The sequence below is a fragment of the Thamnophis elegans genome, chromosome 7 (assembly GCF_009769535.1).
Source record: "Thamnophis elegans isolate rThaEle1 chromosome 7, rThaEle1.pri, whole genome shotgun sequence".
Classification (NCBI taxonomy): Eukaryota; Metazoa; Chordata; class Lepidosauria; order Squamata; family Colubridae; genus Thamnophis; species Thamnophis elegans.
In genome coordinates, this window is record NC_045547.1 from 12,005,104 (window position 1) to 12,077,192 (window position 72,089).

Here is a 72,089-nt window from a genome sequence, read left to right on the forward strand (position 1 = left end):
AATGATGTTTCTAATGCTTCTTCACAAAACAATGTCTACAAAGGAGCTGCGTGGATTTTAAATGGCCCTGTGTAATTTTGTTAATTGCAGAGAGATTGCTGGGAATAGAAAGGAAAAAGCTCCCCGAAGTGATAAGCTAACCATGTTAGGACACAAAAAACAACCTTCCACGTTTAATGATCAGGCAACCATTCTCAGTGACAAGCAGAATTTTTCTTTCTTTATTTGCTTAACACATGTGAGGAAAAATGCTTTAAAATCACAAATTTCATCAGTGGCTGCTTTCACATTCTCCACTGGGCTGACATCTGGTTAGTGTGCTCTGGATTTTGCATATTGTGGTTTAACAGAATAACAGAATTGGAAGGGACCTTGGAGGTCTTCTAATCCAACCCCATGCTCAGCCGTTTTCAGGCAAATGGTTACCCCAAACTCTTCTTTAAAACTTGCAGTGTTGGAGCACCCACAATTTCTAGAGGCAAGTGATTCCACTTATTAATTGTTCTAATGGTCAAGAAATTTCTCCTTAGTTCTAGATTGCTTCTAGATTGCTTAGTCTCCAGTCCCCTAATCATCTTTGTTGCTCTTCTCTGCACTCTTTCCAGAGTCTCAGCCTTTGTTTTTTACATTGTGATGATCAAAATTGGATGCTTGTTTATTCAACAAACCAGGATTAAGCAGCCCCATTGGATGTCTCTGAAAACTAGATTGTCATCTTTCTAGGTTGCTTTAAGTAGATAATATATATCAAAATGTCTGTCTGTCCATCCGTTCGTCCGTCCGTCCATCATCTATCTATCTATCTATCTATCTATCTATCTATCTATCTATCTATCTATCTATCTATCTATCTATTATCATCTCTGTCTCTTACTGTCTGTCCGTCCATCCATCCATCCATCCATCCATCCATCCATCCATCCATCCATCCATCTATCTATCTATCTATCTATCTATCTATCTATCTATCTATCTATCTATCTATTATCATCTCCGTCTGTCTTACTGTCCATCCATCCATCCATCCATCCATCCATCATCCATCCATCCATCTATCTAGTATCATCTCTGTCTGTCTTACTGTCCATCCATCCATCCATCCATCCATCCATCCATCCATCCATCCATCCATCCATCCATCCATCCATCTATCTATCTATCTATCTATCTATCTATCTATCTATCTATCTATCTATCTATCTATCTATCTATTATCATCTCTGTCTTGTCTTACTGTCCTTCCATCCATCCATCCATCCATCCATCCATCCATCTAGTATCATCTCTGTCTGTCTTACTGTCCATCCATCCATCCATCCATCCATCCATCTATCGATCTATCTATCTATCTCTCTATTATCATCTCTCTCTATCTTACTGTCCATCCATCCATCTATCCATCCATCCATCCATCCATCCATCCATCCATCCATCCAGTATCATCTCTGTCTGTCTTACTGTCCATCCATCCATCCATCCATCCATCCATCCATCCATCCATCCATCTATTGATCTATCTATCGATCTATCTATTATCATCTCTGTCTATCTTACTGTCCGTCCGTCCGTCCATCCATCCATCCATCCATCCATCCATCCATCCATCCAATCTCAGGAAAATATATATGGCTTATGTGAAGCGTCCCCACACAAGGCAGACATTTTCCTGAATTTTTTCTACCATTTTGAGATGTATGATCTCTATTTTTACCATCCGTGTTCCTAGAACTATAACCTGGCTACATTTGACCTATTTTAAAACCCTTTGATAGAAATTAATCCAAAACGAATGACTTTTTAAGAGTGAGATGGGCATGACTTAAATTTGACAAAACAAACGAACAAACAAATTATACGAGATCAAATTACATACCGCATTACTTTTGGGACCCTGCTCAGTTTAACAAGACTTCAGGGTGTTATATTTGCACAGCAGTTTCACTAACGTAGGTTAATGTGGAAGGCAGAAATACAGTAAAACCTGGATTTTATGTGTCTCTTCTATTTTATGTGTCCATTGTGTTGCGTTAAAATAGAATATCATTTAAGCCTGGATTTATGCAATCTAGGTAATGTTAACCCCAATTACCTCACAGTTATCTAATTTACATAAAATGTATGGCCATTGCCTGAATTGATTCAACGAACAATGGTCACTATTTAGCAAAGCAATCTGAATTCAGATTGTTCTCTCTTGCATCCCATGTCTGCTGAATGGGGGCCTGTAAAATTGAGGTTTTTCCTGTAGTTATTTACCAGCCAAAGTGTTTAGCAGTTCCATTAATCAGAATAGTCTGCTTCTTTCTATCCCTTATTTTCTTTTAAGAAATCTGAGTCAGCACTGCATTACACAAGTGTTGGAAGAAATATCCCTCTGGATCAGTTCCAAGTGGATAGACACTGGAGAAAGACACTGGAGACATGGAGGCTGATTGGAAAGATGGTTTAATGGTGAAGCAGAACCACCAAGCACATGTGATTCTGGGTAGCTGACCACATGGAGTGGAGAGTGAGGGTTATTTATACCTTCTCCTGGGCCTTGCCTTTGAGCTTCCTGTTCCTGTGGCAAGGGCCATGTATTCTATTGGATGTAGTCAGACTCCCATGGGCCGCATAGATACTCCTATTATAACCTGGAGGGTCATGTCTTAATCCCATCACCTTGGAACTGAAGGTCTTTTATTTTGTAGATGGTATGACCCAGTCCTTCACAATAGGCACCAAATATCTGCTGGGGTCAAGGAGCTAAGGTTCTGATCTGCTGCCTCTCTTAAGATTTCTATTTGTCTTTTAGGGGAAATATAATATTCTGCCTTTTTAATATTTCCTAAAATATTTCATCCTTCTAGGAAAGGGGTGGGTGCTAGCTTTCTACACAAGTAACACAAACTGGATAGATACTGTCATTTTTATTAAATATTGTAGCTTCTAACTCTCTTTTGGGATTTCAACTATTTTTTTCAACTCAGAAGTATTTATTTTCCTTGTAAACAATAAACTTTGCATTTGGGTGACTGGATGGAGTCATAAATAAAGAAATTTGGCAGGCTGTATTTGGAACCCTTTTAGCATCTACTTTAGCAACTCTACTGCAGAACAACAAAAAGGCAGCCCCAAATCATCCAGTTAATTGAACCATGGAAGAAGATAAAACATTAAACCTTAAAGGGACTACAAGCCAGAGCCAAAACTATGCTAGAAACACAGCACTGTGTGAAATGGCTTAAATCAGAAACTAGTTCCTAGCTAGTTTCTTCTCACTAGGCCAGGGGATGGCAACACTCAAAGAGCCACAGGGGTCCTAACCGGAACTCCCTGTTCGATTCTGGAGCTGACCGAAAGTCCGGTTTCCTGACCATAAAGTCTCCTCCTAGCACGGTGTCCTTTTTCTCTACCTGTCCTAACTGAAAGCCCTATCAATTGTGGAGCTGACTGGAAAACCCATCCCTTGCCATAGAGTCTCCTCCTGGCGGACTCTGCTTCCCCTCCCGCCTAACAGGAAACTCCTCTCAAAATTGTAGTGCCGACTGGTGACAGGGAGTCACAGCAGAGGGATGAAAGAGCCACATGCGGCTCCAGAGCCACAGGTTGCTGACATCTGTATTAGGCCATGGGAGAATGTATGAGAAGGCAGGGGATAAAGCTTCAGGGAGCAACAGGCCAATTTAATTCTGCATATTAGACACTCAATGTGAATACAGGTAGATCTCAACAGCAAAGAGAAACCTCAGCACTAGACCAGAAATATTAACTTTTCAGACTTATTTTCAGCTTCAAAAGGTAGCTTCCATATTAGCTGTTTCTTCCAATGAGGATATCCTTTTTTAATGAAAACCCAGACAAGATCACTAAAATTGTTTGGTCTTTTTTTTTAAAAAAAAAATCTAATTTGTGCTTAAATACAATTTCACCTGTTCCAAGTGAATGATCAAAAATGCTGCTGGTTCCTCCCCCACTTTGCTTCTGGCCCCAGAATTAGTTATTTCTGCTTGTCATTACTTCTTGTCAACTAATTAAAAGGCAGCTAATGACCAGAGAAAGTACCAGGAAATGGCTAATTAAAGAAAGCAAATGAGAATCTCAATTAAATATTTTAATCAAGGAGGGGGGGGGGTAGAGGATAATTCTTAATTACATGGTAGAAAGGCAGAAACAGAAAGACCACTTCTGAGTAAATGTACATTAACATCACTGAACTACTGAAGGGACTATATTCCATACCTTAAATTGTACTTCCATCTCGAAGTGGAGAAACAGAAATGGGAAAAAAAAATGGGATTAAGCAAGAATCACTCATGGATTAGCTATTTTTTTCCATCGCTAACACGGTAAATTAAAGTGAATGGCCAATTTTTTGCGTCAAAGGCTTTTTTTTTCTTGGCTAGTGAAGAAGAATATTAACTAATGTGTGTTCTTAAGTTATAGTAAGTAACTACATAAATTTTAAAATAATGCTACGGGTTTTCTTTTAAAAAAGAAACACAGATAGAATATCAAAATAAGGAAGGAAGCAGACTTTCAGTGAAGTATTGTAATCATCAAAGTTCCCATATCCTCTTTTCTGAGTTTGTTAAATGTTTCCCTTAGCGGTGAGAATTAGTAGTGATATTTAGCCGGTTCGGACCGGTTTGGGCAAACCCATAGTGGTGATGTGCGGGTGGGGTGGGAGTGCGCGGCAAACCAGTGGTAAACTTATGTGAAACCCACCTCTGGTGAGAATCAACAGTGTTTAGTTTGCTAATGGAAAGGACTAAAATTATATGGCAGACGGAGCCCAGGTCTAGTTTGATATAAACACAGGAACTAAAGCAGAAAGCTTGCATTCCAATACTAAAAATAAGTCTGACAACTCACAATAGGCGGAGCATATTTTCAAATATTCCAGCATGTAAATTGCTGAGTGGGAATTTAGGATTAAAAATGCTTTTTTCCCCGCAGGCCCTGATGCTGCTGCTCAGGGGCTCGAGGGGCTACGGGATTGCTACAAACTGGGGAAACATCCTGGGAACAAATCTCCAAGCTTAGATCATGAAAAGATCTGGGCCTGATCAGACGAAAAAAGTTGATCAAATCCTGTGGCCAAACTGAACGATTGTTCCTGCGAAGTATTTGTTCCCCTAAATAGAATGCCAGTAGATCCTTCCCATCATTTTCTTTTGGTGCACTCACTGGAGAAGAGCCTAATTCTGGGAAAGAGCCGAGGTAGCGCAGTGGTTAGAGTGCAGCACTGCAGGCTACTTCAGCTGACTGCAGTTCTGCAGTTCGGCTGTTCAAATCTCACAGGCTCCAGGTTGACTCAGCCTTCCATCCTTCCGAGGTGGGTAAAATGAGGAACTGGATTGTTGGGGGGAATTTGCTGACTCTGTAAACCGCTTAGAGAGGGCTGAAAGCCCTATGAAGCGGTATATAAGTCTAACTGCTGCTATTGCTAAAGCTGGAGGGCAAAAGAAGAAGGGGACGGCAGAGAATGAGGTGGCTGGATGGAGTCACCGAAGCAGTCGGCGTGAGCTTAAATGGACCCCAGAGGACAGGAAGGCCTGGAGGAACGTTGTCCATGGGGTCGCAATGGGTCGGACACGACTTCGCAACTAACAACAACAACAATCATTTTCTTCTGGTAATTGGGATTAAATAGTATGTGCCATGAACAGACAAGTTTTATTTGGTCAAGAAGCCGCTGACTTTTTCATCTCTTACTATGGAACAATCCAGGGGTGGGTTCCTGCCAGTTCTAACCTCTTCCATAGAAGAGGTTCCACAAATCTACAGTGCTGTTTAGAATCGGTTCCAGCTCCCTCCCCCCCCACCCATCCACACATCATCAAGATGAAGAATGAGAGGAGGAATTCTGGGAGTTGAAGTCCACAAGTCTTAAAGCTGTCAAGTTTGAACACCCCTGGGGTTTTTTTCCTAAAGGGTTAGGGGTGCAAGGGTCTTGTAACTTGACAGCTTTAAGACTTGCATGCTTCAAATGCCTGAGTTTCTGAGCCAACATTTTGGTTGCTAAGCAAGAGCATTGTTAAGTGGGTTTCACCACATTTAACAAGTTGGCCACACCCACCCAGTCACATGACTGCAAAGCCACTCCCACCCTGTCACATGACTGGCAAGCAACTCCCACCCAGTCACATGGCCGGCAAGCCACTCCCACATGACTTATGGCCATTTTTTACACGAGGCAGCCTCCTTGTGGTCATGAAATCAGTATTTGGATGCTGTGCAAGTGACTCGTATTTATGACGGTTGCGGGGTCCTGCGGGCGGGGGCATGAGATCCACTCTTGTGACTTTCTGTCAAGAAAAATCAAAGGGGAAGCCAGATTCACTCAACAACCACATGACTAACTTAACAACTGAAATGATTCGCTTAACGACTGCAGCAAGAAAGGTCATAAAATGGAGCAAAGCTCCCTTGATAAATGTTTCATTAGCAATAGAAATGTTGGGCTGAATTGTGGTTGTGAGTTAAGGACTACCTGTACAGAGAGGGCCCAAAAAACGTCAAGATGTCAATCAGGAGCAAACTCACTTAACAAAATCCTTACTTAACATCAGAAATTTTGGGCTCAATTAGATCTTTTTTTAATGCAATTACAACCAGAGAGATTTAGGCTGTAGAAAAAGTGGTACGTTGCTCCTGGATTGGGAGGATCCATTCACCTTACAAAATAATTATACTGTAATAGGAATGAAGTCCCAGGTAAGTCAGTGAACCATCTGTCTGACAACGTGGTTAGTTTCCTGCTAGGAATCTTGTTTAATGGCCGATTAGCAAACTTTTTTCCTTGCACAGCACACTTAACTTGGTTATTATTTTATCCCATTTTCTGAGTGGGGTGGGTGGGATTTTTAGTTTTTTGTTTTATTACCCCTGAACCTACCCAGCCCATCTAACAACCGTTAGCATTCATCAAGCCGGTCCCTGGTCGAAATCCAGAGTCCCTGGTCGAAATCCAGATGCAGCATCTTTTAATTGGATTGCTCAAACTTTTCCTGCGAGTCCAGCCACGGTGGGAAGATCCGAAAGTCGCGTCAGAGGCCCGCGTCCAAAAGAAACTTGGCAAACGACGAGGCAAGTGGGCTTCTTGATTCTCCCTCCTCTCACATCGTGGGATAAAAGGGGCGTCGGAAGCCACAAAACCCAGCCTCACAACGCGGAATCAGGAAGGGGGGGGGAGTGACCCGTTCAGACGACCATTCATTCCGACTTAATCGACGGGCTGGGAAAAGAAGAGGGCGGATCTTCGATCTCCGTTCAAACACACAGACAGACAGACAGACACACAAACACACACACACCGACGTCCGCAACCCGAGAGGTTATATAGCCGCGGGACGGTGCAGCGGGCAAGCCGAGTTGCTTCCCGGGCATCGCAGGGGAAGCAACGGACAACATTCCAGCGAGGGTCTCCGCTGCTGCAGCATCTCCACGTCCCGGGTCAGCCCGCCCGGCGAAGAAGTTGACTGACTTTTGGCTGAGTTGGGCGCTCGAAGTGGCGCCGGGGATGAATGGCGTGCGGGTAGCCATGCTGGGCAGCGAAGGGACGGGCAAATCCGGTAAGGCGCTAAGGCAGGTGGCTTCGGAGCGGCGCTTCTGGCGGGCAGGCGGGCGGGTTTGGTGGCTATGGAAAGGGGATCGTTACGCTCACACGTACACGCGCGATCACGGGAATCGCACCCTCTGTCTGAGTGAGCACCATAAGGAGCTGGTGAAAAATAACAGAATAACAGTTAGACGGGACCTTGGAGATCTTCTAGTCCAACCCCCTGCTCAGGCAGAAAACCCTGTCATTTCAGACTATTCCTAGGACGTTTTCAGAGTAATAGAATAACAGAATTAGAAGGGACCTTAGGGATCTTCTAGTCCAACCCCCTGCTCAGGCAGGAAACCCCATTTCAGACAAAAAAAATTGGTTGTCCAATCTCTTCTTAAAAACTTCCAGTGTTGGAGCATCAACAACTTCTGGTGGCTGGTCATTTCAGAGATTACCTGTTAAGAAATTTCTCCTCTGCTCTATGTTGCCTCTCCTTGATTAGCTTCCATCCATTGCTGCTTGTCCTGCCCTCAAGTGCTTTGGAGAATAGCTTGACTCCCTTCCTCTTTGAGGTAGTCCTTTGAGTTGAGCTTCTCTCAACTCTTGCAAAAATACGGATGACCACCAGATGGCGGAGGAAGACCCACACTGAATTTATCTGTTGGCTGTACCTGTAGCCCAGATAGAGTAGTCCTTATTCCTGACGCCTGCATGGAGACTTTTCTTAGCAAGCTTATTGATATTCTTTGCATGTCCTAATTTTGGGGAGGATTTCCTCACTTCCCAGGCCTATGGTTTCCTAGTGGTCCCTCATCCAAGTACTAACCTGCCGTGTGGAGCTCTCGTCTCACAACCAGGAGGTTGTGAGTTTGATCCTAGGTAGGGTCTCCTTCTTGGTCAGGGGAGCTGGACTAGATGACCTGCAAGGTCCCTTCCAAATCTGTTAACCAGTTCAGCATGTTTTTGGAGACCATCCAAATCAGCTGGATGTTGACCAACTCCAATGGCACCTGATGGTAACAAGCCATCCCAAATTTTACCAAATATATTTGCTATTACAGATGAATAGTAAATTGCAGCCAGTTGTGTGTCTGATATACTCTGAGATAGATAGATAGATGATAGATAGATAGATAGATAGATAGATAGATAGATAGATAGATGATAGATAGATAGATAGATAGATAGATAGATAGATAGATAGATAGATAGATAGATAGATAGATAGATAGATTAGATTCAATTGTGTCTGATTCTGCCAGAGACTGCCTGGGCAAATCCCTACAGATTTTTTGGCAAGGTTATTCAGAAGTGGTTTGCCATTGCCTCCTTCCTAGGGCTGAGAGAGAGTGACTGGCCCACGTCCTAGCTGGTTCCGTGCCCAAAGTGAAACTAGAACTCAGGTTTCCCCATCTCTAGCCTTAACCATTACACCAAACTGCCTCCCAGCTATTGGTTTACCTGTTGCAAATTCATTTTCCAGCCCTTGAAATACATTCAGCTGATGCAGCAAAAGTATTTTGATAATAGGTTCATACTATTCTTTTTTTTTTTAAAAAAATAACTTTTTGGAGTTGCAAATTGCAGCTTATTAATGTAGAATGGGATTCCACTTTTTATTTAAAAAAATCCTCCAACTTGAGATGCAATTCATGAAACCTCTAAGACATTGCCATAAAGAAGAGAGAGTCAAAGCACCTGAGGGTAGAACAAGAAGCAATGGGTGGAAACTAATCAGGGAGAGAAACTTAGAACTAAGGAGAAATTTCCTGACAGTTAGAACAATCAATCAGTGGAATAACTTGCCTCCAGAAGTGTAAATGCTCAACACTGGAAATCTTTAAGAAGTGATTGAACAATCATTTGTTTGAAGTGGTGTAGGGTTTCCTGCCTAAGCAAGGGGTTGGAGTAGAAGACCTCCAAGGTCCCTTCCAACTCTGTTCTTCTGAAAATGTTCTAGGAATCGAAAAAAGTGTTGACTTCCAACTCGCTCTGTTGCAGTAGAATAAAGCAAGTAACATCAAACCTCAACTTTTTATTTTTCCAAAACAATATAAACTAGCCATTTCTATGACAACAAATCAACAAATCTCTCTCCCCCTCACTTTTCTTTCCCCTTTTCCTCCTCCCTGCTTTCTCCTATTATTTGCTTTCATATTTTTGTATTTTATAGTTTATTCTATAATCTAATAAAATGGGGAAATGTTCTAGAAATAGTATCTTAGTAAGTATGGTTGTCAATATTTCTCCAGGGCTCCTCTCTTTTTCACAATTCTTTAGTATCTTATTTAGATACTAGTGTAAAGTTTAAGTAGAGATGATTGCATAAATGTCTACCTGCTTGACCTGTTTGTCCTTGAAGAGTTACAAGCTGTATCATCAATCTCTTTCCTCTTTTCCAACCTGCTAATCTATTGCATTCCAGTTTTTCTACTGTAGAGTAGTTTCCTGAACCTTAACGAGCAAATTATATTTTCCAGTCTATTATTCACTTGTATGACACAACAAAGTATATGATGATGTAATTATTGCAAGTGATAAAAATGTATTCAAATGATATACATTTGGATTTAACAGACAATTGGATTTAACAGACATTCCTTTCTCTGGAAAGTTAAAGTTTTATCGGAAAATAACTAAGTTGTATTACTCTTGGCATTTCCATTTTCCCAATCCATAATTCTACTAACCTAGTGAAAGAAGCAATGAAATTTAGTTTAGAACCAATGATTGAAATATCCATCAACAAATCTGGTGCAAAACTGCTTTTTACCATGGTAAGTGGAGGTTGAGAATATTTACTAAAGATCACATTGTAAGTTATAGTGAGAGAAAAGCTGTTAATGTCTCAATTTTGCATAATGCTAGACTGTGGTTTATATTTAGGTTATAATGCACAGAGCTATAGATTAGATTATGATGTGATAAATGAATGAGATTATTATGAGTTATTTGACAAAACGTGGTTAAAATTCAGGATCATTTTTAGGATTTAATTCTAAATTTAGAAGTCCTTTGGGCTTTCACAATCATGCTAAATACCAGAATGATGAGTTTTTGGTTTGGACTTAGCAAAATATATGAACAAGCCAATGTGCTTTGTGCAACATGGTTTAAGTCATAACCCATGTGCAGGGAACCTTGATGGTCTCTCTGATCATGGTTAGAATAAATGATGGCTTAGAGCAAAACATAAAACCTGCAACAGCCTTCCTTCTAATTTTAGGTTTTACTTCTAAGGTTCCAATTTTGGATGAAATGCAATTCTGCTCTAGTATAGCTTGTAATAAGCCCAAGGCATAACTTAAAGATACATGATGCAACAATCATATCTGAAATCTGATCCAGGTGAAAGATTGGGTAGGTGTTCTTGCATCCTGGAAGATAAGCAAGAGAGAGATAATCTCAAAAAAAACAGATGTTCAGCTGGGTATTACCCATAATGGAAAATATAATTCCCGATCGCTATCTTTTTCGGCTTTTCCAACCTTCTTTTCAGTTGTTTCTATGCAAAACTATGTTAACAATAGCCATCTTCACACAACCTGTTAGATCACACAGGCCATTTAATATGGCTGTGCAGATTCTTTTAAAAAATCCATATAATAGCAGTAGCACTTAGACATGTATCACTTCATAGTGCTTTACAGCCCTCTCTAAGTGGTTTGCAAAGTCAGCATATGAACTCTAACAATGTGAGTCCTCATTTTACTGACCTCTGAAAGATGGAAGGCTGGAGTGAAGCTTGATCTGGTCAGGATCGAACTCCTTGCAGTGGGCAGAGTTAGCCGACAATATTGCAATCTAACTATTGTGCCACCACGGCTATATAAACATAGGCACTATATAAATATAACCACTATAAGTGACTGTCCTATGGAGAATTGTGCTGTGTAAACATGGGAGTAATTGCCATCATCTGCTTGGGATTTGGTATGTCTTCGCCTTCTTTCCATTTGCCCTTCACAACAGGGGTTGAGGAACAGCATGCAATGGATAGTAGGAAAGACTGGCCTTCATAGTGTAGGTAGTCCTCAATTTACAACTCCAATTGGGGACCAGAATGTCTGTTGCTAAGCAATGTGGTTGTTAAATGAGTCGTAACCAATTTTGCAACCTTATCTGCCAGGGTTGTTAAGGAGACGACTGCAATTGTTAAAGGAATCTGTTGAGTTGGTTGTTAAGCAAATCTGGATTCCCCCATCGAGTGTGCTTGCTGAGCCACAATGGTGCAGTGGTTAGAGTGCAGTACTGCAGGCTATTTCTGCTGACTGCTGGCTGCCTGCAATTCGGCAGTTCAAATCTCACCAGGCTCAAGGTTGACTCAGCCTTCCATCTTTCCGAGGTGGATAAAACGAGGACCCAGATTGTTGGGGGCCATAGGCTGACTCTGTAAACCACTTAGAGAGGGCTGTAAAGCACTCTGAAGCGGTATATAAGTCTTAAGTGCTATTTTTATTTAGCCCCTGGAAAGATTTGAAATAGTAATCATGTGACCCTCAGGATGCTGCAGTCTTTGTAAATACATGCTAGTTGTCAAACACTTGCATTTTGATCATGTGGCTGCAGGGATGCTACAACAGTCATAAGTGCAAGGACCAGTGATAAGTCACTTTTTTTCAGAGCTGTTGTTACCTTTGAATAGTCATTAAATGAATGGTCATAAGTCAAGGACTAGTTGTTATATAGCTGAGGTGGTTCAGTAGGTCCTAATGTCAGCTCAGCAACAAAAGAGAAACTATCCCTTTTATGTTTTATTGGTATGCAATATTAAGGGCAACACAATGTATAGCTACAACAAATAGGTTACATCTCTGCAATCCAAGTGGTCTCATCAGTGTTTACTCAAACAAACTACATTACATAATTCATATGACATCTGGAAGAAACAACAACATGACCACTAGACTGGCAGGTTAAAAAAAAAGCTTTCTATATTTCTTTCCTGCCATCTAGCTGTAATACTGATATTTGCAGTGCAGAAGTATAGAAGACTTTTTCCTGGGTGATAGATAGATAGATAGATAGATAGATAGATGATAGATAGATAGATAGATAGATAGATAGATAGATAGATAGATAGATAGATAGATGATGGATGAATGGATGGATGGATGGATGGATGGATAGATAGATAGATATGATAGATAGATAGATAGATAGATAGATAGATAGATAGATAGATAGATAGATAGATAGATAGATAGATAGATAGATAGATAGATAGGCAGGCTGGTAGCAGGACCCAAAATCCAGGTTTCATTGTATATACCTAGGAGGAAAAAAGGCAGCAATCTGGAGATATTCTCTTTGGAAAATCATGCCTTCAAAATTAGAGATAGTGGATAGTTTGAATTGTTGCTTGGTTCCACACCCCCCCCCCCCCATCAGCATTTTTTCTGTGCCTCTTTGCTGCCATCTAGCGATTATACATTTGCCTGAAGTTGGGTAGGGTTTCCTGCCTGAGCAAGGGGTTGGACTAGAAGACCTCCAAGGTCCCTTCCAAACTCTGTTATTCTAACAAACCGTTGGATGCAATTCATGAAACCTCTAAGACATTGCCATAAAGAAGAAGTTTGAAGTTTGAAGTTTTATTTTATTTCTATGCCGCCCTATTCCCTATAGGGACTCAGGGCGGCGAACAACTCAAACGGGAAAGGGAACATACAAATACGAGACAGGCAATTAAAATAACCAACAACCACACCTGTCAAGAGGGGAAGGGAGCTCATCAACCCCAGGCCTGCCGACACAGCCAGGTTTTGACGGCTTTTCGGAAGGCCAGGAGAGAGGTGAGGGTCCGAATCTCTGCGGGGAGTTCGTTCCAAAGGGCCGGAGCTGCAAATTAGATGGAGTCAAAACACCTGAGGGGTAGGACAAGAAGCAATGGGTGGAAACTAATCAAGGAGAGCAACAACTTAGAACTAAGGAGAAATTTCCTGACAGAACAATTAATCAGTGGAACAACCTGCCCCCAGAAGTTTGAAACTTCCAATGCTCCAACACTGGAAGTTTTAAAGATGATGTTGGATAACCATTTGTCTGAAGTTGGATAGGGTTTCCCGCCTAAGCAAGGGCTTGGACTAGAAGACCTCCAAGGTCCCTTCCAACTCTGTTATTCTGTTATTCTGAAAGTGTTCTAGGGATAGAAAAAGCGTTGACTTCCAACTCGCTCTGTTGCAGTAGAATAAAGCAAATAACAGCTTTTTACTTTTCCAAAACAATATAAACTAGCCATTTCTATGACAACAAATCAACACATCTCTCTCCCCTCCTCACTTTTCTTTCCCCTTTTCCTCCTCCCCACTTTCTCCTATTATTTGCTTTCATATTTTTGTATTTTATATTCTATAATATAATAAAATGGGGAAATGTTCTAGGAATAGTATCTTAGTAAGTATGGTTGTCAACGTGTCTCCAGGGCTCCTCTCAATTCTTTAGTATCTTATTTAGATACTAGTGTAAAGTTTAAGTAGAGATGATTGCATAAATGGTTACCTGCTTGACCTGTTTGCGATTATACATATGATTGCAGTCCAGTTTGGGCAGCCCGAATATGCTTGAATAAATAAATTGTGGTAAAATAATAGCCAAGTACAGTGGGTGAAGCCAGACATTGCTCTTGTAGTGCTCCTGTTTAGAAAGTCTTCGGTGAAGTAGGAATGATCACATTCACATAAATACACCTTAACATTCGAGGCTCTGTTCATTTCTCCATCTCTGGCATCAAGAGTTGATTCCTGGTTTACATCTTGGGACCTAAATAAGCCTTTCATTGCACTGGCCAATTAAATTGGGAAACTAAAACAATATACTATTTTCAGAACAGAGGTAAAGTAAGAGTAGAAAGGACTGTGCATCTTGTCTGCTATATATAGGTTTGTAGCCTGACTCGTAATCCAATTATTAGCTGGTGTAGAAAGTTACCCCCACCCCCACCCCTCCTAGAAGAATGAACTATTTTAGGCAATTTTAAAAAGGCAGGATAAAATATTTTCCCTAAAAGAGCAATAAAAATCTTAAGGGAAACAGAAACTCAGAGCTTCAGCTCCCTGCCCCCAGCAGATATGTTGGTGCACATTAAGAGAAACTGGGCCAGTCTATCTACAAAACAATTAGACCTTCAGCTCCAGGGTGATGGGATTAAGACATGACCCCCTCAGGATATAATAGGATTGGCCCTTTATTCATCTAGCAGTAGGGCTCACTGCATTGCGAAATCACCTGGGGATATTACATCAGCCCAAGGTTCCACCAAACTTGATTCAGACAAACATGATTCCACATGGGAGTCTGCCTACAGCCAATAGAATACATGCTCTTGCCCCAGGAACAGGAAGCTCAAGTTTCCTCCCAATCAGCTGGGACTCGGGAGGCAGAGAAAAGATGGAGGCGGGGCCAGTCAGAGGTGGTATTTACCAGTTCTCTGAACCACTCAAAATTATCACTACTGGTTCTCCAGAATGGGTCAGAACCTGCTAAATAACACCGCTGCCCTCTACCCATCTAACATCAGGGCTCACTGCATTTCAAAATTTCCTAAGGACATTGCATCACCCAGCAAGGTTCAGCCAAACTTATCTCAGCTATGACTCCTGCATAGTCCCATGGGAATCTGAGAACCAATAGAATATATTTCTTGCACAGGAACAGGAGGCTCAAGTTCAAAGTCGAAGAGAGAGTATAAATGCCTCTCACTCTCCACTCCATGTGGTCAGCTGCCCAGGACCTCAAACCCATGTGATCATGTTCACCAATAAACCATCTTTCCAATCAGCCTCCATGTTTCCAGTGTCTTTCTCCCCACTTGGAACTGAACCAGATGGATATTTCTTCCAACACTGGGTACGCCTGAGAGAGAGAGAGAGAAAAGGCTAAAATCCAGAGAGATTTTCTTTAGAAAAAAGCAGCCCTCCCATGGCCCCTTTACTTTGTCTTTTCAGCTCTTACGGTGCGCTTTCTGACGAAGCGTTTCATTGGAGAATATGCCTCCGATTCTGGTAAGTTTCCACTCACTTTGAATCTTCCTTGCATTTTATTTACACTCACATGATCTAGATCTTACTGCTGGTAATGGAAGGGGTATGTGTGTATGTGTCATTTTAGAAATAGGGCACATAATAAATGTTGTGAGCTCTGTGATTTCAAGAAAAACACAAAGATATTATGTGACTTTTTGGGGGGCCTGAAGATTAACATTTATTTTTCAGATTGAGGCAGGGAATGGGTAGCAATAGATTGATTCATCATTGTTAAATTGCCTTGGGATGTATAAATGATGGTTGCCTTACCCAGTCTGTTTATTCCTCTTTTTTTCCCCCTCACAGAATGCATTTATACAAAACATTTGTATCTGGATGGAAAACAAATTAACTTGGAAATATATGATCCTTGTTCCCAAGTAAGTTGGAAAACTGGACAATGAACACACATAACAAACACTCCTTCCTCCTCCTATTTTTTTCTGCAAATGATGGGTTGGGTTGTGAAAAAGTAATTGGCCCAATGTCACTTAGCCGGCTTTTAGGTCTAAGGCAAGATTAGAACTCACAGTCTCATTGTGATTGGCTCAAAGTCATCCAGCCTGGTTTTCATGCCCTAAGGCGGGATTAGAACTCACTGTCTTCTGGTGATTGGCCCAAAGTTATCCAGTTGGCTTTCATGCCTAGGGAGGGACTAAAACTCACTGTCTCCTGCTGATTGGCCCAAGGTCTTCCAGTCGACTTTCGTGCCTAAAGCAGGACTGGAAATAGATAGCAGAAGGAATTCAATGCCACAGGTTGCTGAGAAGGGAGACATTTACCCAGTAACCTTAGATGATGATTAAAACAGAATTAAGCCTGTTCCCGAGACCAGCTGTGTTTCAAAGTGCCTTTAAGATCTTTTAGATTACTCATATGACAATATCTGGAATGAAGGTTTGATTTAGTAAAGCAGAGAATTCAACTAAATTGCATTTTTTTTAAAAACAGATACAGGTTGTGTAATTTGCTTCAGAAATAGAAGTTAGAAAGGAGGATATATAAAAAGAGTAAATGTTAATGTGGAGAGAATTTAAAGATGACGATGTTATGTATTGTTGTTATACTATTATATAGTTATATTATTAATACTATTGTGATGAATATAACAACAAATATGTGGATTATGACTGTACAAATAACTCTACCTAGATCACACACTGTTTGATGGAAATGGAAAGTAATATAAATTAAAGAAATAAAACATTTAAAAAAACAAAAAAAATACCCTTCTCATCTGGAAAAAAAATATATTCCGGCATAATTACAGCGGGAATTAATTTCATTCTGTCTATATAACCCAACCCTTTGAAATCCCAAAGTGTTGGATTAGGGACAGCTCAGGAGTGGGTTCCTACCGGTTCAGACCGGTTCTGCGGAACCAGTAGTGGTTTGCAGCCTGGGTCGCTGGAACCAGCAGCAACCGAGGCCTGCCATGCCACCGAACCATAGGTGCTGCCATCTTGTTTTTTGCTTCTGCACATGGACAGAACAATTTTTATTGCACTGCACATGCGCACGCTGTACGCCCACGAGCAAACTGGCAGTAGTGCCTGCTGCAACCTACCCCTGGGACAGTTCCTCCAGGAGAGAATCTATGTACGTGGTTCCTATGTGTTGATACCAAGATCAGTTGTGTTTCTATTAAGCTCAAGCAGGCTCTTCTCCAACCGAAAACACAGTATAAACTGCTTGCCTTTTTTTCCCTTCCAGCCTCGACCAGGGAAATTGTTACTTGCAGATGAACTCCAATGGGCAGATGGATTTGTCGTGGTCTATGACATCAGTGACAGAACTTCATTTATGTTTGCAAAAGCGTTGCTGTACAGGATCCGCGAGTGTCATGGAGGAGCTTGCAAAAGGCAAGTTTGCTAGCGACCGTGAGTAGGAAAGCTGAAAGCTTGGTGTGGCTCATAAGGTCGACTCGCAAAGCATCCCTGGCCTGCTTGCTTTCTTGCTAGGGAATTTTAACCTCAAGTATTTTGTGGAGAGGTAGACCTTCTCCCGCAACTGGAATGGTCATTGCGGAACTCGGTGTTTGTCTGCCTGTTCCTTATAGGTTTGTGCCGCTTTAGCTAGCACTTTTTTGACATTCTCCCAGGTTGCTTTCAGTGTTGATTCTAGGTCCAGTCGGTCAAGCTGACTGAGGAGGGGGGAATCCCTTGGATACTCAGGCATTGGGACGAAGTCCGTGCCACTCACCACCCTGTTTCCCTGAAAATAAGACCTCCCTGTATAATAAGCCCAATTGGGCTTTTGAGCACGTGTGCTAAAATAAGCCCTCCCTTGAAAATAAGCCCTCTCTGAAAATATTGCAACACAGCAGCAGCCATGAGGTGACCACGCTCGCCGCCTCCTGCACCTCAAAAATGATAAGTCCTCCCCAAAAATAAGGCAAAGTGCTTATTTTGGGGCTCAAAAGAAAATAAAATCCTGTCTTATTTTCAGGGAAACATGATACTTTGAATGGAGTTAGTTTTGTGCTACTGTGAACAGCATTATTATACACTACTTCAGTGAAAGGCAGAAGGTCTGCCCAATTGGACTGCTGATAGTTCATGTAGCACCTGAGGTACTGCTCTACCATAGCTTTCAGTCTCTCTTCCCCCTCATCGGTGCTTGGATGAAAGGCTAAGCTAAGGCACTGGGATGACCCAATGGATTGCAGGAATTCCCTCCAGAACTTAGCCATGAACTGGACCCCTCTGTCTGGGGTAATGCTTCATGGTACTCCATGCAGGCAGTAGATGTGCTTCAGAAACAGTTTGGCCAACTGGTGGGCTGAGGGTAGGCCACTTCAGGGTATGAAGTGCGCCTGCTTGGAAAATAAGTCTATTACAATCCAGATCACTGTGTTCCCCCCCACTTTTCGGCAACTCCACTATAAATAGCAATAGCAGTTAGACTTATATACCGCTTCATAGGGCTTTCAGCCCTCTCTAAGCGGTTTACAGAGTCAGCATATCACCCCCACAGTCTGGGTCCTCATTTCACCCACCTCGGAAGGATGGAAGGCTGAGTCAGCCTTGAGCCGGTGAGATTAGAACCGCTGAACTGCAGATAACAGTCAGCTGAAGTGGCCTGCAGTACTGCACCCTAACCACTGCGCCCCCTCGGCTCCTAAAATCCATTGCTATCTCCTCCCATGGCCTCATTGGCTCTCTTACCGGTTGCAACAGTCCGAGTGGAGATGGGGCTAGATTCAGACTTGGTCCCTTTAAGTCAGGCGTGGGGAACTACAGGCCTTTTATGACTTGTGGACTTCGACTCCCAGAATTCCTGAGCCACCATGGCCATGGTTTCCCACCCCCTGTAAGGAAGCCCCAATAAAAACTAGGAACAATGAATCCAGTTGTTTGCCGTGTGTCTACTTAGTTTGATTCAGTCGGGCCTCTTTTTACACACAGACCTTCCAAATAGAAATTCTACATAGTTTAAAAACCAGTTTATTAGGGTCAGCTTATCTACAGCACTAGATCAAGCCACCTTGGAGTAGGTTTTATTGAACTGTGTGACATTTACAACTGTCAGCCCACTGACATTCAATCTCCGCTTTTAATTGCGGTGTGGGAAAGAAATTGCTAGTGTGAAGGATGATCCCCATCCAATAAAAGCAACTCTCCGATGACTGGTTATTTTTCCACAACCTTTGTCTTCATATATGTGAATCTGTCACCATCAATAGTCCAACGTGAAAACTTTGCGGCTGTTCACCTTCCGGAGAAAATGGCCAGCGGTTGCTCACATTTCACTCTCCTCACTTTAAAAGCAAACAAAAACACCAGGGATCAATCAGGAGTCTAATAGAAACATTTAAGAATTTTGCCCAAACGGTTCCCCAAACATTTCTTTTGAAATCAAAACAATTCCATCTTTGCTGATTTTTAACCTAGGCACTGCACATTGAATATGATATAAATGGAAAACATTTTTTTGAAAAGAGAAGTGTATGAATTACCATATTTTTCGGAGTATAAGATGCACTTTTTTTCCTCAAAAAAGAGGCAGAAAATCTGGGTGCGTCTTATACACTGAATACAGCAGTTTTTGCCTCCCCAAACCCCGCCCTCTTCACCAAAATGGCCGTGCATAGCCTTATGGAGGCTTTCAGAGACCTTCTGGGGGCTGGGGAGGGCAGAAATGAGCAAACAATGGGTCGTTTGTTGCTCACTTTCGCCCCCCCCCCCAACTCCCAGGAGCACTCTACAAGCCTCCTAAAGGCTATCCATGCCCTTTTTTTTTGACAAAAATGGTCCTGTTTTTGCAAAAAATTGGGCTGTTTTTTGCTCAATTTTGCCCCTCCCCCCAATCTCCAGGAGCACTCTGCAAGCCTCCTAAAGGCTATACATGCTCTTTTTTAAAAAAAAAAAAAATGGGCCCGTTTTCACAAAAAAAACAGGCTGTTTTTGGAACGTTTGCAGAGTACAAAAACTTTAAAAAAAATTTGCCTCTTCAAAACCTTGGTGCGTCTTATACTCTGGTACGTCTTATACTCTGAAAAATACAGTACATAGATGAGCTCAATTGGGAATGTCTATCAGTATAAAAACACAGTTGTATGTCTCCCTTCTATCATTTAATGTTGTCATCTGGGAGGACCAAGGATTTACACCTTCTCTGTAGTGGTATCTGCCTTATGGAACAGCCTCCCTTTTGAGAGTTGGAAAGCTTCTACTCTATTTGCCACCTCTCTCTCTCCCTCTCCCCCCTCTCTCATCTCAATTGTCTGTCTATCATCTGTCTTTCTCTTTGTTTGTCTTTCCCTCTATCCATGTACCTACCTACCTACCTACCAGGGGTGGGTTTCTCGCCCCGTTCCAACCGGTTCGGTTGGAACGGGGCCGGCGGCGTCCTCGCGCACGCGTGTGGCACGCGCGTGCATGCACGTGGCGCATGCAAGCGTACTAGCGTCTGTGTGATGCTCCAGCTGCTCCTGGAGGATCGTGCAGGCGCTGTATGTGTCCTGCGCATGCGTGGAAGCGCAGAACTCGTCAAAACCGGGTAAAGAGCGCGCGCAGGTGGGCCCTTCGCCCGTTCCCGGAAGTTACTTACTTCCGGGTTCGCCGACCAACCGGTTCTCAGGGACCGCCGCGAACCGGTTGAAACCCACCCCTGCTACCCACCCACCCACCCACCCACCTTCCATCTCTCTCTCTTTCTCTCTGTCTCTATATCTATATAATGCCTTCGATTTTATGAGAATTGAATTTGTATCTTTTAATATATTTACTATTTTGATGCCCAAGATTGGATTGTACAGGTAGTACTCAGGATATGGCCTGGCTGTCATGGTTGTAAAACAGCATGGTTGTTAAACGAACCGGTGATTCACTATAGCTGCAATTGTGCTGAAAACTGAATGTAAATAACAGTTTTTGGCAAAATCACATGGTTAATGGAAACTACAAACAGCCATAAATATGGCCCAGTTATGGAGTGCCTGAAGTGCTGTCATGGTACCACAGGGATTATAGATAAAGATAGGGCCATTGAAACTTTGAACAGTCGCTAAGTGACTAGTTGTAAGTTGAGAACTACCTGTATAAGATGGTATTTTAATATAAACAATTTAACTACCGTATTTTTTGGAGTATAAGACACACCTTTTTCCCCTCAAAAAAGAGGCTGAAAATCTGGGTGCGTCTTATACACTGAATACAGCATTTTTTGCCTCTCGAAACCCTGCCCCCTTCACCAAAATGTCCGTGCAGAGCCTTTAGGAGGCTTTCAGAGAGCTCCTGGGAGCTGGGGAGGGCAGAAATGAGTGAAAAGTGGCCCATTTTTTGCTCATTTCCCTCCCCCAGCCCTCAGGAGTACTCTATAAGCCTCCTAAAGGCTATGCATGCCATTTTTTTTGACAAAAATGGGCCCATTTTCATGAAAAATGGACTTTTTTTTGCTCATTTTCGGGGGGGGAATCCCCTAGAAGTACTCTGCAACCTCCTAAAGGCCATTCATGCATTTTTTTGGGGGGAAAGGGGCCAATTTTCACAAAAAGAGGCTGTTTTTGGGAGGTTTGCAGAGTGCAAAAACTTTTTTAAAAAAATTGCCTCTTCAAAACCTTGGTGTGTCTTATACTCCAGTGAGTCTTATACTCAGGAAAAAATATATGGTAAATAAAAATGTATTCCCTCTTGTACAAGTTCCATAAGGAAGTGATCTAACGTTTTAAAAACACTTAACAGAAGTAAATGATCTAAGCAGAAGAAAGATCTTTGTTTATCACGTTTCTTTTTCTCAACTTGCTTTGTCCAGAACACCAGAGTGCACCGTGGTTTTGGTTGGGAACAAGCAAGATTTGTGCCACGTACGAGAAGTCACTTGGGATGAAGGACAGCATTTGGCCCTGGATTACAGATGCCAGTTTTGTGAACTATCCGCTGCAGAACAATGCCAAGAAGTAGGAACGATGTTCAGCCAAGCTTTGAAAAGCCTCATGGCTCATCCCAAGGGGAAGGAGAAGAGACGGCCCAGCGGCTCAAAATCCATGGCCAAACTGATCAATAACATGTTCGGAAAGAGGAGGAAGTCTGTCTAGTGAGAGGCCCACCAGAAACGGGCAGGGAGCCAAGACACTGTCTCTCACACATATATGCACACCAGTGGTGGGATTCAGCCAGTTCACACCTATCCGGGAGAACCGGTTCTTAACTTTCTAAGCAGTCCGGAGAACCGGTTGTTGGAAGAAATCTCATTTTGTTTCCCCCCCCCCCCCACACACATACACACTTTACAGAGCTAATCCTGTAAAGAAGGCAGGAAGGAAACATTCTGGTATTGTTTCTAGCCTAATCTTTATTACCCTGCTTACAGAAATTGCCTCTCGGGTTAACCCTTGTTACATTGTAACAGCTAAGGCGAAGCGCCCATCGACCTGAGTGACGTTGAGTCGGCCACGCCCACCCATTCACATGACCACTGATCCCCGCCTAGCTAGCTGGTCATCAAGGCAGAGAACCGGTTGTTAAATTATTTGAATCCCACCACTGATGCACACGCATGCACAAAGGATCTAGTTCACACGAAGATCTTAGCATGTCACCCAAGGAAGTCACGGAAATGATTGCCGTATTCCCACCCAGCATGGCAAAAATCATCACTTAAATCTAGCCCTTTGATAACTCTTCTGGGAATATAAGTTTTTTTTTTTTATAGCAGCAGATCAACCTTAGAACATACTAAAGTTCTGTATATGGTTATTAAGGAATGAACTGCAAGTTCATCGCTAATAATCTTAACTGAATCCAGGCAGGAAATATGAGTAAGGGCCAGGAGAACGATGTGGTATGGTGCCTTTATCGGTGTTCCCATGCTTAGCCATTTTTAAGACATATGGACTTCAACTCCCAGAATACCCCAATGCTGGCTGGGATATTCTGGGAATTGAAGTCCACATATCTTCAAAATGGCTAAGCGTGGGAAACATTGGTCTAAATCAATTATGGTGTTGATTTCAACAACAACAAAACTCTTTTGTTGATGTGAAAGAGAGGCTGTCCACAATTTACATTGGGAAAGGACTACCCAAGACATCACCAAGGTCTCTAACCAAGCAGGAGGGAAGGAAAATGTTGAACTATTAGCATCTTTTCCAGAAGTGACATTAAACTCATATCAATTTAAGCATGTGCTTTCCTGGCTACAGCTCCTTTCCTTAGCTTGGAACAAACTTAGGGAAAGATTAAAATCTGATTGAAGTCATCTCAGATCATTCCTTTTGCCAGCTTTTGTCTGCTATCAACCAGTGTTCCTTTCTAATATATTTTAGTGTCTTTTAAATTACTTAAGTGCAGAGTCAGGGGCTTCTTGCTAAGGCTGGCCTTTCATTAAATTGTTGTGGCCCGCCAGTGGCCAGTAGATTCAGACAGTGAGGAGGTTGGGGAGGGACATGGTCCAGTCCTGGAGTCTGGGGAAGGCTCTGATGAGGGCTCTGTGTTGGAGGCAGAGAGGGAGCCAGAGCTGTATGCCAGTTATCAGCTGTCTTCAGAGTCAGACATCAGTGAGGCAGACAAATAGCTGGAGCCTGTTCCCAGTGTCTGTATGCACAGAGTTACCAGATGAAGGGAACAGCTAAAGAACAGATTGACTTGGAAGTAAGGCCACAGGTGGATGGTGAATGGCACCTCCCAGAGGAAATAAAAGAGCGAAAGGGGAGTGGAGTTTGCAGGAAATGATTAATTTGCTAAATTGGTTCATGACTCTCCGACACTGATATCGGCCTGTCAGGTCTCCAAGCCAGATAAGTTCTGTGACTCGAAATCCTCCCTTGAAAGACTTTGACACCAAGAGCAGATCAGAGGGATATGCAGCTGCCACATGATTCAAGCTGCTCTGCCCACACCATCATTAGTTCATCCCTGCTCCATCTCTGTCACCGACAGAGAAGGTTGGGTCCTAACAGTACTGACCCAACTCTGTGCCTATTGGATAGACTCTTCACCTTGCTATCTATTCTCAGGGTGTATCACTCCCAAAGCCCCATCAGGGGTGGGCTTCAAAAATTTCAGCAACAGGTTCTCTGCCCGGTGCTGGGTGGGTGTGGCCATGCTGGGTGTGGCCTAGTCAGGCTCCTGCACTTGAGGGGGGGGGCGTTTTCACCTTCCCTAGGCTCCAGAGGCTTTTTCTTGAGCCTCTAGGAGGGCAAAAACTGCTTCCCTCAGGCTCCAGAGGCCCTCCAGAGCAGTGGTGGGTTCTTACTGATTCGGACGAACTGGTAGTAGCTTGGTGCCCTGGATCACTGGAACCAGCTGTGACCCAGGCATGCCATGCCCCCAAACCACTTCTCCCGGCGGCGCCACAGGCAGCACCATCTTGTTTTTTTAGTTGCACTGCGCATGCAAATGCAGTGCATATCAAGCATGCACGCACACAGTGTGCTCCTCAGCAAACCGGCAGTACTCTCTGCTAGAACCCAGCCCTGCCCCAGAGACCAGAAACAGGCTCATTTCCGGCTTTCCAGAACTTCCAGGGGCTCTTTTTTTCCCCTCCGCGTGCCTCCACACAGGCCTTGCACTTACCTCGCATCCAAAACAGGCCACGTGGAGACTCCTGGGAGGAGAGGCCAGGGTGGGCGGGGCCAGCCAGAGGTGGGATTTGGAGGTTCTCTGAACTGGCCATAATCTTAGCTACGGGTTCTCCCAAACCGTGGCGAACCTGTAGCAGCCCACCCTTGAGCACCACCCTTAGCATGCTACTGTTGCTATGGTCTTCTTCCAAGAGGTGAGAGAGATGAATTGGTCCAAAGTCATTCAAATGGCTTCCTGCCTCAGCAAATCTAAAACATACATTCCCTCAGATTCTAGTTTTGTAGCTTTAACCTCTACACCAGTGGTTCTCAACCTGTGGGTCGGGACCCCTTTGGGGGTCGAACGACCCTTTCACAGGGGTCACCTAAGACCATCGGAAAACACATATTTTCGATGGTCTTAGGAACCGAGACGCCAATATTATGGTTGGGGGTCACTACAACATGAGGAACTGTATTAAAGGATCACAGCATTGGAAAGGTTGAGAACCACTGACCTACACAAAACAGTTTCTCACTGCTTAAGAACATGCAATTGAAGCTGATAATTTTAGTGTCAGGCCTGGAAGCCATTTTGTTTTTTGCATTGGGCCTTCCGGCCTGCCACATTTAATGCTGAGGGAAATTGGGAGGGGAGATTATATGGAGTATGGGAGATATATAGTCAAAATAACATTCCTTTCTCAGAGAGTCAAGGACATCTTGCCCCTGCACCTGGGGGGGTATGACTAGGAGGCACTTCAAGCCTCTGAGTCTTTTGTTGGGGGTGTTACTTGGAACCGTAACATTCAGCTGGTGGGAGGGGATGTCTAGCCAAAGTTTTGAAGCAAACTTTATTTTAAAAAAATAATAAAACTAGCATAAAGGTATCCCGTCATCTCTTATTTCCAAAAGGAGTAAAGAAAATGTCTGCCTCCTGGCTTAAAGTTAACACCAGCCTCTTATTCTTGGAAGGAGTAAAATAAACTTTAGCCAAATGCCGGTCGCATCCAAAGGCAGTAATTTTCCTCTTTCTAAAAACAGAACACTTGACAAGCTGCTAACTATAACACACTTTTGGACAGACCCCCAGTCTTTTATCTTGTCCTTCTCAAAAAGAAAACGTTTTCATCAGCTGTTGATGGCGATTCACAGTTCACACATCATGCTGTTACGATTCCTTCCCTGCGTAAAACAGGAATATGCACTGGGAGCCATTCTATTCACTCAGCACTGAGACTCACATCTGCCATGTAAACAGAATAAAACTATTTCCTTATCATTTTAAAAAAATAATGTTTCATGTCTTTTAGAAGCCTGGATTTATTGATAGATGATGGTCCTTTGCACCAGCTGGGTAGCAGCTGTGATCTTTCCTGAGCTTGTCTCTTTGTGCAGAAGAATTTTGTAATTTGGTAATCGTTTGGTTTGACCTGGCTGTAACATAGACAATAATACAATGCAATGCAATGCAATGCAATGCAATGCAATGCAATGCAATGCAATGCAATACAATACAATACAATACAATACAATAATAATACAATACAATAATAATACAATACAATAATAATACAATACAATAATAATACAATACAATAATAATACAATACAATACAATAATACAATACAATACAATAGCAGAGTTGGAAGGGACCTTGGAGGTCTTCTAGTCTAAACTCCTGCCTAGGCAGGAAACCCTATACCATTTCAGACAAATGGCTATCAAACATCTTCTTAAAGACTTCCAGTGTTGGAGCATTCACAGCTTCTGGAGGCAAGCTGTTCCACTGATTAATTGTTCTAACTGTCAGGAAATTTCTCCTGAGTTCTAAGTTGCTTCTCTCCTTGATTAGTTTCCACCCATTGCTTCTTGTTCTATCCTCAAGTGCCTTGGAGAATAGCTTCCCTCCCTCTTCTTTGTGGCAACCCCTGAGATATTGGAAGACTGCTATCATGTCTCCCCTAGTCCTTCTTTTCATTAAACTAGACGTACCCAGTTCCTGCAACTGTTCTTCATATGTTTTAGTTTCAAGTCCCCTAAGAAGTCCATCCTTGGAAAATGTCTGCAACAGTGATGGCTAACTTTTTCTGGAGTGAGTGCCCAAAGTGCGTACGTGTGCAAATGCGTGTGCCTCTGTCTGAACCCCCAAAATGCAATGTATGTGTGGTCCCTGCACATGTGCCCCCACATGCGCCCCACCACTGCATGTGCATGCCCCCCACGTATGAGTGGCAGAGACCCAATGACCAGCCAGCCGGCAGGAGGTGTGCGCACATGTGTGGAGAAGCTGAACTAGGGTGACGGCTGGCGTGCCCACAGAGTGGGCACTGTGTGCCACCAGTGACACGCGTGCCATAGGTTCCCCAACACAGGTCTAGAAGTTGCAATTGGTATACAATGTGGCAGATCCACGGGTGCCCATAGAAAGGTGGTGGTGACCAGAATCCGCAAGTTGCTAACAATAGTGTTGTTGCTGAAGCTCTGGCAGTTTTGTATATGCATGCGACATTTCAAAATGTACAAAAAATGTACAAGCAGGAAGCCCTGTAACATTTCAGATGAATGGTTGTCCAACCAGACCACTGTCACTGTTCAGACGTATTAAAAACAACCCATGGCTCAGAGTACTGGAGGAGCCCAGTGTGAAAGTATACCCAGAGGTGTTCAGACCCCCCTCCTTACGGTGAGTCACGCTGACACAAGATTACTGCTAGACAATTTATTCACAGTAAAGTAACACACCGACAAGACTTTGGCAGCAACCCAGACTTCCACAGATAAGAAATACACACGAGAGCTTCTCCAGTTTTAGTATAATAGTTGTGTCCTGCAAATAGCCTCCTCCCAAATCTTTTCTTATATACTCTCTTGGGAGGAGCCTAATCACAACCACCTGGCCCCAATTATCTTCTGTATCTCCGTAGTTGCTGTTGGCGCTTATCTGCCCATCTTTGCCTGGTGTCTGAGACTAACTCCCTTTGCTCCACGCCACTGCTCCAGTGCCTGACGTCAGGGAAAAACTCCCTTTGGCTTTCACAGCTGCTCCATGCCTCAGGCGCCTCCTGGTGGCCAACCAGCCTCTCTGGTCCCTGCTCGGAGTCTGAACCCTGTCCAGGGTCCGCCACATCTTCCAGAGCCAACTCGTAGGGTCCCTCGCTATCGGAGTCTGTTTGCAGCTCCAACGGCTCCTGCTGGGCCACAACACTGAGGTATGTCAATGATGATGTTACCCAGTTGGGTGGTGAAACATCTGCAAGATGTTTGCTTTTTAATTGTTTTTATATTGAGTTTTAATCTTTGTAAGCCACCCAGAGTCACTGAGAGTCAGCTGGCCGGCCATATAAATTTTCCTAAACAAACAAACAAGAAGACATAGCAATAAACATCGAACTATCAACAGCCTTTCCCATTGCTGTTAAGACCAGAAGATATTCTGGGTTTTTTTGTGTGTTTTCTATGTAGTCAACAAAAATGAATTTTTAAGAAGGGAAGAAACAAAAGCAGAGTAGCTGCTTCCAATTTATATCAGCAAGAGGAGTGAGGTTATTTCTGCTTTTTTTAAATCGGCAGATGGCTATCCAGCTTGATGGTGGACACTTTATGCATAAGGTGAAGAACCAGAGGACATGACAGGTGCTGATTAGCTGCAAGGCAACAAGCAGGTGCACGCCAACTATTGACGCGCCCAGGGAAGTAGCCAAAAAGCATGGGTTATCAGATTATAACTTCATAATTTAACAAAGACCGTTCTAAAACTATCAGTGTAATCCAGTGGTGGGTTTCAAATTTTTTTAGAACCTCTTCTATAGGTGTGGCCTGCTTTGTGGGAGTGGCTTGCTGGCCATGTGACTGGGTGGGCGTGGCCAACTTGTAAAATGTGGTGAAACTCACTTAACAATGCTCTTGCTTAGCAACCAAAATGTTGGCTCAGAAACTCTGACATTTGAAGCACGCAAGTCTTAAAGCTGTCAAGTTACAAGACTCTTCCACCCCTAACCCTTTAGAAAAAAAACCCCAGGGGTGTTCAAACTTGACAGCTTTAAGACTTGTGGACTTCAACTCCCAGAATTCCTCCTCTCGCTCTTCATCTTGATGATGTGTGGACGGGCGGGGGGAGGGAGCTGGAACTGGATCTAAATGGCACTGTAGTTTTGTGAAACCTCTTCTATAGAAGAGGTTAGAACTGGCAGGAACTCACCCCTGGTGTAATCATCCCAAACCAACAAGCAAATAAATAAAAAGTTTTAGCGCTTTCCCCAGACATTCTCTTCCATCAGTACAGATATCTATTTTCCTGTCCTAGGAAGAGAATATCTGTAGCTCGCAGTTGAGTGCTGGAGTCCTTGATGCTCTTTCAGGCTGGTTGTTTGCATGCAGATGTTTTGTTATCTGACTAGATAACATTGAAGCACCACAATCTAAAAAAGATGTTGAAACTCTGGAAAGAGCGCAAAGAAGAGTGACAAAGGCAATTGATGGGCAAGGGGGCTAAAACATTAGGAAGAACGGTTGCAAGAATTGGGTTTGTCTATTCTAGTGAAAAGAAGGACTAGGGTTGACATGATAGCAGTGTTACAATATTTGAGAGGCTGCCCCAAAGAAGAGGAGGTCAAATTATTATCCAAAGCACCTGAAGACCGAACAAGAAACAATAGATGGAAACTAATCAATGAGAGAATTAATTTCCTGATAGAACAATCAATTAGTGGAACAGCTTGCCTCCAGAACTTATGGGTGCTCCAACACTGGAGACTTTTAAGAAGAGACTGGACAGTGATTCATAATGATATAGGTGTCCTTCTTGAGTGGAGTGTTGGACTAGAGGACCTCCAAGGTCTCTTCCAATTCTATTATTCTGCTAAGCAAATTCACTCTTGCCTCTACACTGGTCTAGTTCAGCGTTTGTCCATTTTAAGGCATGTGGACTTCGGCTCCCCAAATTTTCCAGCCACCAATAAAGTCCACACATCTTAAATCTGCAAAAGTTGAAGAAAAGCTGGTTTATAGCAATAGCACAAAGATTTATATACTGCTTCACAGTGCTTTACAGCCCTCTCTAAGTGAGCACATTGCCACCAACAATCTGAGTCTTCGTTTTATTGTCCCTTCGAAGAATGGAAGGCTGAGTCAACCTGAGACGGTGAGACTTGAACTGCCAAAATGCTATGAGGATTGAACTCCTGGCAGTTGGCAGAATTAGACTGCAATACTGCATTCTAACCTCTGTGCCACAAGGGCTCATCCTTTAGAATCAATGACCCTCAAGACAAATGGTTATCCAAGCTCCTCTTTAAAACTTCCAGTGTTGGAGCATTAACAGATTCTGGAGGCAAGTTGTTCCACTGAATAATTGTTCTAATTGTCAAGAAATTTCTTCTTAGTTCTAAGTTGCTTCTTTCTTTGATTAGTCTCCACCCATTGCTTCTTGTTCTACCCTTAGGTGCTTTGGATAATAGTTTGACTCCCTGTTCTTTGTGGCAAACCCTGAGATATCAGAAGACAGCTATGTCACCGTTAGTCCTTCTTTTCAGCAAACTAGACATACCCAATTCCTGCAACTGTTCTTTGCATGTTTTAGCCTCCGGTTACCTAATCATCTTTGTTGCTCTTCTCTGCGCTCTTTCTAGAGTCTCCACATCTTTTCTACATCGTGGTCACCAAAACTGGATGCAGCATTCCAAGTGTGGCCTTACCAAGGCATTGTAAAGTGGTATTAACACTTCATGTTAAGATAAAGATCACGTCAAGATAAAAGACTGCAAGGCAATAAGATATCAGTTCAAAAGCCCTCTCAAAGAGGTAATCTTTAAAGAACAGAAGGACAAAAAAAATTGCAAGAAAACAAAACCAAACTTGTCTCACCCATGAATTTTTAACTCTGACCAAAACCAAACTTGCAGAGGGAAATAGAAGCTGCTTCACACGATAGAAAGCATGTCAACAAACAATTTCCCTCTTCTTCCTGCTTCCATTTAATCCTGAAAATCCTTCCTCCTACCAGCGATTTCTAACCATCTTTTTTTGGGTGGGCTCCGAAGGCAGAAGCTTCTTCAGGATGAACATTGTAAGCAAGAGGAAGGCTTAAACATCTTAAAACGTTTCTTCCTTCCCCTTCTTTAAAATGCAGTCCATTCCTGGCATTCTTTTTATCCCCTTAAATCAGGGTTGGGAAGACACATTTGCCAAGATAATATGTTGCTCTGCCCTTTCACTCTATCAGAAGAGGAGCCCTGCTGAGTTTCAGTGGCGCGGTGGGGAAATAATAAGATAGAGTAAGATCTTAGCATGCACACATAAATTTGCCAGACATCTAAACAGATTGGCAAGTCAAGTGTTCTCAGGTCAGCTGTTACCAGAATGGAGTGCTTATTTGTCTCAAATTAGAAATAAGACGCTTGGTGACAGATAATAGAGATGAGAAACATGTGAAATCAGGCAGGGAAGACTTTTCTTCTTCTCTTTATCAAACTGACTTGATTTAATACAAGGCATGCACAGTTAATGATGGATTTGAGTGATACCTGTATGTTTTATGGGGGGTATAAATTGGTCGGAGTAAAATCTTATATATCCTATATCACTGGATATTGTTCTAGCCTATTACAGGTAATACCCAGCCCGAGTTGGCTGGATTGCATTAATCTGAACCTAGTTTAATGATGCCTTAACATTTTTATGAGAGAATTTAATGTTTGCAATATCCATGTTCCTTATTTGAACGTGTGACTTATAGGTTCTCATCTCCCTTAAATTATGAAATCCTTCAGCTAATAAAGGAAAATGATTATGCTTGGCAGAAAAAAAAAGAAAAGGAGGAAAAGATATTTAACAAGCCATATAGCTGTCTATAGTAGGACTTTGCATAATAATTGTAATTTGGCTATTAGGGATTCTAAAGGCAGATTATCAGTCATAGCCTATAATTTGAAAGGAAAGGGAAGCAAAAGAAAGGGGAGCGGAGGAAGGAAGGCAAGGAAAGGAGAAGAAAGGAAGGGAAGGGAAGAGAAAGAAAGGGAAGGAAAAGAAAGGATCACTGACTATTATTTCTTATTTATGCATTACCTGAGGAAAAAAATCACTCAGGTTAAGATATAGTCTCCAAGGATACCTGAGTGCACCTATTCCAATTGACAAAAATGTAAGCTGAGAATTAGCCCTTTTCATTTATTTTTTTTGTGTGTGTAAATGGCAGAATAGATCAGCTTAAAAACTACCTAAACTGGCAGAGAAATATTGCCCAACCGTAAGGTGCAGAGGATACAATAATTCTCAGAAGAAAACCTTTCGGACTTAAAAATACCTTGAATGCCATTGTGAAGTACTGTAACGAGGACTAACTGGAATTTTTATTTTATTTTATTATTATTTTATTTTATTTTATTATTTTATTTTATTTTATTATTTATTTTATTTATTATTTTGGTTTGGTTTGGTTGGTTGGTTTGGTGTATTGGATTTATATGCCGCCCTTCTCCCAAGGACTCAGGGCAGCGTACAACATTAAAAAAACACATATTACAAAAGTTAAAAAAAATTAAATAGAATATCCAAAACAAACCCAATTAAGATTAACAATAACATTTTTTAAAAACAAATTTGATTAAAATTAACAATAATCAATAATTTGTTTTGTTTTGTTCAGGCCAGGCCTAACTGAGGACTAATTGGAAATTTATTTTATTTTATATTTTATTTTATTTTATTTTTTTAATTTATTTTATTATCTGGTTTGTCAAACATGTACCAGATAACAGGTATGTATAAACATGGACATGAGCACATGAAATGGGTACGAATAAATGGGGACAGTAGGACAGGGATGGTAGACACGCTGGTGCGCTTATGCACGCCCCCTTTACGGACCTCTTAGGAAAGGGGGGAGGTCCACAGTAGACAGTCTGAGGGTAACGTTTTGGGGGTTTGGGGATATAACAATGGAGTCAGGTAGAGCATTCCATGCATTGACCATTCTATTGCTGAAGTTGTATTTTCTGCAATTGAGTTTGGAGCGGTTTACCTTGAATTTGTCTCTGTTGTTTACCCGTATATTATCGCGGTTGAAGCTGAAGAACTCACTGACAGGTAGGACGTTATTCCAAAATTAACATTATGACATTTGCCAATCAAAGCATGAAGCTCTCCTCATCTTTCAACAGCAATGTCCTCAATGAATAAGCACCTGTGGGGAATTCCCTGGGGACTCTACAACAAGGCGTTTTCATTTACAGAATCACTATTTGGTTTGGTCAACATCATCCAATTGATTGGAGACTTATAAGCCTCCCAAGAGAGGAGAAGAAGCAACAAACAATGACCTGGGAAATATTCCACTCAAGAGGTACTCGAAATATCTAATGTCATGCTTACTCTGCAGATCTTCCAAGTTGTTTCCTATTGTGTAATGGACTTCAGTAGGCAAGAACCAGACCAGCATAGCTGCAACAGCATTTATTGACTCAAAAATGGAACTGTGGGAACTGCAGGCAAATGCCTGTGATTTATACTCTAGGCCAAAGGTGGCACACAGAGCCATTTCTGAGGGCACATGAGCTGTTGCCCTAGGTCAGCTGCAGCGCGCATGCGCAAGCCAAACCAGCTGATTTTCAGCCTATGGAAGGACTTCTGAAGGGCCGGGGGAGGCTATTTAATGGACCTACCGGAAGTTCAGAAATGGGCTTCCGGAAAGCCTCCAGGGGGGTGGGGGAGGCTGTTTTCATCCTCCCTAGGCTTCAGGAGGGCAGGGGAGTGGGGCAGTGTGGGGGGTCATGCGTGAATGCACTGGGGGTGCATGAGGGGGGTTGAATTATGGGTCTGGGCATGTGCACACGTGCTTTCACATACATGTGCACGCTTTTGGCACCCGAGCCAACAAAGATCAGCCATCAATGTTCTAGGCACACAGGGCCTTAACCAATCATAGAATTAGAAAAACCTGCCCAAATATAAATGTTCTAATTTTCCCTCCAAAACGGTTTGGGTCACCTAAAGGTTAGTTTCACTTTAGCGCTGTCAACACAACTATGTACATTCAATATACAATATTTCCTGTTGTGGCCCAACAAGAGCCATTGGAGCTGCCAACAGACTCCGATAGCGAGGGACCCTATGAGTCGGCTCTGGAAGATGTGGAGGACCCTGGACAGGGTTCAGACTCCGAGCATCGAACAGAGAGGCTGGTTGGCCACCAGGAGGTGCCTGAGGCATGGAGCAGCGGTGAAAGCCAAAGGGAGTTTGTCCCTGACATCAGGTCCTGGAGCATTGGGGAGGAGCTAAGGGAATTAGTCCTAGACACCAGGCAAAGATGGGCAGATAAGCGCCGACCGCAACTACGGAGATACAGAAAATAATTGGGGCCAGGTGGTTGTGATTAGGCTCCTCCCAAGAGAGTATATACGAAGAGACTTTGGGGGGAGGCTGTTTGCAGGACACAACTAATATACTAAAGCTGGAGAAACTCTCATGTGTATTTCTTATCTGTGGAAGTCTGGGTTGCTGCCAAAGTCTTGTCGATGTGTTAATTTACTGTGAATAAATTGTCTAGCAGTAATCTTGTGTCGGCGTGCCTCACCGTATGGAGGGGGGTCAGACCAATTTCCCATTGGTATAATGTACATTTTTATCTCCCTGTTTCCACCTGGTGCTCCTTCCAGTCACCACTACATCCTTCTAATGGGGCAGGAGCCAAAATCCAGAGGCAGCTAATGCTATGCCTCATCTTGTAAATTGGCTGGGCAATTCTGGGAGCATCTTAAAGTTGTTAAGGCTGAGAAACATTGGCTTCTAGGAGTTACTTCCAGTTACTCTTTAGTCTGTAGGGATTCTCAATCATCCGGGTCATAATTGTCCCAAAGGTGCTTTTTCAAGGGGCAACTGGACTTTCTTGTTTTTTCTTTTGAAGACGTTTTGCTTCTCATCCAAGAAGCTTCTTCAGCTCTGACAGGATGGTGAGGAATGGAAGGATTTCTACTCCTTGCAGACAGCTGGACATTTGCATCCTTTTAGAGCAGGAGTGTCAAACTCGCATCATTATGGCAGTGTCATGTGACATATCATGACTTTCCCCTTCTTTGCTAAACTGGGCGTGACCATGGCCATCATGTGATGCATCTGGCCCACAGGCCACGAGTTTGACACCCCTGTTTTAGACGGTTGTTGAAGCATTTGGAGGTTTATCTGTGTCCTCAGGGTCACCTGAGTGGTGCTCCTGAGTCCTGTTCCTGAAAAAGCTCCTTTGGGACAATTGCTCTTGAGGTCCATGACAGGAGGTACATGTGTAGCTATCCCAGTGGCTAGTGTTGGGAAGAAGGATCAAAGGATGTTTTTTCTAATCTAGCTTTCCTTTTTTTTTTTTCAGATTGCCCATCTTTTCTTCCCTTACATCCACCCCTTTGTGCCATCGGCATTGTCTCACGATTTCTGGTTCAGCTTGTTAATACGAAAGCTTAACCATCTGACCACGTATGAATTAGTGTCCAAAATTTCTGTGCCTTTATACAGGTCCACCATATGGTAATACGTGCCAGGTATTTGTTCACATTTCCAACATTTTGGGAACATACCATATTATGTACAGTATATATTAGAATGTACCATATTTTTCAGAGTATAAGATGTACCCTTTTCCCTCAAAAAAGAGGCTGAAAATCTGGGTGCGTCTTATACACTGAATACAGCATTTTTTGCCTCCCAAAACCCCACCCCCTTCACCAAAATGGCCATAGGAGCCTATAGGAGGCTTTCCGAGAGCTCCTGGGGGCTGGGGAGGGCAGAAATGAGCAAAAAACAGGCCATTTTTTTGCTCAATTTTGCCCCACCCAGACCCTAGGAGTACTCTCTAAGCCTCCTAAAGGCTATGCATGCAATCCTTTTGACAAAAAAAAAAACAATAAATGTACAACACTAGCACTGTTTAAAATAGTAGATATGTTTGTTTTTATCTTTGTTTCATGGCAAGTGGAATGCCAGGACAATTACACTGTATTCAATATTTTTATATGTAAACAATAAAAATATATATTTTTAAAAAGCTTACCCATCTGAGTCTCCCCATATACCAGCTCTTCTTTTGGGGCACTCACAGCCAAAATCAGATCTCATTTGAGCAAGATCTTCAGCCCTAATTTAGAGGGCTTCTCCTAACAGCCACAAGGGTCACTTAAGAGGCACAAGTGAACAGGAGTGTGTTTGTAAAGACCCAGGGGTAAGAACTCAGTCACCCAGATGTGATTGTGGATACTAGTCTTTCTTTATAGTCATGACTACAGATCTGATCAGCTTGCAAAGATCACGTCACGACACTCATCTGGATATTAAACTAGCATCCTCCCTTCGGAATGACTTGCAATTTGCTGGTGCTTTGGGCAAAGAATCAGACTTAAAAATCGATGAGGCGAAACTTTTGAAAGTCTTGTCAAAAGTTTTCCTGTCAGCTTTTTTTATAAAAACTCAAAAGAGATCAATTTCCAAATTACATCCGATGAAGCTAAGTACCCTGGGAAAAACAGGCGCTACCGTGATCTGACAGAGGATACATTATCCTCATGAATTACTGGTGCCCTTTATAACTCACTTAAAGATGGAGTAATGCACAGAGCCACAAGTGACTTAGTTAAAGGTCTGAGGCTGGTAAAAATGAAGATGAATATGTTCCTAGGCTGGCAGGAGAACTGACTCAGAATAAGCAAATGCAATGCGGGAGAGGGAATTTAAATGAACTCTTTCCTTACTTTATAATTTGTTGACACCTCCTGCAGGCTCCTTTGATATTCTACCATGGATATGTCTGAAGTGCTATTTTATGTTGAGGGGGTAGTGGTGAAATTAAAACAAGGGCAACTGTCTTTGCATTAACAGTGAAAGGGATGCATTATATTTGATCTAGCTCTCCTTTGAACCTTAGTTCATTGTGGTCATACCTGGAATGTTAATCTCTCCATAGCCTTAGTGCAAGATCATATCTAGTAGTATGGATATAGCAGAATAACAGAACAATAGAGTGGGAAACAGTGTGGGATTCAAATTCTTTTACTACCGGTTCTGTGGGCGTGGCTTGGTGGGTGTGGCATGGCTTGGTGGGCGTGGCTTGGTGGGTGTGGCAGGGGAAGCTTACTGAAAAATCCCCATTCCCTCCCAATCAGCTGGGACTCGGCAAGCAGAGAATAGATGCGGGTGTGGCCAGTCAGAGGTGGTGTTTACTGGTTCTCCGAACTACTCAAAATTTCCACTACTGGTTCTCCAGAAGGTTAAGGTTTAAGGTTTATTAAAATTTGTATGCCGCCCACTCCCATCGGGACTCTGGGTGGCTCACAGCAAGACAGAAACAGTTTAAATTTTAAAAAAAGAAAAATACAATATTAAAAATTCACATCAACCATTACATCTAAGCGGGGGCTGGATATCCATCAACAGCCCCAGGCCTGCCGGAACAACCAGGTCTTAACGTCTTTATGGAAGGCTGGGAGAGTGGTAAGGGTCCGGATCTCTGCGGGTAGATCGTTCCACAGGGCTGGCGCAGCAACAGAGAAGGCATTGTCCGGTTGACGGCACCCGGAGGAGGCCCAGCCTGTGCGATCTTGTTGGTCGTTGGGAGGTGAGTGGCAGGAGGCGGTCTCTCAGAACTGGTCAGAACCTGCTGAATACCACCTCTGGTTGGAAAGGACCTTGGAGCAGTGGTGGGATTCAACCGGTGTAACAACAATGCTGAGTGCATGCGCAGCACATTTCAAACCTTACCTTCTACTGCACCCCTGGTGCAAAACAGCTGAGGTGCGGCAATCCACTCTATCATCTGCACTTCAGAAAAGAGAATACAGGTCAATATAGCAGCAGGGGTGGGTGGGCAGGCCCACATGATCGTTGGAGAGAACCAGTTCACTATTAGCTGATGATCAGAGCTACCGGTTCGTCTGAACTGATCTGAACTGGCTGAATCCCACCCTTGCCTTGGAGGTCTTATAGTCTGACCCCCTACTCAGGCAGAAAAACTTATACCATTTCAGACAAATGGCTATCCAACCTTAAAAACTTCCAGTGTTGGGGCATTCACAACTTCTGGAGGAAAGCGCTTCCACTGATTAACTGTTCTGTCAGGAAATTTCTCCTCAGTTCTGTGTTGCTTCTCTCCTTGATTACTTTCCACCCATTGCTTCTTGTCCTGCCTTCAGGTGCTTTGGAGAATAGCTTGACCCCCTCTTCTTTGTGGCAACCCCTGAGATATTGGAAGACTGCTATCACAGACCTTCATTCATTAAACCAGACGTAACCAATTTGTTTGCGTGTGTGTGGCGGGATACATGTGTACAGTTCTTAATTTTTAGGGCTGCTTTCCAACTAGGAGAGAGGGATGTTAAAATGTTTTATATCACATCACGAAATAGGTCTACAAGTTCTCTTCGACTTAGAACCATCCATTCAAAGTTACAATGGCACTGAAAATTGTGACTGATGACCAATTCATACACGACCATTGCAGCATCTCAACCTTCATGTGATCAAAATTCAAATGCTTGGCAATTGACATTTATTGATGAGGGTCATGGTGTCCTGGAATCATGTGATCACCTTCTGTGACCTCCAGAGAGCAAGGTCAATGGGCAAGGCAGATTCGCTTAAGGACCATGTTACTAACTTAACAACTGCAGGGATTCTACTTAACAATCTGTGGCAAGAAAGATTGTAAAATGGGGCAAAATTCACTTAACAACTGTCTCACTTAGCAAACAGAAATTTTGGGCTTGACTGTGATTGTAAATCAAGGATTAGTTGTACTTTGTTCATTATTGTCTAACAGGATTGATCGCTGTACTGAATTTGATTCTGAGAAGATATCTCAGAGCAGCTGAGAGCATAAATATAGTATCTGACGCCAACGAGTTGTATCTTTTCTCAGGATTTCATGGTTTCCATTTGATCCCACCAAAAAGATACAGCTGCTTTAAGAGTTGCAGGCAGATGCCACATCTGTGTTCCTGTGTGTTTTGAAGCACTGTCACCCTTTATGGGCTAGTTTCAGTGGTGGGATTCAGCCAGTTCGCACCTATTCGGGAGAACCGGTTGTTAAATTTCTAAGCAGTTTGGAGAACTGATTGTTGGAAGAAATCTTATTTTGTTTTTTCCCACTTTACAGGGCTAATCCTGTAAGGAAGGCAGGAAGGAAACATTCTGGCGTTGTTTCTAGCCTAATCTTTCTTGTCCTGCTTACAGAAACTGCCTCTTCGGTTAATCCTTATTACATTGTAACAGCTAAGGCAAAGCACCCATCGATGTGAGTGACATTGAGTTGGCCGTGCCCACCTAGTCACATGACCATTGAGCCCTGCCTACCCAACTGGTCATTAGGGCAGAGAACCGGTTGTTAAATTATTTGAATCCTACCACTGGCTAGTTGGCTTCTCAGATACACCCCGACAAAGTCCACCATGCAATGCCCTTCTTCTGAACTCCTTTCGACTTTATTTGTGTTTTATTTCAAAGATAGAAAGTACTGCTTTCTCTTTTAACCATGCAAGGCTAATCATGAAAACAGCATTTAGTTTAAGTGGATCAGCAAACAGATCTTCCCCTTCCCCTTGCACCTGACTTGAAAGTGAACTTTGACATGTCTTAGAAAGCAATGAATTACTTCATGATATTAATAGCTGCCACCATTCAGCAATTAACTATATAATTCCTTGCAAATTAATGCCTCTTTTGAGGTCAATGTGCTAATTCTAGGATGTAGCTAAGACTTTGTGTATAACCATGTTAAATTTACCCCATAGAATTAATCAAGAACATTAATTACTGTTAGCTTGCAATCTATCAGGGGCAATGGCATTTTAATCTTCTTGGGTTTCCTTCAGATCTTCTTATCTCTCCCGCCTGTGCAGAGTAGGCATGATCCCTGATAGTCCGATGCTTCACTATCTTTGATAACCTTAATGTCACACCGGAACTCTTTTGTTGTGAGTTTCCCAGAGTTATTGGGAGTCAGGCAACATACATTCTTCAATCATCATCATCACAACACCCTAGTAAGACCACACCTGGAATACTGCAACCAGTTTTGGTCACCATGCTACAAAAAATACGTTGAAACTTTGGAAAAAGTTCAGAAAAGAGCAACTAAGATGATCGAAGGCATGGAGATTAAACCATATGAAGAACACCTGCAGGATTTGGGTTTGGCTGGTGTAAAGAAAAGAAAAATTAGGAGTGGCATGGTAGCCGTATTCCAATATTTGAGGGGGTGCCACAAAGAAGAAGGGGTCAAATTATTCTACAAAGCAGCAGAGGGCAGGACAAGAATTAATGGTTGGAAACTTATCAAAGAGAGAAGCAACTTGGAATGAAGGAGAAACTTCCTAACAGTAAAAACAATTAACCAATTGAACAGCTTGCCTCCAGAAATCATGGGTCTGAGATTCTATAGGTTCTCCTGCTTGAACAGAGGGCTGGACTAAGGTCCAAGGTCCTTTCCATATTCTATTCTATTCTATTCTATGCCATGCCATGCCATGCCATGCCATGCCATGCCATTCCACTCCACTTCACTCCACTCTATTCTACTCTTCATCATCATTCCTAGATCCTTCAGATCTTTGGCAGTGAGCAGTGCCTCAATCCAGCCTAGTTTGCTAGTTTTGATCTTCCCCATTTCTACCACCACACCGCCAGAGTAGAGCTCTCTTCCTGCCAACCCATTAGCTCATTTCCAACTTCCTTTGACCTCCCCAACTCCCCAGCACGAGAAACTCTATGTGCATGCAAAATCTATTTCACTCCCTCCTATTTTCTCAGACTGACTTCATCTGTCCCAAGTACAAGTTGTCTGGCTGAAAGATTACATGACAGGATGGCCAATGGAATCCCTAACGTCTACACTTTTGAGCTCTTGGCATTGCCCCATTATTTCTGGTTCAGTTGGTTAAGACCAAAGCTTACCCACCTGAGTCTCCCCTGTTCCAAAGATGGTGAACCTTTTAGGGTTGACTCTGCTGGCGTATCACTCTCCACTGTCCCTGAACAAAACAGAAATAATTCTCTATTTCCACCTCATCTAGGTCACTGCAAACAGTGGCACTCGTCGGCAGCCTTGGGGAATGGTGAAGTGCACGCGAAGCAAACTGGTTGTTAAACTGATAGGATCATACCCTTGTATTAAAGGGGTGTTTAACATTATAAGTGTATTATGGAAAAATCAATATGGAAATCTGCTTTGTCAGAGCCTAGAAGTATGATGTTTTGGAACTTTATTGTCGGTGTTTGTCTTCATGTTGCTCCATCACCCTGAACCTTTCTTCACTACCCATATTTCCCTCACTGAATAAGCTCAAAGGGAGAAATCCATTCCTGAAAGCTCTCCTGGGGGATTTAATAGGAATCTCAGAAGCCAAGAAGGTTGCGGACTGTTGAAATGACGATGATTTAATAAACAAGATATTCTCACAATTCTTGCCCACCACTAAACTAAGTAATTATCGCGTTTATCACATTTCATGTAAAGGAATCTATTTGAGATTCTCCTCTCTTGAAATAAACGTCAAAAGAAAATTGACTTTCATCAAAGCACACACAAATTGCTAGGGGAAAAAAATAACAGTGCAATATTTTTTTTCTGCATGGTGCAAATCAAGATTGTTTTCGTGTAGCATATTGCCAATCAATGAAACAAGGTAAAACACTGCACATGATGGAACTATAACATAATCAAGTTTTGTTTGTTTCTTAACGTTTAACACAAGTAGCTTAATTTGATTGTTTTTTTCCCGGTGAGATTGGTCTATCAAGTCTGTTATGGGCTGGAGCCAGAGGTGGGTTCCTACCAGTTCGCACCTATTCGGTAGAACCAGTTCGTCAAACCGCCGAACCGATTAGAAGAGGTTCCATCAGTGGACCCGGAAAGCAGGCCACACCTACAGAAGAGGTTCCAAATTTTTTTGAAACCCACCACTGGTCCTTGGATATGATTATTCTACACTATCATGCTCATATTTATAAAACTCAGTGCCTCTGTGAAAGGTCAGGATGACTACTGTGTTTGTGGTGCAATCAGAACATTGCGTGTGTTGAAGTGTTTTTAAAGCAAACCAAAGATGCCTTTTAAAAAACAAGTTTACATCCTATTCTTATGCATGCCAGTGCTGTGTGTGAGGTAATTTAAGGTGGTTCTGACAAGTGTCGTCAGCATCTTCATATCCGGTCACATGGGTAGCAAGCCACTCCCATCCGGTCACATGGGCAGCAAGCCACTCCCACAAAGGAGGCCATACCTACAGAGTAGGTTCGAACAATTTTTGAAACCCACCACTGGATGGAGGATACTGCTTCGGCTTTCACCTTTCAGTCCCAATCCAGGAGCCTTCACAGGCAGTCGCTTTCGTGAGAAACTATTTTTATGTTGAATTTATATTTACCATCAAAGAAATAAAGGGAGACTAGTATAAATCTATTTCAAGCTACTTAGCTCTCATCAGCTAGCCATACCCTTCTGGGATTCGAACTTGGGCTGCTTGCATATTAGGCAGATGTATGTGGTGGCTCAGTGGCTCAGGTTGAATCCATAGCACCGCATAATGGAGTGAACCCTATTATTTGTCCCAGCTTCTGCCAACCTAGCAGTTTGAAAGCACGTAAAAAATGCAAGTAGAAAAATAGGGACCACCTTTGGTGGGAAGGTAACAGTGTTCTGTGCACCTTCGGTGTTTAGTCATGCTGTCCACATGACCATGGAGAACATCTTTGGACAGCGCTGGCTCTTCAGCTTTGAAATGGAAATGAGCACTGGCCCCTAAAGCCGGGAATGACTAGCACATATGTGTGAGGAGAATCTTAACCTTTATTAACCTCCAAGCCATGGGCTCTCCTCGCTTTGTCAGCTATACCAGGAGAGAGATTATGATGGGTATGGCTAGCTGATGAGAGCTAAATAGCTTGAAATAGATCTATACTAGTCTTTATTTCTTTGTCAGTAAATATAAATTCAACACAACTTAATTTAATATCAACCGTAGTATTTATCTGCACCATTGTGTTGAGACAATCCTAAAAAAAAGTTACAGGATTCTTATTAATTTGAAGTAAGCAGGCACATCCTTAACACAGAAAGAAAGCAGGACACACATGACTTAAAATCTCTTACAAGCAATAGCACTATAGCACTTAGACATATATACACCGCTTCATAGGGCTTTTACAGCCCTCTCTAAGCCATTTACAGAGTCAGCCTAACGCTCCCAACAATCTGGGTCCTCATTTTACCCACCTCGGAAGGATGGAAGGCTGAGTCAACCTTGATCCAGTGAGATTTGAACTGCTGAGCTGCAGCTAGCAGTCAGCTGAAGTAGCCTGCAGTACTGCATTCTAACCATTGCGCCACCTACAAGACAGAATAGTCTTAACTATTATTCCAGTTAAATCTGAAACTAGAAAGACAAGGAATATTCGAGGGGATGAGGTTTGTTAAAAGGAGACAATTCAGAAATGCAAGCTTGCTTCCAATGCTAGTTATGGAGGTCCCCAAGAGCCATTTTGATTGAATGGATTATAGTAATCAACACTTACCATATTAAACATTAAAGTGGATGCATCCACTGCCACTATTGCTTCTCATCATTGTTTGATTGGATGCTAATAGTTTGCTTTGAAGGACGCCGAAAAGGATGGAGCCTACGACCACACCTTAAGGAATACTGATTTGTATTAATGTAATAGTCCATTTGCCACTGATTAGTCAAGTTAACTAAGCTATAAAGTCCCTTTTAATATATGAGTAGTAAGAAATTGGGTCATTAATAATTATTATTGCAAATGTCATTGGTTTCAGATGATGAAACCTAATAGACTATGGCCATTGCAGCATGCACATCTCCAAATGAGGCTGTGTACTATTCAGTTCACACAAGGTTGCTTCCACACACAGCTGCTTCAGAGAAACATCATGGACAACTAAGAATACACTTAATAAGACCTTCCCACATAACCCTTCCAGTTTCCAATGCAATTGCTGTGATGGGAGGACTAAGGAATTTTATCAATTGCTGATATATCATAGGACTTTGACAAATAGGAGAAACAGTTTTTTTCCTTTGAGTAATAATCAGTGTTTATCTGCGTCATTATATCTATCTATCTATCTATCTATCTATCTATCTATCTATCTATCTATCTATCTATCTATCTATCTATCTATCATCTATCTATCTATCTATATCTATCATCTATCATCTATCTATCTCTATCTATCTATCTATCTATCTATCTATCTATCTATCTATCTATCTATCATCTATTCTCTATGTATCAATCATCTATTCTATCTATCTATCTATCTATCTATCTATCTATCTATCTATCTATCTATCTATCTATCTATCTATCTATCTATCATCTATATCTATCTTCTATTCTATCAATCAATCAATCAATCAATCATCTATTCTATCTACCTATTTTTCTTCAGACAGATCTCTCCAGAAAGATGAAATATATGGCATTTTGAATGACTCTGCCTGGCTCAATTGCTGCTTGAAACACAGGACTCTAAAATTCGGAACACATCTATCATTTGGGCCGAGTCCACAGGAGTGATTCTTAAGTCAGCTGCACCTGGCAGGCTTGATTGTACGATGGTATCTTTATAAATAGACTGCTGCTTTCTGAATGCTTGATGTTACCTCTCCTAAAGCCATGCAAGGATAGGCTGTAAATGTAGGTGTGCTTGGATTCAGGGATTCAGTCCCTTGATGAGATGCTCAATGATGATCCAACAGTTTGTTAGAATAACAGAGTTTGGAAGGGTCCTTGGAGGTCTTCTAGTCCAACCCCCTGCTTAGGTAAGAAACCCTATACCATTTCAGACAAATAGTTATCCAGTCTCTGTTTGTCTGTGTCTATCTTCTATCTATCTATCTATCTATCTATCTATCTATCTATCTATCTATCTATCTATCTATCTATCTATCATCTATCTATCTATCTATCTATCTATCTATCTATCTATCTATCTATCCATCCATCCATCCATCCATCCATCCATCCATCTATCATCTATCTATCTATCTAATCTATCTATCTATCTATCTATCTATCTATCTATCTATCTATCTATCTATCTATCTATCTATCATCTATCTATTTATCATCTATTCTATCTACCAACCTATCTATCTATTTATCCTTCTCTGTCTCTCTGTCTCTGTCTCTCTCCCCCCTCTCTCTATCCTTCTATCTCCATCTTTCTATTTATCACCTATGTTCCTCTCTATCTTTATGTCTCCATCTCTTAATCTCAATGAGTCTTAATGATCTCATAGAAAGATTTTCTTCACGAAGATTTGTTCCTAACTGTTCTTTCAAGTATATTGATGAGTCCATCCACCCTGCTGCTGATTGTCCCTTTTTTCTCCATCCATCCATCTGACACACACACACTCTCCCCCCTTCCCTTCCTCTCCATACTAAAATAATATGTTTTGTTCTGAGGACCCAGCCAGTGAAAGTTGGCACAACCCTCTTGCATTTCTGTTTCTATACTCTAGGGATATAAAGCTCCTCCCCAGACTATAGGCGGTATATAAGATAGGAGTTGACACAATCCAGATGTCATATCATATCAGGAGGGAAGCTGCCACTAAATCTGGAGGAGAACATTTCTAAACATGACTAGTGAAAGTACAGAAGCAGTGCCCTGGGTAGCAGAACAACTGGGAAATGGCTTGTTTAATCTCATGCATTTTCCTTATGAGGAGTACATATTTTGAATGGTTAGGACAGTCCTTTCATTCCAATTAATCACAGTGGAGTTGTAAGATATGGCTTACCAGCAAGTGTAATCCGACAATTATTACAGGATTCAAGGAAAATCAGATTTCATGCCAAGTGGCAGTTGGTAACTCAGGGAAGGGGACAACGTGAACATAAAAAGGGGGGGGGACTTAACTGGCAAGACAACCTGTTCCTTACAGCAAATAGATGAGCTTCTCTCCACCTCCGCAGCTCATTTGATCATAAGTTCATTATTCTCCTAAGCACAGATGCAGTTCTAATGCTTTTTGTCTGCATGAGCAATAGACAAATTAAGATTTGGTAGCCTGCCCCTCTCCACAGGGGAAAAATACCCTTGAAATAGCTGGGGCAGCCAAAGGCTTTAAATATCTCATCCTTAAAAATGAGATTTGTTTAATGCAAGAGTACATGTAATTTAAAACTTTTTAGACCTGTTCAGTCCATGGATGGAATGACAGATGGATGAAACTTCAATTCCCAGGTGTCCTGAGAAAATATATTCAACGCCGGCCTGGTGGCTCAGTGGTTAAGATGCTGGGCTTGTCAGCTGGAAAGCCAGAAGCCCAGGTTCAAGACCCAAGCTCCAGCAATGGGTGAACTCCCATCTGCCAACTTGAGAGTAGATAAATAGGTACCACTTCGGTGGGAAGGTAAGAGTGCTTCATGATGTCCGGAGTCCTTCGGGGTTGGGCGGCATATAAATATATTTAATAAAATAAATAATAAAATAATGTATGCTGGCCACATAATCACAGAAATGTTTTTGGATAATGCTAACTCAATGGCCTTGAAACAGAGATGAGCACCACCCTCTAAAGCAGGGGTGTTAAACTCAGGGCCTGTGGGCTGGATTCAGCCCATGAGGTGCTTAGATCTGGCCAACGGGGCTGCCCTGGAAACAGTGAAGGACCAGCCTGCAGTGCTTCTGCCGGCAAAAATGGAGTTCAGGGAGGCCATGTGCAGCCTGCCCAGGGTGAATTTTCAGCCACAACGACCTCCTGCAGCCCTGCGCCAGTGAAAACGGAGCCCAGGGAGCCCCCCCCACCAGGGTCCATTTTTGCTGGCACAGAGCTGCAGGAGGATGTTGCGGCTGAAAATGGAGCTTTGACGAGTTGATGTTGAGCTGGCCACAGTCACCCTGGCCACAGCCACTCTGGCCACACACACACACACACACACACAGCCCTTCCCCCGCCCGAGGTCAAAAACAACCCTAATGCAGCCCTCGATGAAATTTAGATTGACACCCCTGCTCAGAGGTGGGTTTCTACCAGTTCACATCGGTTTGGGCAAACTGGTAGTGGTAATTTGGCCTGGGTCGCAGAACTGGCAATGACCCAGGCTGGCCATGCCCTTGAACCAGTTCCCCAGTATCTACTGCCACTGCCGGCATGTTTTTTGTTAGTTTTTCATGGTCTTTGCACATGCGCAGAACAGTTTACAGTGAACTGCAGGTGCAAAGCGTGCACAAAGCGAACTGGTACCAAAACAGTTAGAAATCCACCCCTGCACTCTGCTCTATAGTCAGTGATGACTATCAGAGATTCTTGAGGGACAGTCTGTTTCTGATGGTTTCTCACCATCCGATCAGATCTGGCAAGGCAGCAGTGGTGGATTGCAGGCAGTACACCCCGGTACGGGCATACCGATGTGTGCCGGGAGCACCGGTTCCAGTATGGTGCTCCGGAGGACCCACCCACCTGCTCATCCTCCTTACCTGTATTTCAGCTCTTAGGCACTTCTGTGCATGCGCACAGCACGTACAGCGCCTGCGTGATACTCCGCTGAGCAGCTGGAGCATCGCACAGGCTCACGGAGGTGTCGCAGGCGATAAGGATGCTGCGCGCATTCATGTGGTGGACGCCGGGCTTGTTGCACTGTACTGGTTGCAACGGGCTCTGGAATCCACCACTGCAAGACAGACATGTTCCAAGTTTTCCTCTCTTATGGGATCTAAGGAGGAATTCTCTGTCACAATGCATGTGCTGTAGATTAGCATCCTCCTTGTAAAATTTGGATGCCCAAAATCTGTTGGCCTGTTAATTTTTAAGAAACCTCTCTTTTCCTTCAGGTTTTTGGGTCAGGTGGATAACAGCAAAGCCAAATTTTGTATTTTGCCCTTTGTTGGTTGAAGTTTTGATTATTTTTACATAGATATCTATCGACTCTCATATCCGCAGAAATGAAATGAAATTCCTAAGTATGCCTTGAGTATTCAGATTTTAAAGTTTTCTTTTAGGACTAATGGATAAACAAAAAGAAGCCATGAAAGATTATTTTGGTACCAATAAAAGGAGAATATTTGTAGCTCTGGATTGAAATGAAGGGACCATTATCAGCACTGATGATGTTACCTGGTTTGGGTAATGAAATGACTGCAAGAAAATAACCAAGCTCAGAGTGCACCAAGGACCCTTTTGATTATTTTAGTATATGATTGTCGCGGCAAGATTATTATATGCACATAGATGGAAAGTTTTGACAGTACCACCTGGGGACGGAATGGTTGGCGAAAATTGACAGATCTTGCTGAGATGGATCAACTAACTTCTTTGATTAGAGAAAAGACACTATCTAAATTTATTGGTCACTGGAAACCTCTTATGGACTTTTGTGTAAAATGAAAAAAAAAATGAGCCTGTGGTTTTGATGATTAGGCAGATTAGATTATAGAAAGAAGAATATTGTGCTGTAACTTTAGAGACAGAAGTTAAAATGCAATTGTGCTTATAACTGCTGTGAAGACTATTGGGGAGCTTAGTATCTTTTTTGTTTGTCTCTAGTTTTTATTTTTCATTTTCTCGCAATTTTTGCCTTTTTTCTGCTTTCCTTCTCTTTCTCTTCTCTTTGTTATTTGTATTATTTTGTATTAGTTTCACCTTCTATGTTAGAAAGTTTTAATAAAAATACATATGTAGCGTTCAGATTTTAAAGACACACAGCTTCTTTTCACACCAGTAACTCTTGGTTACCGTTGGGCTTCCGTTTTCAGGGGTGTAATTTGGTCTGAAAAGAGGCAAAACTGACTGATAGAGAGAACTAACAAATTCCATACAGATCTTAGAATTAGTTTTAGTACCATGCCGATTCCCCCCCCCCCTAACTGTCCTCAGTTTGATGAAAGAGAATTTGATTTACACATCCTTTCAAAGAAGACTAAAACTTCATTCCCATTGGTAGTTGTAATCTTCTTGCAGATATTTAGTGAAGAAAACACTGAATCATAGAGTTGGAGGCATCATCAAGTCCAACTCCCTGTAAAGAGGAGGCCAGCCTATTCTCCAACGCATCTGAGAGCAGGACACAAATTAATAGGTGGAAGATCATGGAAGAGAGAGACAACCTAGAAGTAAGGAGAAATTTCCTGATAGAACAATTAAACAATGGAACAGCTTGCCTTGTGGGTGCTACAACACCAGATGTTTTCAAGAAGACAATGGGCAACCATTTGTCTGGAATGCTACTGATATAAGGTCTCCTGCTCAAGCACGAGGTTGGACTAGAACAGTAGGTCAAGCTCGATTTCATTGAGGGTTGCATCAGGGTTGTGTTTGACCTCAGGCAGAGGTGGGTTCCTACCAGTTCACACCTATTCGGTAGAACCGGTTCATCAAACTTACCGAACCGGTTAGAAGAGGTTCCACCAGTGGACCCGGAAAGCAGGCCACACCTACAGAAGAGGTTTCAAAATTTTTGAAACCCACCACTGGTCCTTGGATATGATTATTCTACACTATCATGCTCATATTTATAAAACTCAGTGCCTCTGTGAAAGGCAAGGATGACTACTGCGTTTGTGGTGCAATCGGAACATTGCGTGTGTTGAAGTTGTTTTAACGCAAACCAAAGATGCCTTTTAAAGAACAAGTTTACATCATATTCTTATGCATGCCAGTGCTGTGTGTGAGGTAATTTAGGTTCCACCACAAAACCGCGGTAGACTAAAGCGCGTGTGACTAAAGCGCGGTGACAAAACCGCACCATCAAAACCGTGCGACAACAGCGCGCCGACAACAGCGCGCCGACAGAAGCGCGCTGTAACATAACCCTAAAAATAACCCTAAACCTAACCCTAAACCTAACGCTAAACCTACCCTAAACCTACCCTAACCTAACCCTAACCCTAACCCTAACCCTAACCCTAACCCTAACCCTAACCCTAACCCTAACCCTAACCCTAACCCTAACCCTAACCCTAACCCTAAACCTAACCCTAACCTAACCCTAAACCTTACCTTAAGTTAAATCGCGCTTCTGTCGGTGCGCTGTTGTCAGCGCGCTGTTGTGGGCGCGCTTTTGACATCGCGGTTTTAGCGCCGTGGTGTTGTCGGCGCGCTTTTGACGTTCGCGGTTATGTCGTGCCATGGTAATTAAGGTGGTTCTGACAAGTGTCATCGGCATCTTCATATCCGGTCACATGGGCGGCAAGCCACTCCCATCCGGTCACATGGGCGGCAATCCACGTCCACAAAGGAGGCCACACCCACAGAGTAGGTTCAAACAATTTTTGAAAACCCACCACTGACCTCAGGGGTCCAGTGTGGGCATGGCCAGCTCAACACCACACATGTCGCGGATGCCTGTGGTGGCCCAAGCACTCTGCCAGTGAAAACAGACTCCGAGCTCGTTTTCAGCTGCGACAGCCTCTTGCATCCTCTGCCAGCAAAAAACAGAGCTCCAAGCACCATTTTCACTGATAGAGGCACCAGCGGGGCGGTACCTTCGCTGTTTCCATGGTGACCCCACAATGGCTCAGTGTCTAGTTGCTGAGCTTGTCAATCAGAAAGTCAGCAGTTCAGCGGTTCGAATCCCTAAAGCCACATAACAGAGTGAGCTCCCATTACTTGTCCCAGCTTCTGCCAAGCTAGCAGTTCAAAAGCATGTAAACAATGCAAGTAGAAAAATAGGAACCGCCTTTGGTGGGAAGGTAGCAGCATTCCACCTTCCACCTTCAGCATTTATACCTCCACATGATCATGGAGATGTCTTCGGACAGTGCTGGCCTCTTCGGCTTTGAAACAATGATGAGCACCGCCCCCTAGAGTCAGGAGTGACTAACACATATGTGCAAGGGGAACCTTTACGTTTACCTTTAAGGCAACCAGAAAACAGGGTTGCAAAATAGAAACCAATTTTGCAAATGAAAACGAAAAACACCTTTCCAACATTTAAAAAGAAATTTTCAGATTAGACTTAGCTGACTGGGGTTCAGTTCATACTTTTAGGAAGGAAAGGTGCAAAATAACTGGCTATTTTAAAGAAAATAAGTAAAAAAGCAGTCTTTTTATTTTAAATGTGTGATTCACTTCAAGCTAAATTTGAAGCAGGAATTTAAAACTCTTATTCATTACAAGTCGCCCTTGTTTAGCAATTGGCTCACTGAGCAACTGGCTTATTTAGCAACTGTTTGCAGTTATGTCAATGATGAAAAAATATCTTTGCAACTAATTTTCATATTTATAACCTTTTGAAAGTCGGTAAAGGAAAGGAACGTTGAAGTAAGATAATCAGCACAATTGCAGTCCCCATTAATGCCTTCTTCCACTTAACATCTGAATGGCTGGTCCCAGTTGTGATGACTAAATTAAGAACTACCCCATACTCTCATATGTATTTATGATTATGATTTTTTTTTAAATGTCCCTTTTTCATCTTTAACATTCTTAATTACTCCCATTCCTCCTACTGCCCACATAACTTTTGTAAGTATTACCTCTTCCTGTACTTCATTTGCGAAGTCATACTTTCTTTCTAAAGTCAAAGTATGAAATATTTCTATGTGGGTTTCTTGAAGAAGTGTATTAGAAATAAAATTATCAGAAGGCCCTTTTGTTCTTTTTATTGTTTAGATCACTCACTACCCTCTAGTGGGCCAGGAAGCTCTTACAGTTTCTTTCTGATCACACAATTTTATTCATTATCAATTTTTAAAGTAAACATAGTCCCACTTTAGGAGGGGGGGGGGAATGTGAAAAAGAAAGGAATACAATGATTTTCAATCTGGAAAGGAACAGATTAGTTCTATCTCGAAACCTACGTATTTGGGATTTTATTTTTAAATTAAAACAATTTGAAATCCCTGTCAAGAGATTTTGGCTGGATAGGTGTTTAGCCTACACCCGTGATGGCGAAACTATGGCACACATGGCAGAGGTCTCACGCAGAGCCCGGTCTGTGGGCACACTCACCGTCACCAGCTTACTTCTCCCACCTGACAGTTAGAACAATTAATCCGTGGAACAGCTTGCCTCCAGAAGCTGTGAATGCCCCAACACTGGAAGTCTTTAAGAAGATGTTGGATAGCCATCTGTCTGAAATGACATAGGGTTTTCTGCCTGGGCAGGGGGTTGGACTAGAAGACCTCCAAGGTCCCTTCCAACTCTGCTATTATATTGTATTATTATTGTATTGTATTGTATTGTATTGTATTGTATTGTATTGTATTGTATTGTATTCCATTTGTCTGGAACGGTATAGGATTTCCTGCCTAGGCATGGGGTTGGACTAGAAGACCTCCAAGGTCCCTTCCAACTCTGCTAATATATTGTATTATTATTGTATTGTATTGTATTGTATTGTATTGTATTGTATTGTATTGTATTGTATTCCATTTGTCTGGAACGGTATAGGATTTCCTGCCTAGGCAGGGGGTTGGGCTACAAGACCTCCAAGGTCCCTTCCAACTCTGCTATTGTATTGTATTAAAGTAAGTGAGACTGCCTGATCATAATAACTGCCAATCTGCAGATGTTGCCTTTGTTTCTTTGTCCATAGGATAGGGGTATCCAACCTTGGCAACTTTAAGACTTGTGCACTTCAACTCCCGGAATTTCCCAGGAAGCATTGCTGTATAGGCAAATAACATAGCTGACTGGAATGCTGGGAGTTAAAGTCCACAAAGTTCCTGTCGTGGCCTGCCAGTAGCCAGCAGAGCTGGTAGCAGATTCGGATAGTGAGGAGGTTGGGGAGGAACATGGACCAGTCCTGGAGGCTGGGGAAGGCTCTGATGAGGGCTCTGTGTCAGAGGCAGAGATGGGGCCAGGGCCGTCTGACAGTTACCAGCTGCCTTCGGTGGGGCAGAAGAACAGCTGGAGCCTGTTTCCTGATGTGTGCATGAGCAGAGTGACCAGGAGAAGGGAACAGCTAAGGAGCAAGAGTTGATTCGGGAGTAAAGCCACAGGTGGACGGTGAATGGCCCCTCCCATAGGGAATAAAGAGGAGCGAAGGGGGAGGGGAGTTTGTAGGAGACAGATAGTTCAATTCATTAGGGTGAAGATCTGTTCCTGACTTCTTGCCAAGTATTGTCTGCTACAACGTGCGTTTGGATGATATCGGCCTGGCAGCTCTCCAAGCCTGATAAAGGTCTGTAGGTGTGAAATCTCTTGAAAGACTGTTGGCTGGGACTTTACTGGAGAGGAATTCATTTTAAAGTAAATAAAAGGGGTTTATTGGGACGAGGAGTCGGCTTCGTGCTTTTGGGAAGCTCGGTCAGAACAGTTGCCAAGGTGGGACACCCTGCCATAAGCCATTTGTTTTAACCTTTCTTACTAGCACACACACATATACCAACACATTCCTTCCCCACTCTGCCTTAGCATTTGCCTTTGTAAACCTGGGTGGGGTGAAGCTGCCTCTGGACATCCTTGAAAACTTTGGTTTGAATTGAGCAATATTAAACTGAATAAAACAGAGCATTAAAGATATATTTACAGGGGCTGTAACATCTTGCAAAGCTTAGAAGGATGGAGTTGACACAAAGGCAATAGCCTGATTTTGTGGAAGGGGTTTGTTGCAATAAAGCAATCTGTATGGATTTGTGACACTATTTTGTGTCCTGTCCTTGGAAAGCAAAAAAACCTCAATACCGGCATGATCCATCTCAGGACACAGGGTGGTATGTCATCCACTAGGCATTCATCGAACTGGGGTTACACAGGATACTCAACTAGACTAAAATCAGTGGTGGTATTCAGCCGGTTCGGACCGGTTCAGTCAAACCAGTAGTGGTGACCTGCGGGTGGGGCCTGCCCATCCGCCCTGGCGTTATGCCGTCCTATTTAGCCACATTTTCTAAGTCCTCGTCCATGTGTGCTAGTCGTGTCCGTAGCAAGTGCATGTGAGGAAAGTACTCACATTTTGGTGCGCGGTGAATCAGTGGTAAAATTATGTGAAACCCACCTCTGACTAAAACGAAATGGCAGATTATAGTTCGACATGTTCTGAGAACTCTAGCCAAGTTGTGTGAAAGCCGGCTATCCTGTTATGATGCAACATCATTGATTTGTTTGGCCTTAACATTTAATTCAAAGACAGCAGTTTGTGCTTTGTTAATACGGTTGTGGGTTTGGAGTGTTGTGCAAACAGCCAGCAGGTGCCACTACAAGCTTAGGTTACAAGGACCATAAGTAATCATTCCCACCCCCCCAAAAAAAAAATCTTGGCCGACATGCTAAAATGACTTGTCCAGTGAGTAAGAGTCCTCATATCTGGTTTTATGCTAAAATGCTTGCCTGATCAATAGGGCCTAATTGTAAACTGCTAATTGCAAATTACTTTCCTATATATAGTTACACAGCATTATGGCTTTTGAATCAAATAAACCATCAACCCACTTTTTCCCCTTTTGTAGATGTGGACTGTGATTTGCTTGCAGTCCTAGTGGATCAGGAGATTATTGTAATGGTATGTGGAAATAATTTTAGGAGACAGGAAAAGGAGCTGTAACTGAGGCCACGCAAAGAAGGAGAGTGTGAACACCATTTTGGAAAGGGACTCACCGTAGTTTTCCCAAGAGTAAAAGGAAAAAAAGGACAGAAATGCTTTCAGTCTTGCAAAAGTCTGCTAAAGGTAAAGCAATAGCAGTAGACTTATATACCGCTTCATAGGGCTTTCAGCCCTCTCTAAGCGGTTTACAGAGAGTCAGCATATTGCCCCCAACAATCTGGGTTCCCCTCTCACATATGTGCTAGTCATTCCTGACTCTAGAGGGCAGTGCTCATCTCCATTCAAAGCCGAAGAGCCAGCGCTGTCTGAAGACACTTCTGTGGTCATGTGGCTGGCACGACTAAATGCCAAAGGTGCACAGAACGCTGTTACCTTCCCACCAAAGGTGGTCCCTATTTTTTTCTACTTGCATTTTTCACGTGCTTCGACTGGTAGGTTGGCAGAAAATGGGACAAGTAACGGGAGCCCACTCCATTACGTGGCGCTAGGGATCAAACCACCGAACTGCTGACCTTTCTGATAACAAGCTCAGTGTCTTAGCCACTGAGCCACCTTTTAAAAGCCTGTGAATATAACCTTACAACAAGGATAGAGCTGCTACTCCAAGTTAACAAAATAAGAAAGCTGGAAGGGAACTTGGAGGTCTACTAGTCCAATCCCCTGCTCTTTTTCCACATCAGGATCTTTTCCAATGAGTGACCATGTCAGTGGTTGGTTTCAAAATTGTTCGAACCTACTCTGTGGGTGTGGCCTCCTTTGTGGGAGTGGCTTGCTACCCATGTGACCGGATGGGAGTGGCTTGCCACCCATGTGACCGGATATGAAGATGCCGACGACGCTTGTCAGAACCACCTTAAATTACCTCACACACAGCACTGGCATGCATAAGAATATGATGTAAACTTGTTTTTTAAAGGGATCTTTGGTTTGCGTTAAAACAACTTCAACACACGCAATGTTCTGATTGCACCACAAACGCAGTAGTCATCCTTACCTTTCACAGAGGCACTGAGTTTTATAAATATGAGCATGATAGTGTAGAATAATCATATCCAAGGACCAGTGGTGGGTTTCAAAAAATTTTGGAACCTCTTCTGTAGGTGTGGCCTGCTTTCCGGTCCACTGGTGGAACCTCTTCTAACCAGTTCAGTAGATTTGACGAACCAGTTCTACCGAATAAGTGCGAACTGGTAGGAACCCACCTCTGGGCCATGTTTTTCCACATCTTACAAATACCAACTTAAAAATGTTCTCTCCCTCTCCTCTCCTTCCCCTTCTCCCTTCTCCCTTCTCCCTTCTCTCCCTTCTCCCTTCTCCCTTCTCCCTTCTCCCTTCTCTCCCTCTCCCTCTCCCTCTCCCCCCCCCTCTCTCTCTGTATGTGTGTGTATATGTATATCCCCACACTATGGAATCGATAAGCAAAATCATTGTATTGGACCGACGAAGATAGCTCGTTTAAAAATGTTCGTGTTTGGGGTTAATACGATTCCCACCCCCCCAAATGTATTCAGAAAAGAATGATGACTCACTTACATGAATTTGTCCTGCAAGAAACCCTTCAAAAAAAAAAAAGATGACCAAAACACAAATGGATACACAAACACACCTTTATTTATTTTTTTAAAAAAAAAGGATTGGGTGAAAAATATGACTCACATATTGTAACATATGCTAAAATTGTCTGTGAGAATGGCTTTTGGGTTAACTTCCCACTGAGTATATTCCATCTTCTGTCATTGAGGCACTCAAAAAATTAATTCCCTCTGCACTGATTTTGGTTTTTTTAAAGAGATTGCATGAAACGCTGAGCACCAGTAAGGATCTTGAATTTCTTCACTTTGTATTTCGAGGGAAGAGGGAAAGGAAAATGGCAAAAACAGGCTGAGCTGCCATTGAAAGAGGATGCAAAAATGTCATGGGCCATTTGTCCTCATCATGCATCAATAAAAATATCTACCGTAACTACATTTTCGGAGGGTTTAATGGGGGAGGGTTATCTCTAAAGGAATATTTAACCACATGGAACTTTCTCCACTCCCTCATGTCTTCTAGACCCAGGGTCTCCAACCTTAGCCACTTGAAGACTAGTGGACTTCAATTCCCAGAATTCCTCAGCCAGCAAAGCCTTTTGTATTTGAGCATCTAAGATGGGACTTGAGAGAAAGGGAAAGAGGAAAGACAAAGAAAAAGAAGGGAAGATGGGAAGAGAGTGAAGGAAAAATAAGGGAAGAGGGGAAGGAAGAAGAAAGGAGAATGAAGAGGGAAAAAAAGAAGAAAAGGAGAAAGAGAAGGAAGGAAGAAGGAAGGAAGAAGGAAGAAGGAAGGAAGGAGATTATAGTGAGAGTGAGGAAGGGTCTGAGGGAAGTCCTACCTACTTAGCACTTGGCCACCACAGGTGCCCCCAACATGAGTGTTAGAGATGGCCACACCCACCCTGGCCACACCCATACCATTCATGGCCCCCCTGGCCCACCAAGGTCAAACATAACCCTATGTGGCCCTCAATGAAATCGAGTTTGACACCCCTGGGTTGGATGTTACATTAAGCATTTGGGCACTACAAAATGATTGCAATTGAGTCCAAAATTATGGTTGTCAATTGTGACAGTCACAAAGTGGGTCATTATGTGACCGTGACTGGTTTTACTTTTTTGCGTAGTTGTAAAGGGAACACAGTAACGTGAAAGTTGTGATTGTTAAGCAAAAGCCATTTTTTTCGTGCTGGAAACCAGAAGCAAATGTTAGTTTCTTGGGGGAGAAACCATTGCAAATTGCAGTCACATGACTGTGCGTGGCTGCGAGTGGCTATAAACTGAGCCAGATGTTCAAAATATGGGAGGTGGCGGAGCGACTGTCAGAAGCGCATGCTATAAGTTCTTTTTCTGTCATAACTTCAACAGTCATTAAGTGACTGATCATAAGTGAAGGAGAACTTGTAATTAAGTGGGTGATTACCGTCTTCTAATTTAATAATAATATTCTGCTCTATTTTAGGACTTGTTTTTCTACACCATGGTACCCTAACATCTCCTCCTCCTCCTCCCCTCCTCCTCCTCCTCCTCCTCCTCCTCCTCCTCCCTCCTCTCTTCTTCTTCTTCTTCTTCTTCTTCTCTTCTTCTTCTCTTCTTCTTCTTCTTCTCTTCTTCTTCCCTCCTCCTCCTTCTTCTTCTTCTCCTCCTTCTTCTTCTCCTCCTCCTCCTCTTCCTCTTCCTCCTCCTCCTCCTCTTCTTCTTCTTCTTCTTCTTCTCCTCCTCCTCCTCCTCCTCCCCCTCCTCCTTCTCCTCCCCCTTCCCCTCCTCCTCCTCCTCCCCCTCCTCCTCCTCTTTTCCTCTCATCCATTTTTCCCCTAGCCCACTCCCTATCCCCAGCCTCGCTATTACAGTATTAGCCTTCCTCCATAAGAATTTGCTCCCTAGGCTGGCTATTTTTGATTGCCATTTTGTATTGCTTCCCCAAACTCTAAAAGAATCCTCTTAGGATTGCACAACCAGCTCTACCTACAAATGGAAGCTCCTTTTCCCTTTTGTAACAATGGTGGATTTGATTTCACATCATTGCTCACCTTTGCATCAACATTACCTTACCGGCAACCTTGGAGAGTGTATTTTGATCAATTGCAGCCTTCTACTGAAGTTCTGCAGACAGAAACTCCACATCCCCCCCCCCTAATATTAAGAGAATGGTGGGGGAAAAGGAAATCCATTCTGAGGATACCTTGCCGGAAAGGTTATGACTTGACTTACTTCCCTCACTTTCTGGAGAAGTCCATTTGCTTTTCCATCTCTCCTTGCTCTTTTTCCCCACCTGAAGCCCCAAGACGATGTTTAACCTCTTAAAGAAGCAATCTCCTTCCCTTCTCCAGGTATTACTGTTATCAGAGAGCCCACCCCGCTATAGAAAATGGAGGCATTCACTATCTGGTTTTGATCACATTGTGAACGGGCTTTTCAGCGGAGCCCCAGGGATACACAGTGTTATCTATTTGGTCTCTGTGGACTTTGGTTGCTGTGTTGTTCAGATGCCTTTCTGAAGTTTAGACAACTATGTCAATCTCTCTGAGATGCATACTAATTTTAGATGCTCGCTTGGCATTGAAAGTGTATGCCTATAGCATGGAAAGTTGCCTTCTAATTGATTAGACCATTGTCCATCTAGCTCGACATCATTGAGACCTTCAAATTTCTAGGTTCTATCATATCTCAAGACTTAAAATGGACACCTAACGTCAAAAACATCATGACGAATGTATCTTTTCTTTTTCTTTTCTTCTTTTCTTCTCTTCTTCTTCTTCTCTTCTTCTTCTTTCTTCTTCTTCTTCTTCTCTCTCCCCTCCTCCTCCTCCTCCTCCTCCTCCTCCTCCTCCTCCTCCTCCTCCTCCTCCTCTTCTTCTGATGCCTATAGCATGGAAAGTTGCCTTCTAATTGATTAGACCAGTTGTCCATGTAGCTCAACATCATTGAGACCTTCAATTTCTAGGTTCTATCGTATCTCAAGACCTAAAATGACACCTAGCGTCAAAAACGTCAATGACGAATGTATCTTTTCTTTCTTTTTTCTTCTCTCTTTTCTTTCTTTCTTCTTTTTCTTCTTTTCTTCTTTCTTCTTTCTTCTTCTTCCCTTTGCTTCTTCTTCTACTTCTTTTCTCTCTCCTCTCCTCCTCCTCTCCTCTCCTCCTCTCCTTCTTCTTCTTTCTCCTCCTCCTCCTCCTCCTCCCTTCTTCTTCTTCTCCTCCTCCTCCTCCTCCTCCTCCTCTTCTGTATGCCTATAGCATGGAAAGTTGCCTTCTAATTGATTAGACCAGTTGTCCATGTAGCTCAACATCATTGAGACCTTCAAATTTCTAGGTTCTATCGTATCTCAAGACCTAAAATGGACACCTAGCGTCAAAAACGTCAATGATGAATGTATCTTTCTTTTATGCAAACTGAGATCATGTGCATCAAAGACAAATTCCTTGTGTGTCCAATCACACTTGGCCAACAAATAATTCTATTCTATTCTTTTCTATTGCCTGCATAGATTGGAAGCATCTGGATTTCCTTGCCTTCTGCAAATGCCTGAAGTAGAATGGGGACCATCTGATCTTAAAGCATACTTCTCTCCCAATGAGTCAGAGGTGGGTTCCTACCGGTTCGCACCAGTTTGATAGAACAGGTTCGTCAAATCTACCGAACCGGTTAGAAGAAGTTCCACCAGTGGACCTGGAAAGCAGGCCACACCTACAGAAGATGTTCCAAAAAATTTTGAAACCCACCACTGCAATGACTTATGGCCCCTCCCTTAAAATGAATAATGGGGAACATGAGGAAACCCACCTTAATCCTATTCTTGTGGTTTGTTACTCACCAGGATGAGTAAAGAAGAGAATTAAAATAAAGAGATAATTATATGTCTGCTTGAAGCAATAGCAATAGCCTTAGCCCTTCACAGTGCTTCACAACCCTCTCTAAGCATCTTACAGTCAGCATATTATGCCCAACAATTTGGCTCCTCATTTTACTGACCTTGGAAGGATGGAAGGCTGAGTCAACCTTGAGCCTGGTGAGAGTTGAACTGCCAAATTGCAGGCAGCCAGCAGTCAGCAGAAATAGCCTGCAGTACTGCACTCTAACCACTGCACCACTGCAGCTGAGAAGACTAAAGTGTTCTGACCTAAGCTTCCCAAGAGCATGAAGCAAACTACTGGTCCAGACAAAAACCCTTTTATAAATTTACTATGAATTCTGCTCATTCACATCTAGCAAAGTCCAAGGGAAGATTTACAGTCACAGACCTTATCTGGCTTGGAGAGCTGACAGGCCAATATCTGCAAAACTTGGCATGGAGTGGAGAGTCACAAGCCAATTAAGCGAACTAATTGTCTCCTGCAACTCCACTCCCTTTCGCTGCTTTTATTTCCTCTGGGAGGGGCCATTCATGGTCCACCTGTGGCCTTACTCCCAAGTCAATCCTAGTCTTTAGCTGTTCCTTTCGTTTGGCAATTCTGCGCATGCGCACACTGGGAACAGGCTCCAGCTGTTTGGTCGCTCACTGATGTCAACTCGGAAGGCAGCTGATAACTGCATCTGGCTCTGGCCCAGGGGTGGGTTCCTGCCAGTTCTAACCTCTTCTATAGAAGAGGTTCCAGAGTTTCTGAGCCAACATAACTGGAGGAGGAATTCTGGGAGTTGAAGTCCACAAGTCTAAAGCTGTCAAGTTTGAACACCCCTGGGGTTTTTGTTCTAAAGGGTTAGGGTGCAAGAGTCTTATAACTTGACAGCTTTAAGACTTGTGTGCTTCAAATGCCAAAGTTTCTGAGCCAACATTTTGGTTGCTAAGCAAGAGCGTTGTTTAAGTGAGTTTCACCACATTTTACAAGCTGGCCATGTCCACCCAGTCACATGGCCAACAAGCCACTCCCAACCTGGTCACATGGCCAGCAAGCCACTCCCACAAAGCAGGCCATACCTACAGAAGAGGTTCTAAAAAGATTTCTGTCACAGAGCCCTCATCTAAAATAAATAGTAGTGATTGTTATTCATCATCTCTAGAATATTGCAGGTTGGCCCAAATCTTTAACCCAGGCTGGCTGAGACTAAACGAAGCTAAGCAAGATATCGTTCTAGGCTGAGAAATTTAATTTGTAGAAAATGCTGCCTCTCCTCTTGAAAATTTGATTCCTGGGTTAAAAGCACCTAAAGGATTACCCTTCTGGGATTTCGTCTTTTCATCTCTTTGCTTCAAATTAATATACTACATAAACGTTAGCATTTATTGGGGGTCACGATTTAAAGAGGTGGGATTTGTTTTGATGAAACTTAAGGCAAAAATGCCAATGTGAAGAACACAGAGACATCAGTTAATAGCACAATGACAACACATGTCTTGTGGTATCGCCATACAAACTCCACCTTTGGTACTTGTCTTGCAACATTGCATGCAATTAGGGACAAGGGACATTAAAAAGGAATATTTGTAGCTCAGGGTTGACATGAGGGGTCCCTTGGTGCTCTCTGAGTTTGGTTGTTTTCTTGCAGATGTTTCATTACCCAAACTAGGTGCTTTTTCAAGAAGCAACTGGACTTTCTGGTTTTTCTTTGAGACCTTTCATTTCTCATCTAAGAAGCCTTTTCACTCTGATTGGATGGTGGGAATGGAAGGATTTGTTCGCCTTGCAGACAGCTGGTTAGTTGCATTCTTTTAGAGAGTCGTTGAGGCCACCTGGAGGTTATCTGTGTCCTCGTGGTCACCTGAGTGGTGCAAATGATGGTGGAGCATTCTTGGAATGCTGAAAGGATTGCGTTGTAGAACTGGAGATCGATGATGTCTATCCCTCCCCTCTGTTGAGAGAGGGCTGTTCAGTTTGGACATAGATCACCTCTTTGACTCCTCTTTCAAACCAGCGGTCCTCTCTGTCCAAAATGTGAAGTTTGCTGTCTTCAGAAGAGTGGCTTTCGTCTTTTTAAATGCAGATGGATTGCTGAATCTAGCCCTGATGGATTTGTTCTCCTATGCTGAGCCGCTGAGCAACATGGTATATGCAGTACAATGCAGTACAATGCAGTGAGCCATGTGCAGATCTGTACATTGGAGAAGCAAAACATCCGCTTCATAAACACATTTTTGTCTTGCCTTCCTTTTATGTGATCATTGTCTTAATTGTGGCTTTTCCTCCTGTCCCTCAAGGGAGTTCCTTTTGCCCATTATATTGTAGCACTGGCTTATTAGACCTCAGAGATGGTTATAAGATGAATGTCCTACATAAATGTTTTAAGTAAATAAATATTAATGTTTGGCTTAGGCGCATATTTCAGACCTCTAGCGTAGAGAACTGGTTGCCATGTTCTAGAAACCAAATTCTGTTTTGGCTTCTAACATTCAACGTTGCGGACTTTCAGGCTGGAAATCTTGAGTTGTGAATTTGCTGGAAGTAACTGGGTCAGTCACCCTCGCTTTTAGCTGCACTTGCGAGGCTGCCTCTGAGACATTCTGTGAACAATAACATCAACAAATTTAATCATGAAAGCTGTGATCTACAATGACCCTTTTCATGTTGGCTGATAGTTTTGTTTTTAGCCCGTTATTGTTGCACTCAGAGAACAATTGTTCTCCCTTATTCTGATGACTTCCTTGTGTCAAGAAGGAAGTAGCAATTTTTAATGGGGCAAAGAGATGTAAGGTTTTCCTACCTCTTATAGGGCCTTGTAGAAACACAGCCCTTCTTTATCGGCTTCTGTCTGAACCGTAACATTTACTTCCAGATCGGCTTCAATGAACTTTTGATACCCTAGTGCGAATTTCAAATTTTCAATCAAGCTCCAGCTGAAACCCATTTTCAGAAGTTCTGAATGTCCCTGCGTTCCTTCCAGCCAACTTGAACAGATAAGCAAAAGCAACATAAGCATTTCCTCTTTAATCAGGCTCATACACCCATGATTCAATTTCATTCTCTATAGGAATTCTCCTATATCCTCCCATTCGCGGCTTTATTGGAAAGCTTGAATTCTGACACTTAAAGCCAGCTCCTTACAAATATCCCTCAGGTGTATAAAGCGATTATCTTCCTTGGAAGCAAGAGCTCCAAATGATCTTGAAATCCTAGATAAACCACATATGATTTGTATGAAGGGACCCTTTGCTTTTTATCTGCTATTTTTATGGTAGGAGATTGCTTGTTCCAGACTTCTGGACAACCTGTCCAATGTTGAGATATCTTCTAAGCAACCATCCATTTCTAACATGGAATGTTTGCAGAGAATTTCAGGAGCTCTTTAAAGGGCAATTTCAATTTATTTATTTATAAAAATTATAACAATTATTGGCCGCATATATATATATATATATATATATATATATATATATATATATATATATATATATATATATATATATTATATATATGTTTGTGCTTTTGTTTTTTTTTAATTTCTGCTGATAAATAAATAAAGGGAGACTAGTATAGATCTATTTCAAGCTATTTAGCTCTATCAGCTAGCCATACCCTTACTGGGATTCGAACCTGTGCTGTATTGCATCTTGGGGAAACGTCTTAGCCATTATGCCACAGGTCCCCTCCTTATCAGCTGAAGCCAGGGAAGAAGGTATATATTTAGTGTCACAACCCCTGGTAAGCCCCAATTATGGGAGGAAGCTAAACTAGATGATGGAAGCAGTTAGCTTCCTCCCATAATTGGGGCTTACCAGGGGTTGTGACACTAAATATACATACAAATATATATACACATAAGGTAAAGATTCCCCTTGCACATGTGTGTTAGTCATTCCCGAATCTAGGGGGCGGTGCTCATCTCTGTTTCAAAGCCGAAGAGCCAGCGTTGTCTGAAGATGTATATCATCAGAAGTACAAATCTAGAAATTGGAATTAACATTATGTGAGAAGCATCAACAAGCTTGGATTGTCTGATGATGTCCCTTTGATGTCCAGAAGCAAGGAAAGAATCCTTGTCCAAGGTGAAAAAAACAGAGTGTAAGACTTATATTTTTTTAAAGGCAATGATTGTATCAATAAGCAATGTCATCCCAGGCAAATGGAACAAAAGAAGATAATGTGATAACCAGACATTATCTTCCTTGACCCAAAATCCATATGGGTAATGACTGCAGTTTTGTGACTTGGGAATTGAACGATGACAGATCTCAACAAAATATTAAAAGCACGGGACAGAAAAAAGGTTGTTTGGCACAGAGGTATGCATTGTCCATTGTATTCTCAGTGGTAGCATACAGCTTGGTAAGCAAAAACATCAAAGAGGCTTAATGAAGAAAAATGGATGCTGTTGAATTGTGGTGCTAGACAAATAAGTGTAGAAAACACCTTGGGCTTCAAGAAGCCAAATTGTTCAATACTAGCTGCAGTGAACCAAGGCTAGTTATTGGAAGGTCTAATAATATACTAAGTTTAGATATTTTGGGACACATCATGGGGAAGGCAAAGGTCATGGGAAAATATTCTGATGCGTGGAAAAAATGGGTCAATAGAAAGAAGAGGCCACAGAAGACAGACGCCGAGAAACAGATGACAACAGCAGGAGTTTAGAAGACCTTGAAGAACTAGTTCATAAATAACGCTCCTGGCAAAATGTTTTGCATTGGATCACAGACTGCTGGAAACAACTGAAGGAGTGTGTGGCGGGGAGGGTAGTAAAGAAGCAGCGTGAAGGAAAGGGAGATAGGGAGACCATCAGAGAAGGAGGCAAAGCAAGCAGAGGCCTGAGGAGAGAGGGAAGAGGGGAGGAAAGGTTTAGCAGCATGTCCTGTCCGCATCTAGGATCATGGTCCCTGCTGGGTGGAGCTGCATGTTAAGGCGAGACCAGTGGTGGGATACGACCGGTACACCCCGATACAAGCGTACCGGTGCCTGCTGGGAGCACCAGGTACCCTTCTGGTATGGTGTTCCGGAGGGCCCCCTCACCCGCCCCGGCTCCTTTCCTGTATTTGAGCTGTTTGGGGCTTCTGCACATGTGCAACGGTGCATACGGCGCCTGCGCAATGCTCTGCCAAGCAGCTGGAGCATTGCGGAGGCGTTGCGGAGCATCGTGGGTGGTAAGTACGCATGCTCATGCTCCACGTGTTTCATGTGGTGGACGCCTGGCCCTGTTGCAGCATACCGGTTGCTACAGGATCTAGAACCCACCACTGGCCAAGACAGGCCTGAGGGGGGGAGAGTGTGAAATTGAGAGAAGGAGAGAGAATTAGAGAGATATACAGAGAAAGAGAAAGTGAGATAGAGAGCAATAGAAATAGAGATATAGAGATAGATACAGACATCCAGCCAGCCAGCCAGACAGACAGATAGATGATAGATAGTTATAGAGAGATATACAATTAACAAGGCCCACATTGATTTTTGGGTTACTACCAATTTCTCGTGGATTATTATTTCTTCCATAATAATCTGCACTGCATTGGCATAGATTAAGCAGCCTTCAGAACCAAGAGGCTTCATTAGCTCAAAGCACAGGAAAAGACCTGAATAACTTGGCGCTTCTGTTAAGTGAGCTGAAAATGTGTCCTGTGAAGGCTAAAACTGGGGTGGGGGGGTTGAAAATGGATACAAAGAGATGAATTGGTGATTTCCCCGCTCCATCCGAAGCTGTATTAAAAACGAGAAAATCTGCCAATTGCTGTATCGCTAGGCTTTTCATTTTCCTAATCCTAAATGTGTTAAAAACCGGTTTGCAAGTTTTCCATAAGCTTCCCTGCTAATATAAACCTTCCCTCCAAAAATGGGTAGAAAAGGGAATTCAGAAGCATGAGACCCGAAGATTAGCTGACGGACTTATTGCTCATGAATTTACCGCACAAATGTATATAAAGGGAAAATTTAGAAATATGGGTGGAGGCTCCTATTTTTTTACTTGCATTTTTACATGCTTTCGAACTGCTAGGTTGGCAAAAGCTGGGACAAGTAACGGGAGCTCACGCCGTTACGCAGGCGCTAGGGATTCGAACCGCCGAACTGCCAACCTTTCTGATCGACAAGCTCAGTGTCTTAGCCACTGAGCCACTGTGTCCCCGACGTTGTTATTTGTGTATAATTTTAAATGATAAAGCTTCCAAGAGTAAAGAAAGGAAGAACCCTGACCCTAAATGTATCTTTCTTGAGAGATATACAGAAGCAGCTGAGGTGTGGGAGGAAACATCAAGTGAGCTGAAGACAGCTGAAAACCTTATTAGCACATCAGACCTATTGTGTTATTATTAGTCTTCTTTCTTTTCTTAAAGCCCACAAAGTTGTCTTTCTCATACCCTCCCCTTCACCTGCTTCAAAGGCCTGTCCTAAAATTCACTCTTTTTGAAACCGAATTAAACACCATATTCCAATCAATCCAGATTTCAAATGAATCTGATTGCATTCAAAGGCTGTGGAAATTCTAGGCTGAAGGAAGAAATCTCTTTCATCTGGGAGAAACAATTCACAGAGGGAGTCAAGCTATTCTCCAAAGCACCTGAAAGCAGAACAAGAAGCAATGGATGGAAACTAATCAAGAAGAAAAGCAACCTAAAACCAAGGAGAAATTTCCTGACAGTGAGAACAATTAATCAGTGGAACGACTTGCCTCCAGAAGTTGTGAATGCTCCAACACTAGAAGTTTTTAAGAAGAGATTGGACAACCATTTGTCAGAAGTGGTTTAGGGTTTCCTGCCTAAGTAGGACTAGAAGACCTCCAAGGTCCCTTCCAACTCTGCTATTCTATTTCTATTCTATTGGGTGAGGGCACCTGTAAATTCCACATATTTATTCTTTAGTAGATTTCATCCCTTTTTTTCTTTGCAACAAAATGCAACTTTAGATAGCAGGAAAAGTTTTTTAAAAATATATTTCCCAGAAACACACATTTTTTGGGTGCAGATAGTTTGACATTTACAGTTCTGTATGCATGTTAAGATGAAATATTCATTTAGACACGTTGTGGAATATTTGTTTAACCAGGAGCAATAATGTCAACTTTAGAGAAGAATTTCTAACTATGCTGGCCAAGGAGCACAACAAAACATTTTCGATGCATGTATAAGTAAAAATAAGTTATGCATCTGCTTTCTATAACGGAAAAAGGCTTTCAGAATATATACAAACATATACACGCTGATATTTATTACACATGTTTATTATGCATTTTAACCTGAAATATGCATTTATTATAGGCATTATGGTAAGTTTTGAGCTGAGAATAATAGTGCAAAATTCTAAGAATTAATAGCAAGGTCCCTCCCAAAATAAAATATGCCCCAATGCATATATACATGTAAAAATAGCTTATAAAAATGCATCCATTCCGAATGCACAGATATGCAAAGGCATACATCAGGAAAAATGTATGTAGAAATAATTCACAAACTAATGCAGGAATAGGACAAATCAAAGAAAAAAAAGAAAAAGAAAAAAGAAATGGAGAGAAATCCATGATGATATGTTTTGATGCACTAGCTTTTTTTTATATATGCAGGGGATGTTTTAATAAGTCTTAGGATTTAACTTGTTTTAAATATTCCAAGAAAGTTTATTTTCACTTTGAAGGGCACAGAAAAGTCTTTTTCATTAACATATTCAGCTTCTGTATCTAGGATTTCAGTTGCTTCTGGAAAAGATGTAACCCAGATGTGCTGCTTGCTTTGTCTTGAAATCTGATGAGACCTCCTTTTTCTTCAAATATTTCTGCAACACGTTGTCCAATGTTCCATTAGGGGGGGGGGAGAGGCTCTGATGAGTCTCATTTCTTTACCTGCATGCCTACCTCTTCAGGTAAGAGGTGAAGTTTACCCAGTGGACCGAACCTAGCAATGCCTGGTGCAAAGGAACAGAATAAGCTGTGCCTGTCAAATTATTAGAGATCATTAATAATGTAACTTCTTTCCTGAACAAGGACAACAGTTGAAAGATGTTGAAGCTGGGAGTGATGCAAGCCCAGAGGTACATGGGGAACATTCACTGGCTTCAACAGCTGGGTACTCTGCAGTGTTTCAGAAGGAGATCCATGTTTCGTAACATTGAAGGGAAATGGGGAATGATGTCTTAAATCTCTTTTTTTTTTAAGAAAAAAAAAGCAGAGTAGGAACAAGGCAGTTGTCACAAAACAAGAAATATCAGGTAGGTTTTCTAGCATAGAGGATGAATGCACAAAAGAACAAATGAATGTTTGCCCCCATAAATAGAAAGGGGTGGGCTTCAAAATTTTTAGTAAGGGGTTCTCTGCCTGGTTGCTGGGTCGGCATGGCCATGGTGGCTGTGGCCTAGTCAGCCTCCCACACCACAGCAGGAGGGACGTTTTTGTCCTCCCCGGGCTCCGGAGGCCTTCCTCAAGTCTCCAGAAGGGTAAAAATGCCCTCCCCAGGCTCTGGAGGTTTCTGGCCTTCCAGAACTTCCAGTAGGCTCATTTTTCACCCTCCCCTATTCGGTAGAACCAGTTCGTCAAATCTACTGAACCAGTTAGAAGAGGTTCCACCAGTGGACCCAGAAAGCAGGCCACACCTACAGAAGAGGTTCCAAATTTTTTTGAAACTCACCACTGGTAAGGATCTTGTAACTTGACAGCTTTAAGACTTGCATGCTTCAATGCCAGAGTTTCTGAATAGCTACTTGGACCGACCTAAGTACTAATTCGTAATTTCATATCCAGTCACATGGGCAGCAAGCCACTCCCATTTGGTCACATGGGTGGCAAGCCACTCCCACAAAGGAGGCCACACCCACAGAGTAGGTTCCAACAATTTTTGAAACCCACCACTGGCTACTATTGTGGAATAAAGTAAAGAGTTTGCTGTAAGTTTAGGGCAGGAGAGTCACTTTTGTCAATGACATTGTGGTGGCAAAAACAGAGTCCTCCCGTTGGCAGTGCCGTTTTAATTCCGCTTATCCCTTAATGCTACATACAGCTCCCTTAATTTATCATCTGAATTAGCTCATTTTCACTCTTTCCGCAACGTGAGTATCCTCCCACTAAAGGACTAATCAAGGTACACATTTAATTTACAAGTTTAGCACGACCTGGTTCAATTTGTTGTGTAAACACAAGCAATTGTCTCACACAAAAGAGAACCATCCATTTACTTGGGAAAAACATCAGGACATTTGTGAATCCTTGAAGTTCACTTGTTCCCTTGCAGATGTTTCATTACCTAACTATGTAACATCATCTTTATATATATATATATATATATATATATATATGTATGTATGTATGTATGTATGTATGTATGTATGTATGTATGTATGTATATATATATATATATATATATATATATATATATATATATATATATATATATATATATAAATAAATGGTTCTCTGTGTGTGGTGTGTGTGGTGTGTGTGTGTGTGTGTGTGTGTGTGTGTGTTCCAGCTTAACTCTGGAATGCCTCAAGCAATTTCAACCAAACCTGGTACACAGATGACTTCCTCTCTGGACAAAAATACTGTGGGGGTAAGACACCCCTAACACCCCTTGGGGGGTATGTTCTGCTAAGATACAGCCTGTTGTGCCTTAAAATGGCTTGCTTCTACTGTACTGTCATAATGTGGCTTCTATTGTACAGTGCAGTGGAGTTGCCATGGTAATGGCTTCACAGTACTCCACAAGGGGGCTCCCTCTAGTAAGGGGGAAAATCCAACATTAGAAATTACATTTAGACCCTTTATTTTCCCTCTAAAAATAAATACCCAGGCAACACCAGGTTATCAGCTAGTCTTCTATAATGGATTTTTTTTTTCAAAGTTTAACGTCTGCCCAGATTAAGCAGATCTGTTGTTTTAATGTATAATGTTTGCAAACAATCCTAGATGCAACCTCTGGAGTTTCTGAAGTCTTAAAAAATCATCACCAACCAGTTTTTAAACAATCCTGAACTACAAGTCCTTTATGTTAGCTATCATCTTATTCTGTTCTTTGTCTAATGCTGAACATTTGTAAATTTCTGTCTGGGAAGCGAGTAGTCCATTCCTAACTCTTTGCCAGGCTACTGAATTAATCCCTAAATGCAGAATACACAGAACTGCATGTAACCAATAAACTAGGATCACATATGAACAATTCAGAAAAAGTGAACCAGAATCAAATTTAGCCAAGCTTAGCATCTTAAGAGTATGCAGCTACAAGCTTCACTTTCTCTCTGATGAAGTGAACCTTGTCCAAGGCAGGCACATGTATTTCATACAATTGCACACTGTGTCATTTCATCCCCAAATTTCACCGACTCGTATTGGTGAAATCTAACCCTTTGGAATACACCCCAAATATAACTTTATATTCTTACTACATATCTTAAGAATATCCCAAAGCTTCGGACGCTGGGAGAACATGTTGTTCAACATGTATTTCCTCATGTGCACCGCATCTCATCATCAGGACCTAACTCGGCTAGGAAGCCTTCATTACATTACTATGTCTGGCAATCGCTAGAGATGAATATATAAAACCAGATATAATCTGTTACTTCCTTAAGAAGGATGCAGATTTATAATGTTTTCTAGAAATTAAATCATGGGATGGAGGGTGGAAAAATTCAACAACTATCTCTTGTTTATTTTTAACTCTTGTTTCATTTGCTCAATTTCTTTCACAAAGGGCTTTTTAAACCCATTGAGATATAACTCTTCTGCTGTGGTCTCTAGCTTAGGTTGTGTGTGTGTGTGTGTGTGTGTGTGTGTGTGTGTGTGTATGCTTTAACAGGTTCAACAGTCCAGCCGAGGAACAATGAAATGTTGTCTTTTTCCTGGATGAAAATGACATGAGTTCTTCAGAATTCCCTCTTCTAGCTCAAGAAGAGAAAGAACAAGGAAAACTCTGGCCATGTTTAGGGAAGGGCTGAAACCTGGAGAGGGATTTTTTTAAAGCCAAACACATTTCCAGCCAGTCTGTACACAAATAAATAAATAAATAAATCTGAACCACAGTTGGGTTGCTACCAGTTTCCATTGGCTCGGGCAAACCAGTAGTGATATTTTGGCCTTGGTCACAGAACTGGCAGCAACCCAGGCTGGCCACGCCCCTGAACCAGTTCCCCAGTGTTTTTTTAGTAATTTTTTCATGTTGTGTGCATGTGCAGAACAATTTACAGTCAACTACGCACTCACACATGCAAAGTGAACTGGCAGCAACACAGGCAGCAACCCACACTCAACATGGAAAGGCCCTTAGTTTCAAGTTTCCTTACTGTCTTCAAAATAAAGAACAATCTGTGTACGTGCGATGCAACAGGTTTAACTGCAGAGATAAGCCTAGTGAACCGTTTAGACTTTGGGTCCTTCGGCTAAGTCCTTCCCCCGCCTTTAAAATCAAATCAACTCTTTCCACCTGCAAGGGAACTGCAAACTATGGTGAGTTGGATCTTGAGGGTCTCATTGAAATTTTGGTTTTAACAAGCTTTTTTTGCATTCGATGGTCCCACATTTCTTCAAAGCTTTGTTATTTTGACAGCAAGGACTGCAGAGCTAAATAGCAAGATGGTGTCTTCCCCCACCCCTTTTGTCCTTTTTTGTGATTTATTCATTTATACTGTGTTTCCTCACTCTGACACCTGCCTTGCCTCACAGCCATGGAACCAACACACTGTTTGGTGCTCCTATTCTGTTGTGGATATGAGCAAGCAGATGGGTTCCTGTTGCATATGGTTGTTGGTGCTGTCGCCACAGGCAGGTGTCAGGGCATGGGTATCCTGGCTGCGGGGCCCCTGAGGTCAACTGGTGCAGGATATGTGGGGCAAGTCCAACATCACCCTGACTTGTGGCTGTGGCACCGTGAGCACCCGTATGGAATGGGCCAGCGACTAATTGCATAGGCTTTTTAGGTAAGGCTTATTTTGGGGTCAGGCTTATATTAGGTGCACACGTAAAACATTCTAGGGCTTATTTGGGGGGTAGGTTTTATTTTCAGGAAAACATGGTATTTATTTCAATTCCAGGGAACATACGGACCCTGCTCTATTAAATCTTATTGAGCGGGCAGATTCTATTGGGAGAAAGTAACCCATAGATTATCCAGGCCTTGGACCATGAGGGTTATAGGCATATATTAAGAACCTCTCATATTTTAGTAGTTGTATAATTAAAACAATGCAGAAGATAATATAAAGATCTTGAGAAGGTCTACACAGTCAGAAAAGAAGGATATGCAATTTACCCACAAGCCAAAGGAAGCCTCTTCATTCCTTAAAGAGTATGACAATGGTAGGAAACTTTGCCAAACTTTCACCAAACTTTTATAGTCCCGGCAGCCACCTACCGTATTTTTTGAAGTATAAGATGCACCTTTCCCTCCGCAAAACAGAGGATGAAATTCTGGGTGCATCTTATACACTGAATACAGCATTTTGGCCTACCAAAACCCCACCCCGCTTTGCAAAAATGGATGTGCAGAGGGTTTGGGAGGCTTGCGAAGTGCTCCTGGGGACTGGGGAGGGCAAAAACAAGCAAAAAACAGGCCATTTATGCTCATATCCCACCCACCCACCCCCAGCCCACAGGAGCAATCTACAAGTCTCCCAAAGCCTCTGCTTTCCCCCTTTTTTTGTACAAAAGGCTCATTTTTTGCAGAAGTTGGAGC

At 42.5% G+C, this 72,089-nt stretch overlaps 1 protein-coding gene across 1 annotated transcript; it reads left to right on the plus strand.

Moving 5' to 3' along the window:
• The first annotated feature begins 7,176 nt into the window (after positions 1–7,176).
• RERGL (RERG like) lies at positions 7,177–22,200 on the plus strand. The gene is made up of 5 exons (XM_032221813.1): positions 7,177–7,556; positions 15,478–15,534; positions 15,862–15,935; positions 17,269–17,417; positions 21,811–22,200. Exons 1-5 carry the CDS (start codon positions 7,505–7,507, stop codon positions 22,091–22,093), a joined length of 615 nt encoding a protein of 204 aa, XP_032077704.1. The 5' UTR covers positions 7,177–7,504; the 3' UTR covers positions 22,094–22,200.
• The last annotated feature ends 49,889 nt before the right edge of the window (positions 22,201–72,089 follow it).

Excerpts from the sequence above, each read along its gene's own strand:
- RERGL (XM_032221813.1), top strand. The coding sequence starts at position 7,505 with ATGAATGGCGTGCGGGTAGCCATGCTGGGCAGCGAAGGGACGGGCAAA. Across the intron at positions 15,535-15,861 it reads AGAATATGCCTCCGATTCTG|AATGCATTTATACAAAACAT; the intron begins GTAAGTTTCCAC and ends TCCCCCTCACAG. Across the intron at positions 17,418-21,810 it reads CATGGAGGAGCTTGCAAAAG|AACACCAGAGTGCACCGTGG; the intron begins GCAAGTTTGCTA and ends TGCTTTGTCCAG.